Below are 72,089 nucleotides of genomic sequence, written 5' to 3'. Positions count from 1 at the left end.
TGTTCTCAGTGTCTCTGAGAATTGCTCTGATTATCTGTGTGACCTCTTTGCTAAGACTCTCCAGAGAGACGTCCTCAAAACAAACACACATCTTGACATATCTCCCACATTGATCGCAGTGTCTCCAGAAACGGCATTCAAGGAGCCAGGACCTTTTCTCCCTACACTGTCCATTGAGTTGTCCTCAAAACCAATCTACATCCTGCTATATCTCCCACATGGAAAGTGCCAGGAGGGAGAAGTGGGGATTATGTTTAGACTTTCTCGGAACTGCTTCAAATCAACTAGGTATCTTTGTGCTGTAAATCTCCCAACAGCCAAACGCAAAAGCAGCAAACATCTCGCTGTATGTCCCACATCCAAAGTGCCAAGAGAGAGCTTGCTCTCCCTGTCTTTGAGTACTGTTTTCACTGTCCCGGTTACCTCTTTGCTAACATTCTCTTCAGAGCTGCAGTGAAACCAGGAACCACGTGGAGAAAGCACCCACACTGAAAGTGCCTGGAGGGAACATTGGGGCTTCTTCTCAGTGTCTCTGCCATAGGGTTTCACTGTCCCGGGAAAGTCTCTGCTAACACCGTGCAGAGCGCTGTGCCCAATATACAGAAACGTCTTGCGGTATCTCCTACAGGGAAAGTGCCAGGAGGGAATTGCGGAGCTTGTTCTCAGTGTCTCTGAGAATTGCTCTGATTATCTGTGTGACCTCTTTGCTAAGACTCTCCAGAGAGCCGTCCTCAAAACAAACACACATCTTGACATATCTCCCACATTGATCGCAGTGTCTCCAGAAACGGCATTCAAGGAGCCAGGACCTTTTCTCCCTACACTGTCCATTGAGTTGTCCTCAAAACCAATATACATCCTGCTATATCTCCCACATGGAAAGTGCCAGGAGGGAGAAGTGGGGATTATGTTTAGACTTTCTCGGAACTGCTTCAAATCAACTAGATATCTTTGTGCTGTAAATCTCCCAACAGCCAAACGCAAAAGCAGCAAACATCTCGCTGTATGTCCCACATCCAAAGTGCCAAGAGAGAGCTTGCTCTCCCTGTCTTTGAGTACTGTTTTCACTGTCCCGGTTACCTCTTTGCTAACATTCTCTTCAGAGCTGCAGTGAAACCAGGAACCACGTGGAGAAAGCACCCACACTGAAAGTGCCTGGAGGGAACATTGGGGCTTCTTCTCAGTGTCTCTGACATAGGGTTTCACTGTCCCGGGAAAGTCTCTGCTAACACCGTGCAGAGCGCTGTGCCCAATATACAGAAACGTCTTGCGGTATCTCCTACAGGGAAAGTGCCAGGAGGGAATTGCGGAGCTTGTTCTCAGTGTCTCTGAGAATTGCTCTGATTATCTGTGTGACCTCTTTGCTAAGACTCTCCAGAGAGCCGTCCTCAAAACAAACACACATCTTGACATATCTCCCACATTGATCGCAGTGTCTCCAGAAACGGCATTCAAGGAGCCAGGACCTTTTCTCCCTACACTGTCCGTTGAGTTGTCCTCAAAACCAATCTACATCCTGCTATATCTCCCACATGGAAAGTGCCAGGAGGGAGAAGTGGGGATTATGTTTAGACTTTCTCGGAACTGCTTCAAATCAACTAGATATCTTTGTGCTGTAAATCTCCCAACAGCCAAACGCAAAAGCAGCAAACATCTCGCTGTATGTCCCACATCCAAAGTGCCAAGAGAGAGCTTGCTCTCCCTGTCTTTGAGTACTGTTTTCACTGTCCCGGTTACCTCTTTGCTAACATTCTCTTCAGAGCTGCAGTGAAACCAGGAACCACGTGGAGAAAGCACCCACACTGAAAGTGCCTGGAGGGAACATTGGGGCTTCTTCTCAGTGTCTCTGACATAGGGTTTCACTGTCCCGGGAAAGTCTCTGCTAACACCGTGCAGAGCGCTGTGCCCAATATACAGAAACGTCTTGCGGTATCTCCTACAGGGAAAGTGCCAGGAGGGAATTGCGGAGCTTGTTCTCAGTGTCTCTGAGAATTGCTCTGATTATCTGTGTGACCTCTTTGCTAAGACTCTCCAGAGAGCCGTCCTCAAAACAAACACACATCTTGACATATCTCCCACATTGATCGCAGTGTCTCCAGAAACGGCATTCAAGGAGCCAGGACCTTTTCTCCCTACACTGTCCGTTGAGTTGTCCTCAAAACCAATCTACATCCTGCTATATCTCCCACATGGAAAGTGCCAGGAGGGAGAAGTGGGGATTATGTTTAGACTTTCTCGGAACTGCTTCAAATCAACTAGATATCTTTGTGCTGTAAATCTCCCAACAGCCAAACGCAAAAGCAGCAAACATCTCGCTGTATGTCCCACATCCAAAGTGCCAAGAGAGAGCTTGCTCTCCCTGTCTTTGAGTACTGTTTTCACTGTCCCGGTTACCTCTTTGCTAACATTCTCTTCAGAGCTGCAGTGAAACCAGGAACCACGTGGAGAAAGCACCCACACTGAAAGTGCCTGGAGGGAACATTGGGGCTTCTTCTCAGTGTCTCTGACATAGGGTTTCACTGTCCCGGGAAAGTCTCTGCTAACACCGTGCAGAGCGCTGTGCCCAATATACAGAAACGTCTTGCGGTATCTCCTACAGGGAAAGTGCCAGGAGGGAATTGCGGAGCTTGTTCTCAGTGTCTCTGAGAATTGCTCTGATTATCTGTGTGACCTCTTTGCTAAGACTCTCCAGAGAGCCGTCCTCAAAACAAACACACATCTTGACATATCTCCCACATTGATCGCAGTGTCTCCAGAAACGGCATTCAAGGAGCCAGGACCTTTTCTCCCTACACTGTCCGTTGAGTTGTCCTCAAAACCAATATACATCCTGCTATATCTCCCACATGGAAAGTGCCAGGAGGGAGAAGTGGGGATTATGTTTAGACTTTCTCGGAACTGCTTCAAATCAACTAGATATCTTTGTGCTGTAAATCTCCCAACAGCCAAACGCAAAAGCAGCAAACATCTCGCTGTATGTCCCACATCCAAAGTGCCAAGAGAGAGCTTGCTCTCCCTGTCTTTGAGTACTGTTTTCACTGTCCCGGTTACCTCTTTGCTAACATTCTCTTCAGAGCTGCAGTGAAACCAGGAACCACGTGGAGAAAGCACCCACACTGAAAGTGCCTGGAGGGAACATTGGGGCTTCTTCTCAGTGTCTCTGCCATAGGGTTTCACTGTCCCGGGAAAGTCTCTGCTAACACGCTGCAGAGCGCTGTGCCCAATATACAGAAACGTCTTGCGGTATCTCCTACAGGGAAAGTGCCAGGAGGGAATTGCGGAGCTTGTTCTCAGTGTCTCTGAGAATTGCTCTGATTATCTGTGTGACCTCTTTGCTAAGACTCTCCAGAGAGACGTCCTCAAAACAAACACACATCTTGACATATCTCCCACATTGATCGCAGTGTCTCCAGAAACGGCATTCAAGGAGCCAGGACCTTTTCTCCCTACACTGTCCATTGAGTTGTCCTCAAAACCAATATACATCCTGCTATATCTCCCACATGGAAAGTGCCAGGAGGGAGAAGTGGGGATTATGTTTAGACTTTCTCGGAACTGCTTCAAATCAACTAGATATCTTTGTGCTGTAAATCTCCCAACAGCCAAACGCAAAAGCAGCAAACATCTCGCTGTATGTCCCACATCCAAAGTGCCAAGAGAGAGCTTGCTCTCCCTGTCTTTGAGTACTGTTTTCACTGTCCCGGTTACCTCTTTGCTAACATTCTCTTCAGAGCTGCGGTGAAACCAGGAACCACGTGGAGAAAGCAGCCACACTGAAAGTGCCTGGAGGGAACATTGGGGCTTCTTCTCAGTGTCTCTGCCATAGGGTTTCACTGTCCCGGGAAAGTCTCTGCTAACACCGTGCAGAGCGCTGTGCCCAATATACAGAAACGTCTTGCGGTATCTCCTACAGGGAAAGTGCCAGGAGGGAATTGCGGAGCTTGTTCTCAGTGTCTCTGAGAATTGCTCTGATTATCTGTGTGACCTCTTTGCTAAGACTCTCCAGAGAGCCGTCCTCAAAACAAACACACATCTTGACATATCTCCCACATTGATCGCAGTGTCTCCAGAAACGGCATTCAAGGAGCCAGGAGGTTTTCTCCCTACACTGTCCATTGAGTTGTCCTCAAAACCAATATACATCCTGCTATATCTCCCACATGGAAAGTGCCAGGAGGGAGAAGTGGGGATTATGTTTAGACTTTCTCAGAACTGCTTCAAATCAACTAGATATCTTTGTGCTGTAAATCTCCCAACAGCCAAACGCAAAAGCAGCAAACATCTCGCTGTATGTCCCACATCCAAAGTGCCAAGAGAGAGCTTGCTCTCCCTGTCTTTGAGTACTGTTTTCACTGTCCCGGTTACCTCTTTGCTAACATTCTCTTCAGAGCTGTAGTGAAACCAGGAACCACGTGGAGAAAGCACCCACACTGAAAGTGCCTGGAGGGAACATTGGGGCTTCTTCTCAGTGTCTCTGACATAGGGTTTCACTGTCCCGGGAAAGTCTCTGCTAACACCGTGCAGAGCGCTGTGCCCAATATACAGAAACGTCTTGCGGTATCTCCTACAGGGAAAGTGCCAGGAGGGAATTGCGGAGCTTGTTCTCAGTGTCTCTGAGAATTGCTCTGATTATCTGTGTGACCTCTTTGCTAAGACTCTCCAGAGAGCCGTCCTCAAAACAAACACACATCTTGACATATCTCCCACATTGATCGCAGTGTCTCCAGAAACGGCATTCAAGGAGCCAGGACCTTTTCTCCCTACACTGTCCGTTGAGTTGTCCTCAAAACCAATATACATCCTGCTATATCTCCCACATGGAAAGTGCCAGGAGGGAGAAGTGGGGATTATGTTTAGACTTTCTCGGAACTGCTTCAAATCAACTAGATATCTTTGTGCTGTAAATCTCCCAACAGCCAAACGCAAAAGCAGCAAACATCTCGCTGTATGTCCCACATCCAAAGTGCCAAGAGAGAGCTTGCTCTCCCTGTCTTTGAGTACTGTTTTCACTGTCCCGGTTACCTCTTTGCTAACATTCTCTTCAGAGCTGCAGTGAAACCAGGAACCACGTGGAGAAAGCACCCACACTGAAAGTGCCTGGAGGGAACATTGGGGCTTCTTCTCAGTGTCTCTGACATAGGGTTTCACTGTCCCGGGAAAGTCTCTGCTAACACGCTGCAGAGCGCTGTGCCCAATATACAGAAACGTCTTGCGGTATCTCCTACAGGGAAAGTGCCAGGAGGGAATTGCGGAGCTTGTTCTCAGTGTCTCTGAGAATTGCTCTGATTATCTGTGTGACCTCTTTGCTAAGACTCTCCAGAGAGCCGTCCTCAAAACCAACACACATCTTGACATATCTCCCACATTGATCGCAGTGTCTCCAGAAACGGCATTCAAGGAGCCAGGACCTTTTCTCCCTACACTGTCCATTGAGTTGTCCTCAAAACCAATCTACATCCTGCTATATCTCCCACATGGAAAGTGCCAGGAGGGAGAAGTGGGGATTATGTTTAGACTTTCTCGGAACTGCTTCAAATCAACTAGATATCTTTGTGCTGTAAATCTCCCAACAGCCAAACGCAAAAGCAGCAAACATCTCGCTGTATGTCCCACATCCAAAGTGCCAAGAGAGAGCTTGCTCTCCCTGTCTTTGAGTACTGTTTTCACTGTCCCGGTTACCTCTTTGCTAACATTCTCTTCAGAGCTGTAGTGAAACCAGGAACCACGTGGAGAAAGCACCCACACTGAAAGTGCCTGGAGGGAACATTGGGGCTTCTTCTCAGTGTCTCTGACATAGGGTTTCACTGTCCCGGGAAAGTCTCTGCTAACACCGTGCAGAGCGCTGTGCCCAATATACAGAAACGTCTTGCGGTATCTCCTACAGGGAAAGTGCCAGGAGGGAATTGCGGAGCTTGTTCTCAGTGTCTCTGAGAATTGCTCTGATTATCTGTGTGACCTCTTTGCTAAGACTCTCCAGAGAGCCGTCCTCAAAACAAACACACATCTTGACATATCTCCCACATTGATCGCAGTGTCTCCAGAAACGGCATTCAAGGAGCCAGGACCTTTTCTCCCTACACTGTCCGTTGAGTTGTCCTCAAAACCAATATACATCCTGCTATATCTCCCACATGGAAAGTGCCAGGAGGGAGAAGTGGGGATTATGTTTAGACTTTCTCGGAACTGCTTCAAATCAACTAGATATCTTTGTGCTGTAAATCTCCCAACAGCCAAACGCAAAAGCAGCAAACATCTCGCTGTATGTCCCACATCCAAAGTGCCAAGAGAGAGCTTGCTCTCCCTGTCTTTGAGTACTGTTTTCACTGTCCCGGTTACCTCTTTGCTAACATTCTCTTCAGAGCTGCAGTGAAACCAGGAACCACGTGGAGAAAGCACCCACACTGAAAGTGCCTGGAGGGAACATTGGGGCTTCTTCTCAGTGTCTCTGCCATAGGGTTTCACTGTCCCGGGAAAGTCTCTGCTAACACGCTGCAGAGCGCTGTGCCCAATATACAGAAACGTCTTGCGGTATCTCCTACAGGGAAAGTGCCAGGAGGGAATTGCGGAGCTTGTTCTCAGTGTCTCTGAGAATTGCTCTGATTATCTGTGTGACCTCTTTGCTAAGACTCTCCAGAGAGACGTCCTCAAAACAAACACACATCTTGACATATCTCCCACATTGATCGCAGTGTCTCCAGAAACGGCATTCAAGGAGCCAGGACCTTTTCTCCCTACACTGTCCATTGAGTTGTCCTCAAAACCAATCTACATCCTGCTATATCTCCCACATGGAAAGTGCCAGGAGGGAGAAGTGGGGATTATGTTTAGACTTTCTCGGAACTGCTTCAAATCAACTAGATATCTTTGTGCTGTAAATCTCCCAACAGCCAAACGCAAAAGCAGCAAACATCTCGCTGTATGTCCCACATCCAAAGTGCCAAGAGAGAGCTTGCTCTCCCTGTCTTTGAGTACTGTTTTCACTGTCCCGGTTACCTCTTTGCTAACATTCTCTTCAGAGCTGCAGTGAAACCAGGAACCACGTGGAGAAAGCACCCACACTGAAAGTGCCTGGAGGGAACATTGGGGCTTCTTCTCAGTGTCTCTGCCATAGGGTTTCACTGTCCCGGGAAAGTCTCTGCTAACACCGTGCAGAGCGCTGTGCCCAATATACAGAAACGTCTTGCGGTATCTCCTACAGGGAAAGTGCCAGGAGGGAATTGCGGAGCTTGTTCTCAGTGTCTCTGAGAATTGCTCTGATTATCTGTGTGACCTCTTTGCTAAGACTCTCCAGAGAGCCGTCCTCAAAACAAACACACATCTTGACATATCTCCCACATTGATCGCAGTGTCTCCAGAAACGGCATTCAAGGAGCCAGGAGGTTTTCTCCCTACACTGTCCATTGAGTTGTCCTCAAAACCAATATACATCCTGCTATATCTCCCACATGGAAAGTGCCAGGAGGGAGAAGTGGGGATTATGTTTAGACTTTCTCGGAACTGCTTCAAATCAACTAGATATCTTTGTGCTGTAAATCTCCCAACAGCCAAACGCAAAAGCAGCAAACATCTCGCTGTATGTCCCACATCCAAAGTGCCAAGAGAGAGCTTGCTCTCCCTGTCTTTGAGTACTGTTTTCACTGTCCCGGTTACCTCTTTGCTAACATTCTCTTCAGAGCTGTAGTGAAACCAGGAACCACGTGGAGAAAGCACCCACACTGAAAGTGCCTGGAGGGAACATTGGGGCTTCTTCTCAGTGTCTCTGACATAGGGTTTCACTGTGCCGGGAAAGTCTCTGCTAACACGCTGCAGAGCGCTGTGCCCAATATACAGAAACGTCTTGCGGTATCTCCTACAGGGAAAGTGCCAGGAGGGAATTGCGGAGCTTGTTCTCAGTGTCTCTGAGAATTGCTCTGATTATCTGTGTGACCTCTTTGCTAAGACTCTCCAGAGAGCTGTCCTCAAAACAAACACACATCTTGACATATCTCCCACATTGATCGCAGTGTCTCCAGAAACGGCATTCAAGGAGCCAGGACCTTTTCTCCCTACACTGTCCGTTGAGTTGTCCTCAAAACCAATATACATCCTGCTATATCTCCCACATGGAAAGTGCCAGGAGGGAGAAGTGGGGATTATGTTTAGACTTTCTCGGAACTGCTTCAAATCAACTAGATATCTTTGTGCTGTAAATCTCCCAACAGCCAAACGCAAAAGCAGCAAACATCTCGCTGTATGTCCCACATCCAAAGTGCCAAGAGAGAGCTTGCTCTCCCTGTCTTTGAGTACTGTTTTCACTGTCCCGGTTACCTCTTTGCTAACATTCTCTTCAGAGCTGCAGTGAAACCAGGAACCACGTGGAGAAAGCACCCACACTGAAAGTGCCTGGAGGGAACATTGGGGCTTCTTCTCAGTGTCTCTGACATAGGGTTTCACTGTGCCGGGAAAGTCTCTGCTAACACGCTGCAGAGCGCTGTGCCCAATATACAGAAACGTCTTGCGGTATCTCCTACAGGGAAAGTGCCAGGAGGGAATTGCGGAGCTTGTTCTCAGTGTCTCTGAGAATTGCTCTGATTATCTGTGTGACCTCTTTGCTAAGACTCTCCAGAGAGCCGTCCTCAAAACAAACACACATCTTGACATATCTCCCACATTGATCGCAGTGTCTCCAGAAACGGCATTCAAGGAGCCAGGACCTTTTCTCCCTACACTGTCCGTTGAGTTGTCCTCAAAACCAATATACCTCCTGCTATATCTCCCACATGGAAAGTGCCAGGAGGGAGAAGTGGGGATTATGTTTAGACTTTCTCGGAACTGCTTCAAATCAACTAGATATCTTTGTGCTGTAAATCTCCCAACAGCCAAACGCAAAAGCAGCAAACATCTCGCTGTATGTCCCACATCCAAAGTGCCAAGAGAGAGCTTGCTCTCCCTGTCTTTGAGTACTGTTTTCACTGTCCCGGTTACCTCTTTGCTAACATTCTCTTCAGAGCTGCAGTGAAACCAGGAACCACGTGGAGAAAGCACCCACACTGAAAGTGCCTGGAGGGAACATTGGGGCTTCTTCTCAGTGTCTCTGACATAGGGTTTCACTGTCCCGGGAAAGTCTCTGCTAACACGCTGCAGAGCGCTGTGCCCAATATACAGAAACGTCTTGCGGTATCTCCTACAGGGAAAGTGCCAGGAGGGAATTGCGGAGCTTGTTCTCAGTGTCTCTGAGAATTGCTCTGATTATCTGTGTGACCTCTTTGCTAAGACTCTCCAGAGAGCCGTCCTCAAAACAAACACACATCTTGACATATCTCCCACATTGATCGCAGTGTCTCCAGAAACGGCATTCAAGGAGCCAGGACCTTTTCTCCCTACACTGTCCATTGAGTTGTCCTCAAAACCAATATACATCCTGCTATATCTCCCACATGGAAAGTGCCAGGAGGGAGAAGTGGGGATTATGTTTAGACTTTCTCGGAACTGCTTCAAATCAACTAGATATCTTTGTGCTGTAAATCTCCCAACAGCCAAACGCAAAAGCAGCAAACATCTCGCTGTATGTCCCACATCCAAAGTGCCAAGAGAGAGCTTGCTCTCCCTGTCTTTGAGTACTGTTTTCACTGTCCCGGTTACCTCTTTGCTAACATTCTCTTCAGAGCTGCAGTGAAACCAGGAACCACGTGGAGAAAGCACCCACACTGAAAGTGCCTGGAGGGAACATTGGGGCTTCTTCTCAGTGTCTCTGCCATAGGGTTTCACTGTCCCGGGAAAGTCTCTGCTAACACCGTGCAGAGCGCTGTGCCCAATATACAGAAACGTCTTGCGGTATCTCCTACAGGGAAAGTGCCAGGAGGGAATTGCGGAGCTTGTTCTCAGTGTCTCTGAGAATTGCTCTGATTATCTGTGTGACCTCTTTGCTAAGACTCTCCAGAGAGACGTCCTCAAAACAAACACACATCTTGACATATCTCCCACATTGATCGCAGTGTCTCCAGAAACGGCATTCAAGGAGCCAGGACCTTTTCTCCCTACACTGTCCATTGAGTTGTCCTCAAAACCAATCTACATCCTGCTATATCTCCCACATGGAAAGTGCCAGGAGGGAGAAGTGGGGATTATGTTTAGACTTTCTCGGAACTGCTTCAAATCAACTAGGTATCTTTGTGCTGTAAATCTCCCAACAGCCAAACGCAAAAGCAGCAAACATCTCGCTGTATGTCCCACATCCAAAGTGCCAAGAGAGAGCTTGCTCTCCCTGTCTTTGAGTACTGTTTTCACTGTCCCGGTTACCTCTTTGCTAACATTCTCTTCAGAGCTGCAGTGAAACCAGGAACCACGTGGAGAAAGCACCCACACTGAAAGTGCCTGGAGGGAACATTGGGGCTTCTTCTCAGTGTCTCTGCCATAGGGTTTCACTGTCCCGGGAAAGTCTCTGCTAACACCGTGCAGAGCGCTGTGCCCAATATACAGAAACGTCTTGCGGTATCTCCTACAGGGAAAGTGCCAGGAGGGAATTGCGGAGCTTGTTCTCAGTGTCTCTGAGAATTGCTCTGATTATCTGTGTGACCTCTTTGCTAAGACTCTCCAGAGAGCCGTCCTCAAAACAAACACACATCTTGACATATCTCCCACATTGATCGCAGTGTCTCCAGAAACGGCATTCAAGGAGCCAGGAGGTTTTCTCCCTACACTGTCCATTGAGTTGTCCTCAAAACCAATATACATCCTGCTATATCTCCCACATGGAAAGTGCCAGGAGGGAGAAGTGGGGATTATGTTTAGACTTTCTCGGAACTGCTTCAAATCAACTAGATATCTTTGTGCTGTAAATCTCCCAACAGCCAAACACAAAAGCAGCAAACATCTCGCTGTATGTCCCACATCCAAAGTGCCAAGAGAGAGCTTGCTCTCCCTGTCTTTGAGTACTGTTTTCACTGTCCCGGTTACCTCTTTGCTAACATTCTCTTCAGAGCTGTAGTGAAACCAGGAACCACGTGGAGAAAGCACCCACACTGAAAGTGCCTGGAGGGAACATTGGGGCTTCTTCTCAGTGTCTCTGACATAGGGTTTCACTGTCCCGGGAAAGTCTCTGCTAACACCCTGCAGAGCGCTGTGCCCAATATACAGAAACGTCTTGCGGTATCTCCTACAGGGAAAGTGCCAGGAGGGAATTGCGGAGCTTGTTCTCAGTGTCTCTGAGAATTGCTCTGATTATCTGTGTGACCTCTTTGCTAAGACTCTCCAGAGAGCCGTCCTCAAAACAAACACACATCTTGACATATCTCCCACATTGATCGCAGTGTCTCCAGAAACGGCATTCAAGGAGCCAGGACCTTTTCTCCCTACACTGTCCGTTGAGTTGTCCTCAAAACCAATCTACATCCTGCTATATCTCCCACATGGAAAGTGCCAGGAGGGAGAAGTGGGGATTATGTTTAGACTTTCTCGGAACTGCTTCAAATCAACTAGATATCTTTGTGCTGTAAATCTCCCAACAGCCAAACGCAAAAGCAGCAAACATCTCGCTGTATGTCCCACATCCAAAGTGCCAAGAGAGAGCTTGCTCTCCCTGTCTTTGAGTACTGTTTTCACTGTCCCGGTTACCTCTTTGCTAACATTCTCTTCAGAGCTGCAGTGAAACCAGGAACCACGTGGAGAAAGCACCCACACTGAAAGTGCCTGGAGGGAACATTGGGGCTTCTTCTCAGTGTCTCTGCCATAGGGTTTCACTGTCCCGGGAAAGTCTCTGCTAACACCGTGCAGAGCGCTGTGCCCAATATACAGAAACGTCTTGCGGTATCTCCTACAGGGAAAGTGCCAGGAGGGAATTGCGGAGCTTGTTCTCAGTGTCTCTGAGAATTGCTCTGATTATCTGTGTGACCTCTTTGCTAAGACTCTCCAGAGAGCCGTCCTCAAAACAAACACACATCTTGACATATCTCCCACATTGATCGCAGTGTCTCCAGAAACGGCATTCAAGGAGCCAGGACCTTTTCTCCCTACACTGTCCGTTGAGTTGTCCTCAAAACCAATCTACATCCTGCTATATCTCCCACATGGAAAGTGCCAGGAGGGAGAAGTGGGGATTATGTTTAGACTTTCTCGGAACTGCTTCAAATCAACTAGATATCTTTGTGCTGTAAATCTCCCAACAGCCAAACGCAAAAGCAGCAAACATCTCGCTGTATGTCCCACATCCAAAGTGCCAAGAGAGAGCTTGCTCTCCCTGTCTTTGAGTACTGTTTTCACTGTCCCGGTTACCTCTTTGCTAACATTCTCTTCAGAGCTGCAGTGAAACCAGGAACCACGTGGAGAAAGCACCCACACTGAAAGTGCCTGGAGGGAACATTGGGGCTTCTTCTCAGTGTCTCTGACATAGGGTTTCACTGTCCCGGGAAAGTCTCTGCTAACACCCTGCAGAGCGCTGTGCCCAATATACAGAAACGTCTTGCGGTATCTCCTACAGGGAAAGTGCCAGGAGGGAATTGCGGAGCTTGTTCTCAGTGTCTCTGAGAATTGCTCTGATTATCTGTGTGACCTCTTTGCTAAGACTCTCCAGAGAGCCGTCCTCAAAACAAACACACATCTTGACATATCTCCCACATTGATCGCAGTGTCTCCAGAAACGGCATTCAAGGAGCCAGGACCTTTTCTCCCTACACTGTCCATTGAGTTGTCCTCAAAACCAATATACATCCTGCTATATCTCCCACATGGAAAGTGCCAGGAGGGAGAAGTGGGGATTATGTTTAGACTTTCTCGGAACTGCTTCAAATCAACTAGATATCTTTGTGCTGTAAATCTCCCAACAGCCAAACGCAAAAGCAGCAAACATCTCGCTGTATGTCCCACATCCAAAGTGCCAAGAGAGAGCTTGCTCTCCCTGTCTTTGAGTACTGTTTTCACTGTCCCGGTTACCTCTTTGCTAACATTCTCTTCAGAGCTGCAGTGAAACCAGGAACCACGTGGAGAAAGCACCCACACTGAAAGTGCCTGGAGGGAACATTGGGGCTTCTTCTCAGTGTCTCTGACATAGGGTTTCACTGTCCCGGGAAAGTCTCTGCTAACACCGTGCAGAGCGCTGTGCCCAATATACAGAAACGTCTTGCGGTATCTCCTACAGGGAAAGTGCCAGGAGGGAATTGCGGAGCTTGTTCTCAGTGTCTCTGAGAATTGCTCTGATTATCTGTGTGACCTCTTTGCTAAGACTCTCCAGAGAGCCGTCCTCAAAACCAACACACATCTTGACATATCTCCCACATTGATCGCAGTGTCTCCAGAAACGGCATTCAAGGAGCCAGGACCTTTTCTCCCTACACTGTCCATTGAGTTGTCCTCAAAACCAATATACCTCCTGCTATATCTCCCACATGGAAAGTGCCAGGAGGGAGAAGTGGGGATTATGTTTAGACTTTCTCGGAACTGCTTCAAATCAACTAGATATCTTTGTGCTGTAAATCTCCCAACAGCCAAACGCAAAAGCAGCAAACATCTTGCTGTATGTCCCACATCCAAAGTGCCAAGAGAGAGCTTGCTCTCCCTGTCTTTGAGTACTGTTTTCACTGTCCCGGTTACCTCTTTGCTAACATTCTCTTCAGAGCTGTAGTGAAACCAGGAACCACGTGGAGAAAGCACCCACACTGAAAGTGCCTGGAGGGAACACTGGGGCTTCTTCTCAGTGTCTCTGCCATAGGGTTTCACTGTCCCGGGAAAGTCTCTGCTAACACGCTGCAGAGCGCTGTGCCCAATATACAGAAACGTCTTGCGGTATCTCCTACAGGGAAAGTGCCAGGAGGGAATTGCGGAGCTTGTTCTCAGTGTCTCTGAGAATTGCTCTGATTATCTGTGTGACCTCTTTGCTAAGACTCTCCAGAGAGCCGTCCTCAAAACAAACACACATCTTGACATATCTCCCACATTGATCGCAGTGTCTCCAGAAACGGCATTCAAGGAGCCAGGACCTTTTCTCCCTACACTGTCCATTGAGTTGTCCTCAAAACCAATATACATCCTGCTATATCTCCCACATGGAAAGTGCCAGGAGGGAGAAGTGGGGATTATGTTTAGACTTTCTCGGAACTGCTTCAAATCAACTAGATATCTTTGTGCTGTAAATCTCCCAACAGCCAAACGCAAAAGCAGCAAACATCTCGCTGTATGTCCCACATCCAAAGTGCCAAGAGAGAGCTTGCTCTCCCTGTCTTTGAGTACTGTTTTCACTGTCCCGGTTACCTCTTTGCTAACATTCTCTTCAGAGCTGCAGTGAAACCAGGAACCACGTGGAGAAAGCACCCACACTGAAAGTGCCTGGAGGGAACATTGGGGCTTCTTCTCAGTGTCTCTGACATAGGGTTTCACTGTCCCGGGAAAGTCTCTGCTAACACCGTGCAGAGCGCTGTGCCCAATATACAGAAACGTCTTGCGGTATCTCCTACAGGGAAAGTGCCAGGAGGGAATTGCGGAGCTTGTTCTCAGTGTCTCTGAGAATTGCTCTGATTATCTGTGTGACCTCTTTGCTAAGACTCTCCAGAGAGCCGTCCTCAAAACAAACACACATCTTGACATATCTCCCACATTGATCGCAGTGTCTCCAGAAACGGCATTCAAGGAGCCAGGACCTTTTCTCCCTACACTGTCCATTGAGTTGTCCTCAAAACCAATATACCTCCTGCTATATCTCCCACATGGAAAGTGCCAGGAGGGAGAAGTGGGGATTATGTTTAGACTTTCTCGGAACTGCTTCAAATCAACTAGATATCTTTGTGCTGTAAATCTCCCAACAGCCAAACGCAAAAGCAGCAAACATCTCGCTGTATGTCCCACATCCAAAGTGCCAAGAGAGAGCTTGCTCTCCCTGTCTTTGAGTACTGTTTTCACTGTCCCGGTTACCTCTTTGCTAACATTCTCTTCAGAGCTGTAGTGAAACCAGGAACCACGTGGAGAAAGCACCCACACTGAAAGTGCCTGGAGGGAACACTGGGGCTTCTTCTCAGTGTCTCTGCCATAGGGTTTCACTGTCCCGGGAAAGTCTCTGCTAACACGCTGCAGAGCGCTGTGCCCAATATACAGAAACGTCTTGCGGTATCTCCTACAGGGAAAGTGCCAGGAGGGAATTGCGGAGCTTGTTCTCAGTGTCTCTGAGAATTGCTCTGATTATCTGTGTGACCTCTTTGCTAAGACTCTCCAGAGAGCCGTCCTCAAAACAAACACACATCTTGACATATCTCCCACATTGATCGCAGTGTCTCCAGAAACGGCATTCAAGGAGCCAGGACCTTTTCTCCCTACACTGTCCGTTGAGTTGTCCTCAAAACCAATATACATCCTGCTATATCTCCCACATGGAAAGTGCCAGGAGGGAGAAGTGGGGATTATGTTTAGACTTTCTCGGAACTGCTTCAAATCAACTAGATATCTTTGTGCTGTAAATCTCCCAACAGCCAAACGCAAAAGCAGCAAACATCTCGCTGTATGTCCCACATCCAAAGTGCCAAGAGAGAGCTTGCTCTCCCTGTCTTTGAGTACTGTTTTCACTGTCCCGGTTACCTCTTTGCTAACATTCTCTTCAGAGCTGCAGTGAAACCAGGAACCACGTGGAGAAAGCACCCACACTGAAAGTGCCTGGAGGGAACATTGGGGCTTCTTCTCAGTGTCTCTGCCATAGGGTTTCACTGTCCCGGGAAAGTCTCTGCTAACACGCTGCAGAGCGCTGTGCCCAATATACAGAAACGTCTTGCGGTATCTCCTACAGGGAAAGTGCCAGGAGGGAATTGCGGAGCTTGTTCTCAGTGTCTCTGAGAATTGCTCTGATTATCTGTGTGACCTCTTTGCTAAGACTCTCCAGAGAGCCGTCCTCAAAACAAACACACATCTTGACATATCTCCCACATTGATCGCAGTGTCTCCAGAAACGGCATTCAAGGAGCCAGGACCTTTTCTCCCTACACTGTCCGTTGAGTTGTCCTCAAAACCAATATACATCCTGCTATATCTCCCACATGGAAAGTGCCAGGAGGGAGAAGTGGGGATTATGTTTAGACTTTCTCGGAACTGCTTCAAATCAACTAGATATCTTTGTGCTGTAAATCTCCCAACAGCCAAACGCAAAAGCAGCAAACATCTCACTGTATGTCCCACATCCAAAGTGCCAAGAGAGAGCTTGCTCTCCCTGTCTTTGAGTACTGTTTTCACTGTCCCGGTTACCTCTTTGCTAACATTCTCTTCAGAGCTGCAGTGAAACCAGGAACCACGTGGAGAAAGCACCCACACTGAAAGTGCCTGGAGGGAACATTGGGGCTTCTTCTCAGTGTCTCTGCCATAGGGTTTCACTGTCCCGGGAAAGTCTCTGCTAACACGCTGCAGAGCGCTGTGCCCAATATACAGAAACGTCTTGCGGTATCTCCTACAGGGAAAGTGCCAGGAGGGAATTGCGGAGCTTGTTCTCAGTGTCTCTGAGAATTGCTCTGATTATCTGTGTGACCTCTTTGCTAAGACTCTCCAGAGAGACGTCCTCAAAACAAACACACATCTTGACATATCTCCCACATTGATCGCAGTGTCTCCAGAAACGGCATTCAAGGAGCCAGGACCTTTTCTCCCTACACTGTCCATTGAGTTGTCCTCAAAACCAATATACATCCTGCTATATCTCCCACATGGAAAGTGCCAGGAGGGAGAAGTGGGGATTATGTTTAGACTTTCTCGGAACTGCTTCAAATCGACTAGATATCTTTGTGCTGTAAATCTCCCAACAGCCAAACGCAAAAGCAGCAAACATCTCGCTGTATGTCCCACATCCAAAGTGCCAAGAGAGAGCTTGCTCTCCCTGTCTTTGAGTACTGTTTTCACTGTCCCGGTTACCTCTTTGCTAACATTCTCTTCAGAGCTGCGGTGAAACCAGGAACCACGTGGAGAAAGCACCCACACTGAAAGTGCCTGGAGGGAACATTGGGGCTTCTTCTCAGTGTCTCTGCCATAGGGTTTCACTGTCCCGGGAAAGTCTCTGCTAACACCGTGCAGAGCGCTGTGCCCAATATACAGAAACGTCTTTCGGTATCTCCTACAGGGAAAGTGCCAGGAGGGAATTGCGGAGCTTGTTCTCAGTGTCTCTGAGAATTGCTCTGATTATCTGTGTGACCTCTTTGCTAAGACTCTCCAGAGAGCCGTCCTCAAAACAAACACACATCTTGACATATCTCCCACATTGATCGCAGTGTCTCCAGAAACGGCATTCAAGGAGCCAGGAGGTTTTCTCCCTACACTGTCCATTGAGTTGTCCTCAAAACCAATATACATCCTGCTATATCTCCCACATGGAAAGTGCCAGGAGGGAGAAGTGGGGATTATGTTTAGACTTTCTCAGAACTGCTTCAAATCAACTAGATATCTTTGTGCTGTAAATCTCCCAACAGCCAAACGCAAAAGCAGCAAACATCTCGCTGTATGTCCCACATCCAAAGTGCCAAGAGAGAGCTTGCTCTCCCTGTCTTTGAGTACTGTTTTCACTGTCCCGGTTACCTCTTTGCTAACATTCTCTTCAGAGCTGCAGTGAAACCAGGAACCACGTGGAGAAAGCACCCACACTGAAAGTGCCTGGAGGGAACATTGGGGCTTCTTCTCAGTGTCTCTGACATAGGGTTTCACTGTCCCGGGAAAGTCTCTGCTAACACGCTGCAGAGCGCTGTGCCCAATATACAGAAACGTCTTGCGGTATCTCCTACAGGGAAAGTGCCAGGAGGGAATTGCGGAGCTTGTTCTCAGTGTCTCTGAGAATTGCTCTGATTATCTGTGTGACCTCTTTGCTAAGACTCTCCAGAGAGCCGTCCTCAAAACCAACACACATCTTGACATATCTCCCACATTGATCGCAGTGTCTCCAGAAACGGCATTCAAGGAGCCAGGACCTTTTCTCCCTACACTGTCCATTGAGTTGTCCTCAAAACCAATATACCTCCTGCTATATCTCCCACATGGAAAGTGCCAGGAGGGAGAAGTGGGGATTATGTTTAGACTTTCTCGGAACTGCTTCAAATCAACTAGATATCTTTGTGCTGTAAATCTCCCAACAGCCAAACGCAAAAGCAGCAAACATCTCGCTGTATGTCCCACATCCAAAGTGCCAAGAGAGAGCTTGCTCTCCCTGTCTTTGAGTACTGTTTTCACTGTCCCGGTTACCTCTTTGCTAACATTCTCTTCAGAGCTGCAGTGAAACCAGGAACCACGTGGAGAAAGCACCCACACTGAAAGTGCCTGGAGGGAACATTGGGGCTTCTTCTCAGTGTCTCTGCCATAGGGTTTCACTGTCCCGGGAAAGTCTCTGCTAACACCGTGCAGAGCGCTGTGCCCAATATACAGAAACGTCTTGCGGTATCTCCTACAGGGAAAGTGCCAGGAGGGAATTGCGGAGCTTGTTCTCAGTGTCTCTGAGAATTGCTCTGATTATCTGTGTGACCTCTTTGCTAAGACTCTCCAGAGAGCCGTCCTCAAAACAAACACACATCTTGACATATCTCCCACATTGATCGCAGTGTCTCCAGAAACGGCATTCAAGGAGCCAGGAGGTTTTCTCCCTACACTGTCCGTTGAGTTGTCCTCAAAACCAATATACATCCTGCTATATCTCCCACATGGAAAGTGCCAGGAGGGAGAAGTGGGGATTATGTTTAGACTTTCTCGGAACTGCTTCAAATCAACTAGATATCTTTGTGCTGTAAATCTCCCAACAGCCAAACGCAAAAGCAGCAAACATCTCGCTGTATGTCCCACATCCAAAGTGCCAAGAGAGAGCTTGCTCTCCCTGTCTTTGAGTACTGTTTTCACTGTCCCGGTTACCTCTTTGCTAACATTCTCTTCAGAGCTGCAGTGAAACCAGGAACCACGTGGAGAAAGCACCCACACTGAAAGTGCCTGGAGGGAACATTGGGGCTTCTTCTCAGTGTCTCTGCCATAGGGTTTCACTGTCCCGGGAAAGTCTCTGCTAACACCGTGCAGAGCGCTGTGCCCAATATACAGAAACGTCTTGCGGTATCTCCTACAGGGAAAGTGCCAGGAGGGAATTGCGGAGCTTGTTCTCAGTGTCTCTGAGAATTGCTCTGATTATCTGTGTGACCTCTTTGCTAAGACTCTCCAGAGAGCCGTCCTCAAAACCAACACACATCTTGACATATCTCCCACATTGATCGCAGTGTCTCCAGAAACGGCATTCAAGGAGCCAGGACCTTTTCTCCCTACACTGTCCATTGAGTTGTCCTCAAAACCAATATACATCCTGCTATATCTCCCACATGGAAAGTGCCAGGAGGGAGAAGTGGGGATTATGTTTAGACTTTCTCGGAACTGCTTCAAATCAACTAGATATCTTTGTGCTGTAAATCTCCCAACAGCCAAATGCAAAAGCAGCAAACATCTCGCTGTATGTCCCACATCCAAAGTGCCAAGAGAGAGCTTGCTCTCCCTGTCTTTGAGTACTGTTTTCACTGTCCCGGTTACCTCTTTGCTAACATTCTCTTCAGAGCTGCAGTGAAACCAGGAACCACGTGGAGAAGGCACCCACACTGAAAGTGCCTGGAGGGAACATTGGGGCTTCTTCTCAGTGTCTCTGACATAGGGTTTCACTGTCCCGGGAAAGTCTCTGCTAACACCGTGCAGAGCGCTGTGCCCAATATACAGAAACGTCTTGCGGTATCTCCTACAGGGAAAGTGCCAGGAGGGAATTGCGGAGCTTGTTCTCAGTGTCTCTGAGAATTGCTCTGATTATCTGTGTGACCTCTTTGCTAAGACTCTCCAGAGAGCCGTCCTCAAAACCAACACACATCTTGACATATCTCCCACATTGATCGCAGTGTCTCCAGAAACGGCATTCAAGGAGCCAGGACCTTTTCTCCCTACACTGTCCATTGAGTTGTCCTCAAAACCAATATACCTCCTGCTATATCTCCCACATGGAAAGTGCCAGGAGGGAGAAGTGGGGATTATGTTTAGACTTTCTCGGAACTGCTTCAAATCAACTAGATATCTTTGTGCTGTAAATCTCCCAACAGCCAAACGCAAAAGCAGCAAACATCTCGCTGTATGTCCCACATCCAAAGTGCCAAGAGAGAGCTTGCTCTCCCTGTCTTTGAGTACTGTTTTCACTGTCCCGGTTACCTCTTTGCTAACATTCTCTTCAGAGCTGCAGTGAAACCAGGAACCACGTGGAGAAAGCACCCACACTGAAAGTGCCTGGAGGGAACATTGGGGCTTCTTCTCAGTGTCTCTGACATAGGGTTTCACTGTCCCGGGAAAGTCTCTGCTAACACGCTGCAGAGCGCTGTGCCCAATATACAGAAACGTCTTGCGGTATCTCCTACAGGGAAAGTGCCAGGAGGGAATTGCGGAGCTTGTTCTCAGTGTCTCTGAGAATTGCTCTGATTATCTGTGTGACCTCTTTGCTAAGACTCTCCAGAGAGCCGTCCTCAAAACCAACACACATCTTGACATATCTCCCACATTGATCGCAGTGTCTCCAGAAACGGCATTCAAGGAGCCAGGAGGTTTTCTCCCTACACTGTCCATTGAGTTGTCCTCAAAACCAATATACATCCTGCTATATCTCCCACATGGAAAGTGCCAGGAGGGAGAAGTGGGGATTATGTTTAGACTTTCTCGGAACTGCTTCAAATCAACTAGATATCTTTGTGCTGTAAATCTCCCAACAGCCAAACGCAAAAGCAGCAAACATCTCGCTGTATGTCCCACATCCAAAGTGCCAAGAGAGAGCTTGCTCTCCCTGTCTTTGAGTACTGTTTTCACTGTCCCGGTTACCTCTTTGCTAACATTCTCTTCAGAGCTGCAGTGAAACCAGGAACCACGTGGAGAAAGCACCCACACTGAAAGTGCCTGGAGGGAACATTGGGGCTTCTTCTCAGTGTCTCTGCCATAGGGTTTCACTGTCCCGGGAAAGTCTCTGCTAACACCGTGCAGAGCGCTGTGCCCAATATACAGAAACGTCTTGCGGTATCTCCTACAGGGAAAGTGCCAGGAGGGAATTGCGGAGCTTGTTCTCAGTGTCTCTGAGAATTGCTCTGATTATCTGTGTGACCTCTTTGCTAAGACTCTCCAGAGAGCCGTCCTCAAAACCAACACACATCTTGACATATCTCCCACATTGATCGCAGTGTCTCCAGAAACGGCATTCAAGGAGCCAGGAGGTTTTCTCCCTACACTGTCCATTGAGTTGTCCTCAAAACCAATATACATCCTGCTATATCTCCCACATGGAAAGTGCCAGGAGGGAGAAGTGGGGATTATGTTTAGACTTTCTCGGAACTGCTTCAAATCAACTAGATATCTTTGTGCTGTAAATCTCCCAACAGCCAAACGCAAAAGCAGCAAACATCTCGCTGTATGTCCCACATCCAAAGTGCCAAGAGAGAGCTTGCTCTCCCTGTCTTTGAGTACTGTTTTCACTGTCCCGGTTACCTCTTTGCTAACATTCTCTTCAGAGCTGCAGTGAAACCAGGAACCACGTGGAGAAAGCACCCACACTGAAAGTGCCTGGAGGGAACATTGGGGCTTCTTCTCAGTGTCTCTGCCATAGGGTTTCACTGTCCCGGGAAAGTCTCTGCTAACACCGTGCAGAGCGCTGTGCCCAATATACAGAAACGTCTTGCGGTATCTCCTACAGGGAAAGTGCCAGGAGGGAATTGCGGAGCTTGTTCTCAGTGTCTCTGAGAATTGCTCTGATTATCTGTGTGACCTCTTTGCTAAGACTCTCCAGAGAGCCGTCCTCAAAACCAACACACATCTTGACGTATCTCCCACATTGATCGCAGTGTCTCCAGAAACGGCATTCAAGGAGCCAGGACCTTTTCTCCCTACACTGTCCATTGAGTTGTCCTCAAAACCAATATACATCCTGCTATATCTCCCACATGGAAAGTGCCAGGAGGGAGAAGTGGGGATTATGTTTAGACTTTTTCGGAACTGCTTCAAATCAACTAGATATCTTTGTGCTGTAAATCTCCCAACAGCCAAACGCAAAAGCAGCAAACATCTCGCTGTATGTCCCACATCCAAAGTGCCAAGAGAGAGCTTGCTCTCCCTGTCTTTGAGTACTGTTTTCACTGTCCCGGTTACCTCTTTGCTAACATTCTCTTCAGAGCTGCAGTGAAACCAGGAACCACGTGGAGAAGGCACCCACACTGAAAGTGCCTGGAGGGAACATTGGGGCTTCTTCTCAGTGTCTCTGACATAGGGTTTCACTGTCCCGGGAAAGTCTCTGCTAACACCGTGCAGAGCGCTGTGCCCAATATACAGAAACGTCTTGCGGTATCTCCTACAGGGAAAGTGCCAGGAGGGAATTGCGGAGCTTGTTCTCAGTGTCTCTGAGAATTGCTCTGATTATCTGTGTGACCTCTTTGCTAAGACTCTCCAGAGAGCCGTCCTCAAAACAAACACACATCTTGACATATCTCCCACATTGATCGCAGTGTCTCCAGAAACGGCATTCAAGGAGCCAGGACCTTTTCTCCCTACACTGTCCATTGAGTTGTCCTCAAAACCAATATACATCCTGCTATATCTCCCACATGGAAAGTGCCAGGAGGGAGAAGTGGGGATTATGTTTAGACTTTCTCGGAACTGCTTCAAATCAACTAGATATCTTTGTGCTGTAAATCTCCCAACAGCCAAACGCAAAAGCAGCAAACATCTCGCTGTATGTCCCACATCCAAAGTGCCAAGAGAGAGCTTGCTCTCCCTGTCTTTGAGTACTGTTTTCACTGTCCCGGTTACCTCTTTGCTAACATTCTCTTCAGAGCTGCAGTGAAACCAGGAACCACGTGGAGAAAGCACCCACACTGAAAGTGCCTGGAGGGAACATTGGGGCTTCTTCTCAGTGTCTCTGACATAGGGTTTCACTGTCCCGGGAAAGTCTCTGCTAACACCGTGCAGAGCGCTGTGCCCAATATACAGAAACGTCTTGCGGTATCTCCTACAGGGAAAGTGCCAGGAGGGAATTGCGGAGCTTGTTCTCAGTGTCTCTGAGAATTGCTCTGATTATCCGTGTGACCTCTTTGCTAAGACTCTCCAGAGAGCCGTCCTCAAAACAAACACACATCTTGACATATCTCCCACATTGATCGCAGTGTCTCCAGAAACGGCATTCAAGGAGCCAGGACCTTTTCTCCCTACACTGTCCATTGAGTTGTCCTCAAAACCAATATACATCCTGCTATATCTCCCACATGGAAAGTGCCAGGAGGGAGAAGTGGGGATTATGTTTAGACTTTCTCGGAACTGCTTCAAATCAACTAGATATCTTTGTGCTGTAAATCTCCCAACAGCCAAACGCAAAAGCAGCAAACATCTCGCTGTATGTCCCACATCCAAAGTGCCAAGAGAGAGCTTGCTCTCCCTGTCTTTGAGTACTGTTTTCACTGTCCCGGTTACCTCTTTGCTAACATTCTCTTCAGAGCTGCAGTGAAACCAGGAACCACGTGGAGAAGGCACCCACACTGAAAGTGCCTGGAGGGAACATTGGGGCTTCTTCTCAGTGTCTCTGACATAGGGTTTCACTGTGCCGGGAAAGTCTCTGCTAACACCGTGCAGAGCGCTGTGCCCAATATACAGAAACGTCTTGCGGTATCTCCTACAGGGAAAGTGCCAGGAGGGAATTGCGGAGCTTGTTCTCAGTGTCTCTGAGAATTGCTCTGATTATCTGTGTGACCTCTTTGCTAAGACTCTCCAGAGAGCCGTCCTCAAAACCAACACACATCTTGACATATCTCCCACATTGATCGCAGTGTCTCCAGAAACGGCATTCAAGGAGCCAGGACCTTTTCTCCCTACACTGTCCATTGAGTTGTCCTCAAAACCAATATACATCCTGCTATATCTCCCACATGGAAAGTGCCAGGAGGGAGAAGTGGGGATTATGTTTAGACTTTCTCGGAACTGCTTCAAATCAACTAGATATCTTTGTGCTGTAAATCTCCCAACAGCCAAACGCAAAAGCAGCAAACATCTCGCTGTATATCCCACATCCAAAGTGCCAAGAGAGAGCTTGCTCTCCCTGTCTTTGAGTACTGTTTTCACTGTCCCGGTTACCTCTTTGCTAACATTCTCTTCAGAGCTGCAGTGAAACCAGGAACCACGTGGAGAAAGCACCCACACTGAAAGTGCCTGGAGGGAACATTGGGGCTTCTTCTCAGTGTCTCTGACATAGGGTTTCACTGTCCCGGGAAAGTCTCTGCTAACACGCTGCAGAGCGCTGTGCCCAATATACAGAAACGTCTTGCGGTATCTCCTACAGGGAAAGTGCCAGGAGGGAATTGCGGAGCTTGTTCTCAGTGTCTCTGAGAATTGCTCTGATTATCTGTGTGACCTCTTTGCTAAGACTCTCCAGAGAGCCGTCCTCAAAACAAACACACATCTTGACATATCTCCCACATTGATCGCAGTGTCTCCAGAAACGGCATTCAAGGAGCCAGGACCTTTTCTCCCTACACTGTCCATTGAGTTGTCCTCAAAACCAATATACATCCTGCTATATCTCCCACATGGAAAGTGCCAGGAGGGAGAAGTGGGGATTATGTTTAGACTTTCTCGGAACTGCTTCAAATCAACTAGATATCTTTGTGCTGTAAATCTCCCAACAGCCAAACGCAAAAGCAGCAAACATCTCGCTGTATGTCCCACATCCAAAGTGCCAAGAGAGAGCTTGCTCTCCCTGTCTTTGAGTACTGTTTTCACTGTCCCGGTTACCTCTTTGCTAACATTCTCTTCAGAGCTGCAGTGAAACCAGGAACCACGTGGAGAAGGCACCCACACTGAAAGTGCCTGGAGGGAACATTGGGGCTTCTTCTCAGTGTCTCTGACATAGGGTTTCACTGTCCCGGGAAGTCTCTGCTAACACCGTGCAGAGCGCTGTGCCCAATATACAGAAACGTCTTGCGGTATCTCCTACAGGGAAAGTGCCAGGAGGGAATTGCGGAGCTTGTTCTCAGTGTCTCTGAGAATTGCTCTGATTATCTGTGTGACCTCTTTGCTAAGACTCTCCAGAGAGCCGTCCTCAAAACCAACACACATCTTGACATATCTCCCACATTGATCGCAGTGTCTCCAGAAACGGCATTCAAGGAGCCAGGAGGTTTTCTCCCTACACTGTCCATTGAGTTGTCCTCAAAACCAATATACATCCTGCTATATCTCCCACATGGAAAGTGCCAGGAGGGAGAAGTGGGGATTATGTTTAGACTTTCTCGGAACTGCTTCAAATCAACTAGATATCTTTGTGCTGTAAATCTCCCAACAGCCAAACGCAAAAGCAGCAAACATCTCGCTGTATGTCCCACATCCAAAGTGCCAAGAGAGAGCTTGCTCTCCCTGTCTTTGAGTACTGTTTTCACTGTCCCGGTTACCTCTTTGCTAACATTCTCTTCAGAGCTGCAGTGAAACCAGGAACCACGTGGAGAAAGCACCCACACTGAAAGTGCCTGGAGGGAACATTGGGGCTTCTTCTCAGTGTCTCTGACATAGGGTTTCACTGTCCCGGGAAAGTCTCTGCTAACACGCTGCAGAGCGCTGTGCCCAATATACAGAAACGTCTTGCGGTATCTCCTACAGGGAAAGTGCCAGGAGGGAATTGCGGAGCTTGTTCTCAGTGTCTCTGAGAATTGCTCTGATTATCTGTGTGACCTCTTTGCTAAGACTCTCCAGAGAGCCGTCCTCAAAACCAACACACATCTTGACATATCTCCCACATTGATCGCAGTGTCTCCAGAAACGGCATTCAAGGAGCCAGGAGGTTTTCTCCCTACACTGTCCATTGAGTTGTCCTCAAAACCAATATACATCCTGCTATATCTCCCACATGGAAAGTGCCAGGAGGGAGAAGTGGGGATTATGTTTAGACTTTCTCGGAACTGCTTCAAATCAACTAGATATCTTTGTGCTGTAAATCTCCCAACAGCCAAACGCAAAAGCAGCAAACATCTCGCTGTATGTCCCACATCCAAAGTGCCAAGAGAGAGCTTGCTCTCCCTGTCTTTGAGTACTGTTTTCACTGTCCCGGTTACCTCTTTGCTAACATTCTCTTCAGAGCTGCAGTGAAACCAGGAACCACGTGGAGAAAGCACCCACACTGAAAGTGCCTGGAGGGAACATTGGGGCTTCTTCTCAGTGTCTCTGACATAGGGTTTCACTGTCCCGGGAAAGTCTCTGCTAACACCGTGCAGAGCGCTGTGCCCAATATACAGAAACGTCTTGCGGTATCTCCTACAGGGAAAGAGCCAGGAGGGAATTGCGGAGCTTGTTCTCAGTGTCTCTGAGAATTGCTCTGATTATCTGTGTGACCTCTTTGCTAAGACTCTCCAGAGAGCCGTCCTCAAAACAAACACACATCTTGACATATCTCCCACATTGATCGCAGTGTCTCCAGAAACGGCATTCAAGGAGCCAGGACCTTTTCTCCCTACACTGTCCATTGAGTTGTCCTCAAAACCAATATACATCCTGCTATATCTCCCACATGGAAAGTGCCAGGAGGGAGAAGTGGGGATTATGTTTAGACTTTCTCGGAACTGCTTCAAATCAACTAGATATCTTTGTGCTGTAAATCTCCCAACAGCCAAACGCAAAAGCAGCAAACATCTCGCTGTATGTCCCACATCCAAAGTGCCAAGAGAGAGCTTGCTCTCCCTGTCTTTGAGTACTGTTTTCACTGTCCCGGTTACCTCTTTGCTAACATTCTCTTCAGAGCTGCAGTGAAACCAGGAACCACGTGGAGAAAGCACCCACACTGAAAGTGCCTGGAGGGAACATTGGGGCTTCTTCTCAGTGTCTCTGACATAGGGTTTCACTGTCCCGGGAAAGTCTCTGCTAACACCGTGCAGAGCGCTGTGCCCAATATACAGAAACGTCTTGCGGTATCTCCTACAGGGAAAGAGCCAGGAGGGAATTGTGGAGCTTGTTCTCAGTGTCTCTGAGAATTGCTCTGATTATCTGTGTGACCTCTTTGCTAAGACTCTCCAGAGAGCCGTCCTCAAAACAAACACACATCTTGACATATCTCCCACATTGATCGCAGTGTCTCCAGAAACGGCATTCAAGGAGCCAGGACCTTTTCTCCCTACACTGTCCATTGAGTTGTCCTCAAAACCAATATACATCCTGCTATATCTCCCACATGGAAAGTGCCAGGAGGGAGAAGTGGGGATTATGTTTAGACTTTCTCGGAACTGCTTCAAATCAACTAGATATCTTTGTGCTGTAAATCTCCCAACAGCCAAACGCAAAAGCAGCAAACATCTCGCTGTATGTCCCACATCCAAAGTGCCAAGAGAGAGCTTGCTCTCCCTGTCTTTGAGTACTGTTTTCACTGTCCCGGTTACCTCTTTGCTAACATTCTCTTCAGAGCTGCAGTGAAACCAGGAACCACGTGGAGAAGGCACCCACACTGAAAGTGCCTGGAGGGAACATTGGGGCTTCTTCTCAGTGTCTCTGACATAGGGTTTCACTGTCCCGGGAAAGTCTCTGCTAACACCGTGCAGAAGAGCGCTGTGCCCAATATACAGAAACGTCTTGCGGTATCTCCTACAGGGAAAGTGCCAGGAGGGAATTGCGGAGCTTGTTCTCAGTGTCTCTGCGAATTGCTCTGATTATCTGTGTGACCTCTTTGCTAAGACTCTCCAGAGAGCCGTCCTCAAAACCAACACACATCTTGACATATCTCCCACATTGATCGCAGTGTCTCCAGAAACGGCATTCAAGGAGCCAGGACCTTTTCTCCCTACACTGTCCATTGAGTTGTCCTCAAAACCAATATACATCCTGCTATATCTCCCACATGGAAAGTGCCAGGAGGGAGAAGTGGGGATTATGTTTAGACTTTCTCGGAACTGCTTCAAATCAACTAGATATCTTTGTGCTGTAAATCTCCCAACAGCCAAACGCAAAAGCAGCAAACATCTCGCTGTATGTCCCACATCCAAAGTGCCAAGAGAGAGCTTGCTCTCCCTGTCTTTGAGTACTGTTTTCACTGTCCCGGTTACCTCTTTGCTAACATTCTCTTCAGAGCTGCAGTGAAACCAGGAACCACGTGGAGAAAGCACCCACACTGAAAGTGCCTGGAGGGAACATTGGGGCTTCTTCTCAGTGTCTCTGACATAGGGTTTCACTGTCCCGGGAAAGTCTCTGCTAACACCGTGCAGAGCGCTGTGCCCAATATACAGAAACGTCTTGCGGTATCTCCTACAGGGAAAGAGCCAGGAGGGAATTGCGGAGCTTGTTCTCAGTGTCTCTGAGAATTGCTCTGATTATCTGTGTGACCTCTTTGCTAAGACTCTCCAGAGAGCCGTCCTCAAAACAAACACACATCTTGACATATCTCCCACATTGATCGCAGTGTCTCCAGAAACGGCATTCAAGGAGCCAGGACCTTTTCTCCCTACACTGTCCATTGAGTTGTCCTCAAAACCAATATACATCCTGCTATATCTCCCACATGGAAAGTGCCAGGAGGGAGAAGTGGGGATTATGTTTAGACTTTCTCGGAACTGCTTCAAATCAACTAGATATCTTTGTGCTGTAAATCTCCCAACAGCCAAACGCAAAAGCAGCAAACATCTCGCTGTATGTCCCACATCCAAAGTGCCAAGAGAGAGCTTGCTCTCCCTGTCTTTGAGTACTGTTTTCACTGTCCCGGTTACCTCTTTGCTAACATTCTCTTCAGAGCTGCAGTGAAACCAGGAACCACGTGGAGAAAGCACCCACACTGAAAGTGCCTGGAGGGAACATTGGGGCTTCTTCTCAGTGTCTCTGACATAGGGTTTCACTGTCCCGGGAAAGTCTCTGCTAACACCGTGCAGAGCGCTGTGCCCAATATACAGAAACGTCTTGCGGTATCTCCTACAGGGAAAGAGCCAGGAGGGAATTGTGGAGCTTGTTCTCAGTGTCTCTGAGAATTGCTCTGATTATCTGTGTGACCTCTTTGCTAAGACTCTCCAGAGAGCCGTCCTCAAAACAAACACACATCTTGACATATCTCCCACATTGATCGCAGTGTCTCCAGAAACGGCATTCAAGGAGCCAGGACCTTTTCTCCCTACACTGTCCATTGAGTTGTCCTCAAAACCAATATACATCCTGCTATATCTCCCACATGGAAAGTGCCAGGAGGGAGAAGTGGGGATTATGTTTAGACTTTCTCGGAACTGCTTCAAATCAACTAGATATCTTTGTGCTGTAAATCTCCCAACAGCCAAACGCAAAAGCAGCAAACATCTCGCTGTATGTCCCACATCCAAAGTGCCAAGAGAGAGCTTGCTCTCCCTGTCTTTGAGTACTGTTTTCACTGTCCCGGTTACCTCTTTGCTAACATTCTCTTCAGAGCTGCAGTGAAACCAGGAACCACGTGGAGAAGGCACCCACACTGAAAGTGCCTGGAGGGAACATTGGGGCTTCTTCTCAGTGTCTCTGACATAGGGTTTCACTGTCCCGGGAAAGTCTCTGCTAACACCGTGCAGAAGAGCGCTGTGCCCAATATACAGAAACGTCTTGCGGTATCTCCTACAGGGAAAGTGCCAGGAGGGAATTGCGGAGCTTGTTCTCAGTGTCTCTGCGAATTGCTCTGATTATCTGTGTGACCTCTTTGCTAAGACTCTCCAGAGAGCCGTCCTCAAAACCAACACACATCTTGACATATCTCCCACATTGATCGCAGTGTCTCCAGAAACGGCATTCAAGGAGCCAGGACCTTTTCTCCCTACACTGTCCATTGAGTTGTCCTCAAAACCAATATACATCCTGCTATATCTCCCACATGGAAAGTGCCAGGAGGGAGAAGTGGGGATTATGTTTAGACTTTCTCGGAACTGCTTCAAATCAACTAGATATCTTTGTGCTGTAAATCTCCCAACAGCCAAACGCAAAAGCAGCAAACATCTCGCTGTATGTCCCACATCCAAAGTGCCAAGAGAGAGCTTGCTCTCCCTGTCTTTGAGTACTGTTTTCACTGTCCCGGTTACCTCTTTGCTAACATTCTCTTCAGAGCTGCAGTGAAACCAGGAACCACGTGGAGAAAGCAGCCACACTGAAAGTGCCTGGAGGGAACATTGGGGCTTCTTCTCAGTGTCTCTGACATAGGGTTTCACTGTCCCGGGAAAGTCTCTGCTAACACCGTGCAGAGCGCTGTGCCCAATATACAGAAACGTCTTGCGGTATCTCCTACAGGGAAAGAGCCAGGAGGGAATTGCGGAGCTTGTTCTCAGTGTCTCTGAGAATTGCTCTGATTATCTGTGTGACCTCTTTGCTAAGACTCTCCAGAGAGCCGTCCTCAAAACAAACACACATCTTGACATATCTCCCACATTGATCGCAGTGTCTCCAGAAACGGCATTCAAGGAGCCAGGACCTTTTCTCCCTACACTGTCCATTGAGTTGTCCTCAAAACCAATATACATCCTGCTATATCTCCCACATGGAAAGTGCCAGGAGGGAGAAGTGGGGATTATGTTTAGACTTTCTCGGAACTGCTTCAAATCAACTAGATATCTTTGTGCTGTAAATCTCCCAACAGCCAAACGCAAAAGCAGCAAACATCTCGCTGTATGTCCCACATCCAAAGTGCCAAGAGAGAGCTTGCTCTCCCTGTCTTTGAGTACTGTTTTCACTGTCCCGGTTACCTCTTTGCTAACATTCTCTTCAGAGCTGCAGTGAAACCAGGAACCACGTGGAGAAGGCACCCACACTGAAAGTACCTGGAGGGAACATTGGGGCTTCTTCTCAGTGTCTCTGACATAGGGTTTCACTGTCCCGGGAAAGTCTCTGCTAACACCGTGCAGAAGAGCGCTGTGCCCAATATACAGAAACGTCTTGCGGTATCTCCTACAGGGAAAGTGCCAGGAGGGAATTGCGGAGCTTGTTCTCAGTGTCTCTGCGAATTGCTCTGATTATCTGTGTGACCTCTTTGCTAAGACTCTCCAGAGAGCCGTCCTCAAAACCAACACACATCTTGACATATCTCCCACATTGATCGCAGTGTCTCCAGAAACGGCATTCAAGGAGCCAGGACCTTTTCTCCCTACACTGTCCATTGAGTTGTCCTCAAAACCAATATACATCCTGCTATATCTCCCACATGGAAAGTGCCAGGAGGGAGAAGTGGGGATTATGTTTAGACTTTCTCGGAACTGCTTCAAATCAACTAGATATCTTTGTGCTGTAAATCTCCCAACAGCCAAACGCAAAAGCAGCAAACATCTCGCTGTATGTCCCACATCCAAAGTGCCAAGAGAGAGCTTGCTCTCCCTGTCTTTGAGTACTGTTTTCACTGTCCCGGTTACCTCTTTGCTAACATTCTCTTCAGAGCTGCAGTGAAACCAGGAACCACGTGGAGAAAGCACCCACACTGAAAGTGCCTGGAGGGAACATTGGGGCTTCTTCTCAGTGTCTCTGACATAGGGTTTCACTGTCCCGGGAAAGTCTCTGCTAACACCGTGCAGAGCGCTGTGCCCAATATACAGAAACGTCTTGCGGTATCTCCTACAGGGAAAGTGCCAGGAGGGAATTGCGGAGCTTGTTCTCAGTGTCTCTGAGAATTGCTCTGATTATCTGTGTGACCTCTTTGCTAAGACTCTCCAGAGAGCCGTCCTCAAAACCAACACACATCTTGACATATCTCCCACATTGATCGCAGTGTCTCCAGAAACGGCATTCAAGGAGCCAGGAGGTTTTCTCCCTACACTGTCCATTGAGTTGTCCTCAAAACCAATATACATCCTGCTATATCTCCCACATGGAAAGTGCCAGGAGGGAGAAGTGGGGATTATGTTTAGACTTTCTCGGAACTGCTTCAAATCAACTAGATATCTTTGTGCTGTAAATCTCCCAACAGCCAAACGCAAAAGCAGCAAACATCTCGCTGTATGTCCCACATCCAAAGTGCCAAGAGAGAGCTTGCTCTCCCTGTCTTTGAGTACTGTTTTCACTGTCCCGGTTACCTCTTGGCTAACGTTCTCTTCAGAGCCGCAGTGAAACCAGGAACCACGTGGAGAAGGCACCCACACTGAAAGTGCCTGGAGGGAACATTGGGGCTTCTTCTCAGTGTCTCTGACATAGGGTTTCACTGTCCCGGGAAAGTCTCTGCTAACACGCTGCAGAGCGCTGTGCCCAATATACAGAAACGTCTTGCGGTATCTCCTACAGGGAAAGTGCCAGGAGGGAATTGCGGAGCTTGTTCTCAGTGTCTCTGAGAATTGCTCTGATTATCTGTGTGACCTCTTTGCTAAGACTCTCCAGAGAGCCGTCCTCAAAACAAACACACATCTTGACATATCTCCCACATTGATCGCAGTGTCTCCAGAAACGGCATTCAAGGAGCCAGGACCTTTTCTCCCTACACTGTCCATTGAGTTGTCCTCAAAACCAATATACATCCTGCTATATCTCCCACATGGAAAGTGCCAGGAGGGAGAAGTGGGGATTATGTTTAGACTTTCTCGGAACTGCTTCAAATCAACTAGATATCTTTGTGCTGTAAATCTCCCAACAGCCAAACGCAAAAGCAGCAAACATCTCGCTGTATGTCCCACATCCAAAGTGCCAAGAGAGAGCTTGCTCTCCCTGTCTTTGAGTACTGTTTTCACTGTCCCGGTTACCTCTTTGCTAACATTCTCTTCAGAGCTGCAGTGAAACCAGGAACCACGTGGAGAAGGCAGCCACACTGAAAGTGCCTGGAGGGAACATTGGGGCTTCTTCTCAGTGTCTCTGACATAGGGTTTCACTGTGCCGGGAAAGTCTCTGCTAACACCCTGCAGAGCGCTGTGCCCAATATACAGAAACGTCTTGCGGTATCTCCTACAGGGAAAGAGCCAGGAGGGAATTGCGGAGCTTGTTCTCAGTGTCTCTGAGAATTGCTCTGATTATCTGTGTGACCTCTTTGCTAAGACTCTCCAGAGAGCCGTCCTCAAAACAAACACACATCTTGACATATCTCCCACATTGATCGCAGTGTCTCCAGAAACGGCATTCAAGGAGCCAGGACCTTTTCTCCCTACATTGTCCATTGAGTTGTCCTCAAAACCAATATACATCCTGCTATATCTCCCACATGGAAAGTGCCAGGAGGGAGAAGTGGGGATTATGTTTAGACTTTCTCGGAACTGCTTCAAATCAACTAGATATCTTTGTACTGTAAATCTCCCAACAGCCAAACGCAAAAGCAGCAAACATCTCGCTGTATGTCCCACATCCAAAGTGCCAAGAGAGAGCTTGCTCTCCCTGTCTTTGAGTACTGTTTTCACTGTCCCGGTTACCTCTTTGCTAACATTCTCTTCAGAGCTGCAGTGAAACCAGGAACCACGTGGAGAAAGCAGCCACACTGAAAGTGCCTGGAGGGAACATTGGGGCTTCTTCTCAGTGTCTCTGCCATAGGGTTTCACTGTCCCGGGAAAGTCTCTGCTAACACCGTGCAGGGCGCTGTGCCCAATATACAGAAACGTCTTGCGGTATCTCCTACAGGGAAAGTGCCAGGAGGGAATTGCGGAGCTTGTTCTCAGTGTCTCTGAGAATTGCTCTGATTATCTGTGTGACCTCTTTGCTAAGACTCTCCAGAGAGCCGTCCTCAAAACAAACACACATCTTGACATATCTCCCACATTGATCGCAGTGTCTCCAGAAACGGCATTCAAGGAGCCAGGACCTTTTCTCCCTACACTGTCCATTGAGTTGTCCTCAAAACCAATATACATCCTGCTATATCTCCCACATGGAAAGTGCCAGGAGGGAGAAGTGGGGATTATGTTTAGACTTTCTCGGAACTGCTTCAAATCAACTAGATATCTTTGTGCTGTAAATCTCCCAACAGCCAAACGCAAAAGCAGCAAACATCTCGCTGTATGTCCCACATCCAAAGTGCCAAGAGAGAGCTTGCTCTCCCTGTCTTTGAGTACTGTTTTCACTGTCCCGGTTACCTCTTTGCTAACATTCTCTTCAGAGCTGCAGTGAAACCAGGAACCACGTGGAGAAGGCACCCACACTGAAAGTGCCTGGAGGGAACATTGGGGCTTCTTCTCAGTGTCTCTGACATAGGGTTTCACTGTCCCGGGGAAGTATCTGCTAACACCGTGCAGAGCGCTGTGCCCAATATACAGAAACGTCTTGCGGTATCTCCTACAGGGAAAGTGCCAGGAGGGAATTGCGGAGCTTGTTCTCAGTGTCTCTGAGAATTGCTCTGATTATCTGTGTGACCTCTTTGCTAAGACTCTCCAGAGAGCCGTCCTCAAAACCAACACACATCTTGACATATCTCCCACATTGATCGCAGTGTCTCCAGAAACGGCATTCAAGGAGCCAGGACCTTTTCTCCCTACACTGTCCATTGAGTTGTCCTCAAAACCAATATACATCCTGCTATATCTCCCACATGGAAAGTGCCAGGAGGGAGAAGTGGGGATTATGTTTAGACTTTCTCGGAACTGCTTCAAATCAACTAGATATCTTTGTGCTGTAAATCTCCCAACAGCCAAACGCAAAAGCAGCAAACATCTCGCTGTATGTCCCACATCCAAAGTGCCAAGAGAGAGCTTGCTCTCCCTGTCTTTGAGTACTGTTTTCACTGTCCCGGTTACCTCTTTGCTAACATTCTCTTCAGAGCTGCAGTGAAACCAGGAACCACGTGGAGAAGGCACCCACACTGAAAGTGCCTGGAGGGAACATTGGGGCTTCTTCTCAGTGTCTCTGACATAGGGTTTCACTGTGCCGGGAAAGTCTCTGCTAACACCGTGCAGAGCGCTGTGCCCAATATACAGAAACGTCTTGCGGTATCTCCTACAGGGAAAGTGCCAGGAGGGAATTGCGGAGCTTGTTCTCAGTGTCTCTGCGAATTGCTCTGATTATCTGTGTGACCTCTTTGCTAAGACTCTCCAGAGAGCCGTCCTCAAAACAAACACACATCTTGACATATCTCCCACATTGATCGCAGTGTCTCCAGAAACGGCATTCAAGGAGCCAGGACCTTTTCTCCCTACACTGTCCATTGAGTTGTCCTCAAAACCAATATACATCCTGCTATATCTCCCACATGGAAAGTGCCAGGAGGGAGAAGTGGGGATTATGTTTAGACTTTCTCGGAACTGCTTCAAATCAACTAGATATCTTTGTGCTGTAAATCTCCCAACAGCCAAACGCAAAAGCAGCAAACATCTCGCTGTATGTCCCACATCCAAAGTGCCAAGAGAGAGCTTGCTCTCCCTGTCTTTGAGTACTGTTTTCACTGTCCCGGTTACCTCTTTGCTAACATTCTCTTCAGAGCTGCAGTGAAACCAGGAACCACGTGGAGAAGGCACCCACACTGAAAGTGCCTGGAGGGAACATTGGGGCTTCTTCTCAGTGTCTCTGACATAGGGTTTCACTGTGCCGGGAAAGTCTCTGCTAACACCCTGCAGAGCGCTGTGCCCAATATACAGAAACGTCTTGCGGTATCTCCTACAGGGAAAGAGCCAGGAGGGAATTGCGGAGCTTGTTCTCAGTGTCTCTGAGAATTGCTCTGATTATCTGTGTGACCTCTTTGCTAAGACTCTCCAGAGAGCCGTCCTCAAAACAAACACACATCTTGACATATCTCCCACATTGATCGCAGTGTCTCCAGAAACGGCATTCAAGGAGCCAGGACCTTTTCTCCCTACATTGTCCATTGAGTTGTCCTCAAAACCAATATACATCCTGCTATATCTCCCACATGGAAAGTGCCAGGAGGGAGAAGTGGGGATTATGTTTAGACTTTCTCGGAACTGCTTCAAATCAACTAGATATCTTTGTGCTGTAAATCTCCCAACAGCCAAACGCAAAAGCAGCAAACATCTCGCTGTATGTCCCACATCCAAAGTGCCAAGAGAGAGCTTGCTCTCCCTGTCTTTGAGTACTGTTTTCACTGTCCCGGTTACCTCTTTGCTAACATTCTCTTCAGAGCTGCAGTGAAACCAGGAACCACGTGGAGAAGGCACCCACACTGAAAGTGCCTGGAGGGAACATTGGGGCTTCTTCTCAGTGTCTCTGACATAGGGTTTCACTGTGCCGGGAAAGTCTCTGCTAACACCCTGCAGAGCGCTGTGCCCAATATACAGAAACGTCTTGCGGTATCTCCTACAGGGAAAGAGCCAGGAGGGAATTGCGGAGCTTGTTCTCAGTGTCTCTGAGAATTGCTCTGATTATCTGTGTGACCTCTTTGCTAAGACTCTCCAGAGAGCCGTCCTCAAAACAAACACACATCTTGACATATCTCCCACATTGATCGCAGTGTCTCCAGAAACGGCATTCAAGGAGCCAGGACCTTTTCTCCCTACATTGTCCATTGAGTTGTCCTCAAAACCAATATACATCCTGCTATATCTCCCACATGGAAAGTGCCAGGAGGGAGAAGTGGGGATTATGTTTAGACTTTCTCGGAACTGCTTCAAATCAACTAGATATCTTTGTGCTGTAAATCTCCCAACAGCCAAACGCAAAAGCAGCAAACATCTCGCTGTATGTCCCACATCCAAAGTGCCAAGAGAGAGCTTGCTCTCCCTGTCTTTGAGTACTGTTTTCACTGTCCCGGTTACCTCTTTGCTAACATTCTCTTCAGAGCTGCAGTGAAACCAGGAACCACGTGGAGAAGGCACCCACACTGAAAGTGCCTGGAGGGAACATTGGGGCTTCTTCTCAGTGTCTCTGACATAGGGTTTCACTGTCCCGGGAAAGTCTCTGCTAACACCGTGCAGAGCGCTGTGCCCAATATACAGAAACGTCTTGCGGTATCTCCTACAGGGAAAGTGCCAGGAGGGAATTGCGGAGCTTGTTCTCAGTGTCTCTGCGAATTGCTCTGATTATCTGTGTGACCTCTTTGCTAAGACTCTCCAGAGAGCCGTCCTCAAAACAAACACACATCTTGACATATCTCCCACATTGATCGCAGTGTCTCCAGAAACGGCATTCAAGGAGCCAGGACCTTTTCTCCCTACACTGTCCATTGAGTTGTCCTCAAAACCAATATACATCCTGCTATATCTCCCACATGGAAAGTGCCAGGAGGGAGAAGTGGGGATTATGTTTAGACTTTCTCGGAACTGCTTCAAATCAACTAGATATCTTTGTGCTGTAAATCTCCCAACAGCCAAACGCAAAAGCAGCAAACATCTCGCTGTATGTCCCACATCCAAAGTGCCAAGAGAGAGCTTGCTCTCCCTGTCTTTGAGTACTGTTTTCACTGTCCCAGTTACCTCTTTGCTAACATTCTCTTCAGAGCTGCAGTGAAACCAGGAACCACGTGGAGAAGGCACCCACACTGAAAGTGCCTGGAGGGAACATTGGGGCTTCTTCTCAGTGTCTCTGACATAGGGTTTCACTGTCCCGGGAAAGTCTCTGCTAACACGCTGCAGAGCGCTGTGCCCAATATACAGAAACGTCTTGCGGTATCTCCTACAGGGAAAGTGCCAGGAGGGAATTGCGGAGCTTGTTCTCAGTGTCTCTGAGAATTGCTCTGATTATCTGTGTGACCTCTTTGCTAAGACTCTCCAGAGAGCCGTCCTCAAAACCAACACACATCTTGACATATCTCCCACATTGATCGCAGTGTCTCCAGAAACGGCATTCAAGGAGCCAGGACCTTTTCTCCCTACACTGTCCATTGAGTTGTCCTCAAAACCAATATACATCCTGCTATATCTCCCACATGGAAAGTGCCAGGAGGGAGAAGTGGGGATTATGTTTAGACTTTCTCGGAACTGCTTCAAATCAACTAGATATCTTTGTGCTGTAAATCTCCCAACAGCCAAACGCAAAAGCAGCAAACATCTCGCTGTATGTCCCACATCCAAAGTGCCAAGAGAGAGCTTGCTCTCCCTGTCTTTGAGTACTGTTTTCACTGTCCCGGTTACCTCTTTGCTAACATTCTCTTCAGAGCTGCAGTGAAACCAGGAACCACGTGGAGAAGGCACCCACACTGAAAGTGCCTGGAGGGAACATTGGGGCTTCTTCTCAGTGTCTCTGACATAGGGTTTCACTGTGCCGGGAAAGTCTCTGCTAACACCGTGCAGAGCGCTGTGCCCAATATACAGAAACGTCTTGCGGTATCTCCTACAGGGAAAGTGCCAGGAGGGAATTGCGGAGCTTGTTCTCAGTGTCTCTGCGAATTGCTCTGATTATCTGTGTGACCTCTTTGCTAAGACTCTCCAGAGAGCCGTCCTCAAAACAAACACACATCTTGACATATCTCCCACATTGATCGCAGTGTCTCCAGAAACGGCATTCAAGGAGCCAGGACCTTTTCTCCCTACACTGTCCATTGAGTTGTCCTCAAAACCAATATACATCCTGCTATATCTCCCACATGGAAAGTGCCAGGAGGGAGAAGTGGGGATTATGTTTAGACTTTCTCGGAACTGCTTCAAATCAACTAGATATCTTTGTGCTGTAAATCTCCCAACAGCCAAACGCAAAAGCAGCAAACATCTCGCTGTATGTCCCACATCCAAAGTGCCAAGAGAGAGCTTGCTCTCCCTGTCTTTGAGTACTGTTTTCACTGTCCCGGTTACCTCTTTGCTAACATTCTCTTCAGAGCTGCAGTGAAACCAGGAACCACGTGGAGAAGGCACCCACACTGAAAGTGCCTGGAGGGAACATTGGGGCTTCTTCTCAGTGTCTCTGACATAGGGTTTCACTGTGCCGGGAAAGTCTCTGCTAACACCGTGCAGAGCGCTGTGCCCAATATACAGAAACGTCTTGCGGTATCTCCTACAGGGAAAGAGCCAGGAGGGAATTGCGGAGCTTGTTCTCAGTGTCTCTGAGAATTGCTCTGATTATCTGTGTGACCTCTTTGCTAAGACTCTCCAGAGAGCCGTCCTCAAAACAAACACACATCTTGACATATCTCCCACATTGATCGCAGTGTCTCCAGAAACGGCATTCAAGGAGCCAGGACCTTTTCTCCCTACATTGTCCATTGAGTTGTCCTCAAAACCAATATACATCCTGCTATATCTCCCACATGGAAAGTGCCAGGAGGGAGAAGTGGGGATTATGTTTAGACTTTCTCGGAACTGCTTCAAATCAACTAGATATCTTTGTGCTGTAAATCTCCCAACAGCCAAACGCAAAAGCAGCAAACATCTCGCTGTATGTCCCACATCCAAAGTGCCAAGAGAGAGCTTGCTCTCCCTGTCTTTGAGTACTGTTTTCACTGTCCCGGTTACCTCTTTGCTAACATTCTCTTCAGAGCTGCAGTGAAACCAGGAACCACGTGGAGAAGGCACCCACACTGAAAGTGCCTGGAGGGAACACTGGGGCTTCTTCTCAGTGTCTCTGACATAGGGTTTCACTGTCCCGGGAAAGTCTCTGCTAACACCGTGCAGAGCGCTGTGCCCAATATACAGAAACGTCTTGCGGTATCTCCTACAGGGAAAGTGCCAGGAGGGAATTGCGGAGCTTGTTCTCAGTGTCTCTGCGAATTGCTCTGATTATCTGTGTGACCTCTTTGCTAAGACTCTCCAGAGAGCCGTCCTCAAAACAAACACACATCTTGACATATCTCCCACATTGATCGCAGTGTCTCCAGAAACGGCATTCAAGGAGCCAGGACCTTTTCTCCCTACACTGTCCATTGAGTTGTCCTCAAAACCAATATACATCCTGCTATATCTCCCACATGGAAAGTGCCAGGAGGGAGAAGTGGGGATTATGTTTAGACTTTCTCGGAACTGCTTCAAATCAACTAGATATCTTTGTGCTGTAAATCTCCCAACAGCCAAACGCAAAAGCAGCAAACATCTCGCTGTATGTCCCACATCCAAAGTGCCAAGAGAGAGCTTGCTCTCCCTGTCTTTGAGTACTGTTTTCACTGTCCCAGTTACCTCTTTGCTAACATTCTCTTCAGAGCTGCAGTGAAACCAGGAACCACGTGGAGAAGGCACCCACACTGAAAGTGCCTGGAGGGAACATTGGGGCTTCTTCTCAGTGTCTCTGACATAGGGTTTCACTGTCCCGGGAAAGTCTCTGCTAACACGCTGCAGAGCGCTGTGCCCAATATACAGAAACGTCTTGCGGTATCTCCTACAGGGAAAGTGCCAGGAGGGAATTGCGGAGCTTGTTCTCAGTGTCTCTGAGAATTGCTCTGATTATCTGTGTGACCTCTTTGCTAAGACTCTCCAGAGAGCCGTCCTCAAAACCAACACACATCTTGACATATCTCCCACATTGATCGCAGTGTCTCCAGAAACGGCATTCAAGGAGCCAGGACCTTTTCTCCCTACACTGTCCATTGAGTTGTCCTCAAAACCAATATACCTCCTGCTATATCTCCCACATGGAAAGTGCCAGGAGGGAGAAGTGGGGATTATGTTTAGACTTTCTCGGAACTGCTTCAAATCAACTAGATATCTTTGTGCTGTAAATCTCCCAACAGCCAAACGCAAAAGCAGCAAACATCTCGCTGTATGTCCCACATCCAAAGTGCCAAGAGAGAGCTTGCTCTCCCTGTCTTTGAGTACTGTTTTCACTGTCCCGGTTACCTCTTTGCTAACATTCTCTTCAGAGCTGCAGTGAAACCAGGAACCACGTGGAGAAGGCACCCACACTGAAAGTGCCTGGAGGGAACATTGGGGCTTCTTCTCAGTGTCTCTGACATAGGGTTTCACTGTCCCGGGAAAGTCTCTGCTAACACCGTGCAGAGCGCTGTGCCCAATATACAGAAACGTCTTGCGGTATCTCCTACAGGGAAAGAGCCAGGAGGGAATTGCGGAGCTTGTTCTCAGTGTCTCTGAGAATTGCTCTGATTATCTGTGTGACCTCTTTGCTAAGACTCTCCAGAGAGCCGTCCTCAAAACAAACACACATCTTGACATATCTCCCACATTGATCGCAGTGTCTCCAGAAACGGCATTCAAGGAGCCAGGACCTTTTCTCCCTACATTGTCCATTGAGTTGTCCTCAAAACCAATATACATCCTGCTATATCTCCCACATGGAAAGTGCCAGGAGGGAGAAGTGGGGATTATGTTTAGACTTTCTCGGAACTGCTTCAAATCAACTAGATATCTTTGTGCTGTAAATCTCCCAACAGCCAAACGCAAAAGCAGCAAACATCTCGCTGTATGTCCCACATCCAAAGTGCCAAGAGAGAGCTTGCTCTCCCTGTCTTTGAGTACTGTTTTCACTGTCCCGGTTACCTCTTTGCTAACATTCTCTTCAGAGCTGCAGTGAAACCAGGAACCACGTGGAGAAGGCACCCACACTGAAAGTGCCTGGAGGGAACATTGGGGCTTCTTCTCAGTGTCTCTGACATAGGGTTTCACTGTCCCGGGAAAGTCTCTGCTAACACCGTGCAGAGCGCTGTGCCCAATATACAGAAACGTCTTGCGGTATCTCCTACAGGGAAAGTGCCAGGAGGGAATTGCGGAGCTTGTTCTCAGTGTCTCTGCGAATTGCTCTGATTATCTGTGTGACCTCTTTGCTAAGACTCTCCAGAGAGCCGTCCTCAAAACAAACACACATCTTGACATATCTCCCACATTGATCGCAGTGTCTCCAGAAACGGCATTCAAGGAGCCAGGACCTTTTCTCCCTACACTGTCCATTGAGTTGTCCTCAAAACCAATATACATCCTGCTATATCTCCCACATGGAAAGTGCCAGGAGGGAGAAGTGGGGATTATGTTTAGACTTTCTCGGAACTGCTTCAAATCAACTAGATATCTTTGTGCTGTAAATCTCCCAACAGCCAAACGCAAAAGCAGCAAACATCTCGCTGTATGTCCCACATCCAAAGTGCCAAGAGAGAGCTTGCTCTCCCTGTCTTTGAGTACTGTTTTCACTGTCCCAGTTACCTCTTTGCTAACATTCTCTTCAGAGCTGCAGTGAAACCAGGAACCACGTGGAGAAGGCACCCACACTGAAAGTGCCTGGAGGGAACATTGGGGCTTCTTCTCAGTGTCTCTGACATAGGGTTTCACTGTCCCGGGAAAGTCTCTGCTAACACGCTGCAGAGCGCTGTGCCCAATATACAGAAACGTCTTGCGGTATCTCCTACAGGGAAAGTGCCAGGAGGGAATTGCGGAGCTTGTTCTCAGTGTCTCTGAGAATTGCTCTGATTATCTGTGTGACCTCTTTGCTAAGACTCTCCAGAGAGCCGTCCTCAAAACCAACACACATCTTGACATATCTCCCACATTGATCGCAGTGTCTCCAGAAACGGCATTCAAGGAGCCAGGACCTTTTCTCCCTACACTGTCCATTGAGTTGTCCTCAAAACCAATATACCTCCTGCTATATCTCCCACATGGAAAGTGCCAGGAGGGAGAAGTGGGGATTATGTTTAGACTTTCTCGGAACTGCTTCAAATCAACTAGATATCTTTGTGCTGTAAATCTCCCAACAGCCAAACGCAAAAGCAGCAAACATCTCGCTGTATGTCCCACATCCAAAGTGCCAAGAGAGAGCTTGCTCTCCCTGTCTTTGAGTACTGTTTTCACTGTCCCGGTTACCTCTTTGCTAACATTCTCTTCAGAGCTGCAGTGAAACCAGGAACCACGTGGAGAAGGCACCCACACTGAAAGTGCCTGGAGGGAACATTGGGGCTTCTTCTCAGTGTCTCTGACATAGGGTTTCACTGTCCCGGGAAAGTCTCTGCTAACACCGTGCAGAGCGCTGTGCCCAATATACAGAAACGTCTTGCGGTATCTCCTACAGGGAAAGAGCCAGGAGGGAATTGCGGAGCTTGTTCTCAGTGTCTCTGAGAATTGCTCTGATTATCTGTGTGACCTCTTTGCTAAGACTCTCCAGAGAGCCGTCCTCAAAACAAACACACATCTTGACATATCTCCCACATTGATCGCAGTGTCTCCAGAAACGGCATTCAAGGAGCCAGGACCTTTTCTCCCTACATTGTCCATTGAGTTGTCCTCAAAACCAATATACATCCTGCTATATCTCCCACATGGAAAGTGCCAGGAGGGAGAAGTGGGGATTATGTTTAGACTTTCTCGGAACTGCTTCAAATCAACTAGATATCTTTGTGCTGTAAATCTCCCAACAGCCAAACGCAAAAGCAGCAAACATCTCGCTGTATGTCCCACATCCAAAGTGCCAAGAGAGAGCTTGCTCTCCCTGTCTTTGAGTACTGTTTTCACTGTCCCGGTTACCTCTTTGCTAACATTCTCTTCAGAGCTGCAGTGAAACCAGGAACCACGTGGAGAAGGCACCCACACTGAAAGTGCCTGGAGGGAACATTGGGGCTTCTTCTCAGTGTCTCTGACATAGGGTTTCACTGTCCCGGGAAAGTCTCTGCTAACACGCTGCAGAGCGCTGTGCCCAATATACAGAAACGTCTTGCGGTATCTCCTACAGGGAAAGTGCCAGGAGGGAATTGCGGAGCTTGTTCTCAGTGTCTCTGAGAATTGCTCTGATTATCTGTGTGACCTCTTTGCTAAGACTCTCCAGAGAGCCGTCCTCAAAACCAACACACATCTTGACATATCTCCCACATTGATCGCAGTGTCTCCAGAAACGGCATTCAAGGAGCCAGGACCTTTTCTCCCTACACTGTCCATTGAGTTGTCCTCAAAACCAATATACATCCTGCTATATCTCCCACATGGAAAGTGCCAGGAGGGAGAAGTGGGGATTATGTTTAGACTTTCTCGGAACTGCTTCAAATCAACTAGATATCTTTGTGCTGTAAATCTCCCAACAGCCAAACGCAAAAGCAGCAAACATCTCGCTGTATGTCCCACATCCAAAGTGCCAAGAGAGAGCTTGCTCTCCCTGTCTTTGAGTACTGTTTTCACTGTCCCGGTTACCTCTTTGCTAACATTCTCTTCAGAGCTGCAGTGAAACCAGGAACCACGTGGAGAAAGCACCCACACTGAAAGTGCCTGGAGGGAACATTGGGGCTTCTTCTCAGTGTCTCTGACATAGGGTTTCACTGTCCCGGGAAAGTCTCTGCTAACACGCTGCAGAGCGCTGTGCCCAATATACAGAAACGTCTTGCGGTATCTCCTACAGGGAAAGTGCCAGGAGGGAATTGCGGAGCTTGTTCTCAGTGTCTCTGAGAATTGCTCTGATTATCTGTGTGACCTCTTTGCTAAGACTCTCCAGAGAGCCGTCCTCAAAACCAACACACATCTTGACATATCTCCCACATTGATCGCAGTGTCTCCAGAAACGGCATTCAAGGAGCCAGGACCTTTTCTCCCTACACTGTCCATTGAGTTGTCCTCAAAACCAATATACCTCCTGCTATATCTCCCACATGGAAAGTGCCAGGAGGGAGAAGTGGGGATTATGTTTAGACTTTCTCGGAACTGCTTCAAATCAACTAGATATCTTTGTGCTGTAAATCTCCCAACAGCCAAACGCAAAAGCAGCAAACATCTCGCTGTATGTCCCACATCCAAAGTGCCAAGAGAGAGCTTGCTCTCCCTGTCTTTGAGTACTGTTTTCACTGTCCCGGTTACCTCTTTGCTAACATTCTCTTCAGAGCTGCAGTGAAACCAGGAACCACGTGGAGAAGGCACCCACACTGAAAGTGCCTGGAGGGAACATTGGGGCTTCTTCTCAGTGTCTCTGACATAGGGTTTCACTGTCCCGGGAAAGTCTCTGCTAACACCCTGCAGAGCGCTGTGCCCAATATACAGAAACGTCTTGCGGTATCTCCTACAGGGAAAGTGCCAGGAGGGAATTGCGGAGCTTGTTCTCAGTGTCTCTGAGAATTGCTCTGATTATCTGTGTGACCTCTTTGCTAAGACTCTCCAGAGAGCCGTCCTCAAAACAAACACACATCTTGACATATCTCCCACATTGATCGCAGTGTCTCCAGAAACGGCATTCAAGGAGCCAGGACCTTTTCTCCCTACACTGTCCATTGAGTTGTCCTCAAAACCAATATACATCCTGCTATATCTCCCACATGGAAAGTGCCAGGAGGGAGAAGTGGGGATTATGTTTAGACTTTCTCGGAACTGCTTCAAATCAACTAGATACCTTTGTGCTGTAAATCTCCCAACAGCCAAACGCAAAAGCAGCAAACATCTCGCTGTATGTCCCACATCCAAAGTGCCAAGAGAGAGCTTGCTCTCCCTGTCTTTGAGTACTGTTTTCACTGTCCCGGTTACCTCTTTGCTAACATTCTCTTCAGAGCTGCAGTGAAACCAGGAACCACGTGGAGAAGGCACCCACACTGAAAGTGCCTGGAGGGAACATTGGGGCTTCTTCTCAGTGTCTCTGACATAGGGTTTCACTGTCCCGGGAAAGTCTCTGCTAACACCGTGCAGAGCGCTGTGCCCAATATACAGAAACGTCTTGCGGTATCTCCTACAGGGAAAGTGCCAGGAGGGAATTGCGGAGCTTGTTCTCAGTGTCTCTGCGAATTGCTCTGATTATCTGTGTGACCTCTTTGCTAAGACTCTCCAGAGAGCCGTCCTCAAAACAAACACACATCTTGACATATCTCCCACATTGATCGCAGTGTCTCCAGAAACGGCATTCAAGGAGCCAGGACCTTTTCTCCCTACACTGTCCATTGAGTTGTCCTCAAAACCAATATACATCCTGCTATATCTCCCACATGGAAAGTGCCAGGAGGGAGAAGTGGGGATTATGTTTAGACTTTCTCGGAACTGCTTCAAATCAACTAGATATCTTTGTGCTGTAAATCTCCCAACAGCCAAACGCAAAAGCAGCAAACATCTCGCTGTATGTCCCACATCCAAAGTGCCAAGAGAGAGCTTGCTCTCCCTGTCTTTGAGTACTGTTTTCACTGTCCCAGTTACCTCTTTGCTAACATTCTCTTCAGAGCTGCAGTGAAACCAGGAACCACGTGGAGAAAGCACCCACACTGAAAGTGCCTGGAGGGAACATTGGGGCTTCTTCTCAGTGTCTCTGACATAGGGTTTCACTGTCCCGGGAAAGTCTCTGCTAACACGCTGCAGAGCGCTGTGCCCAATATACAGAAACGTCTTGCGGTATCTCCTACAGGGAAAGTGCCAGGAGGGAATTGCGGAGCTTGTTCTCAGTGTCTCTGAGAATTGCTCTGATTATCTGTGTGACCTCTTTGCTAAGACTCTCCAGAGAGCCGTCCTCAAAACCAACACACATCTTGACATATCTCCCACATTGATCGCAGTGTCTCCAGAAACGGCATTCAAGGAGCCAGGACCTTTTCTCCCTACACTGTCCATTGAGTTGTCCTCAAAACCAATATACATCCTGCTATATCTCCCACATGGAAAGTGCCAGGAGGGAGAAGTGGGAATTATGTTTAGACTTTCTCGGAACTGCTTCAAATCAACTAGATATCTTTGTGCTGTAAATCTCCCAACAGCCAAACGCAAAAGCAGCAAACATCTCGCTGTATGTCCCACATCCAAAGTGCCAAGAGAGAGCTTGCTCTCCCTGTCTTTGAGTACTGTTTTCACTGTCCCGGTTACCTCTTTGCTAACATTCTCTTCAGAGCTGCAGTGAAACCAGGAACCACGTGGAGAAGGCACCCACACTGAAAGTGCCTGGAGGGAACATTGGGGCTTCTTCTCAGTGTCTCTGACATAGGGTTTCACTGTCCCGGGAAAGTCTCTGCTAACACGCTGCAGAGCGCTGTGCCCAATATACAGAAACGTCTTGCGGTATCTCCTACAGGGAAAGTGCCAGGAGGGAATTGCGGAGCTTGTTCTCAGTGTCTCTGAGAATTGCTCTGATTATCTGTGTGACCTCTTTGCTAAGACTCTCCAGAGAGCCGTCCTCAAAACAAACACACATCTTGACATATCTCCCACATTGATCGCAGTGTCTCCAGAAACGGCATTCAAGGAGCCAGGACCTTTTCTCCCTACACTGTCCATTGAGTTGTCCTCAAAACCAATATACATCCTGCTATATCTCCCACATGGAAAGTGCCAGGAGGGAGAAGTGGGGATTATGTTTAGACTTTCTCGGAACTGCTTCAAATCAACTAGATATCTTTGTGCTGTAAATCTCCCAACAGCCAAACGCAAAAGCAGCAAACATCTCGCTGTATGTCCCACATCCAAAGTGCCAAGAGAGAGCTTGCTCTCCCTGTCTTTGAGTACTGTTTTCACTGTCCCGGTTACCTCTTTGCTAACATTCTCTTCAGAGCTGCAGTGAAACCAGGAACCACGTGGAGAAGGCACCCACACTGAAAGTGCCTGGAGGGAACATTGGGGCTTCTTCTCAGTGTCTCTGACATAGGGTTTCACTGTGCCGGGAAAGTCTCTGCTAACACCGTGCAGAGCGCTGTGCCCAATATACAGAAACGTCTTGCGGTATCTCCTACAGGGAAAGAGCCAGGAGGGAATTGCGGAGCTTGTTCTCAGTGTCTCTGAGAATTGCTCTGATTATCTGTGTGACCTCTTTGCTAAGACTCTCCAGAGAGCCGTCCTCAAAACAAACACACATCTTGACATATCTCCCACATTGATCGCAGTGTCTCCAGAAACGGCATTCAAGGAGCCAGGACCTTTTCTCCCTACATTGTCCATTGAGTTGTCCTCAAAACCAATATACATCCTGCTATATCTCCCACATGGAAAGTGCCAGGAGGGAGAAGTGGGGATTATGTTTAGACTTTCTCGGAACTGCTTCAAATCAACTAGATATCTTTGTGCTGTAAATCTCCCAACAGCCAAACGCAAAAGCAGCAAACATCTCGCTGTATGTCCCACATCCAAAGTGCCAAGAGAGAGCTTGCTCTCCCTGTCTTTGAGTACTGTTTTCACTGTCCCGGTTACCTCTTTGCTAACATTCTCTTCAGAGCTGCAGTGAAACCAGGAACCACGTGGAGAAGGCAGCCACACTGAAAGTGCCTGGAGGGAACATTGGGGCTTCTTCTCAGTGTCTCTGACATAGGGTTTCACTGTCCCGGGAAAGTCTCTGCTAACACCCTGCAGAGCGCTGTGCCCAATATACAGAAACGTCTTGCGGTATCTCCTACAGGGAAAGTGCCAGGAGGGAATTGCGGAGCTTGTTCTCAGTGTCTCTGAGAATTGCTCTGATTATCTGTGTGACCTCTTTGCTAAGACTCTCCAGAGAGCCGTCCTCAAAACAAACACACATCTTGACATATCTCCCACATTGATCGCAGTGTCTCCAGAAACGGCATTCAAGGAGCCAGGACCTTTTCTCCCTACACTGTCCATTGAGTTGTCCTCAAAACCAATATACATCCTGCTATATCTCCCACATGGAAAGTGCCAGGAGGGAGAAGTGGGGATTATGTTTAGACTTTCTCGGAACTGCTTCAAATCAACTAGATATCTTTGTGCTGTAAATCTCCCAACAGCCAAACGCAAAAGCAGCAAACATCTCGCTGTATGTCCCACATCCAAAGTGCCAAGAGAGAGCTTGCTCTCCCTGTCTTTGAGTACTGTTTTCACTGTCCCGGTTACCTCTTTGCTAACATTCTCTTCAGAGCTGCAGTGAAACCAGGAACCACGTGGAGAAGGCACCCACACTGAAAGTGCCTGGAGGGAACATTGGGGCTTCTTCTCAGTGTCTCTGACATAGGGTTTCACTGTGCCGGGAAAGTCTCTGCTAACACCGTGCAGAGCGCTGTGCCCAATATACAGAAACGTCTTGCGGTATCTCCTACAGGGAAAGTGCCAGGAGGGAATTGCGGAGCTTGTTCTCAGTGTCTCTGAGAATTGCTCTGATTATCTGTGTGACCTCTTTGCTAAGACTCTCCAGAGAGCCGTCCTCAAAACCAACACACATCTTGACATATCTCCCACTTTGATCGCAGTGTCTCCAGAAACGGCATTCAAGGAGCCAGGACCTTTTCTCCCTACACTGTCCATTGAGTTGTCCTCAAAACCAATATACATCCTGCTATATCTCCCACATGGAAAGTGCCAGGAGGGAGAAGTGGGGATTATGTTTAGACTTTCTCGGAACTGCTTCAAATCAACTAGATATCTTTGTGCTGTAAATCTCCCAACAGCCAAACGCAAAAGCAGCAAACATCTCGCTGTATGTCCCACATCCAAAGTGCCAAGAGAGAGCTTGCTCTCCCTGTCTTTGAGTACTGTTTTCACTGTCCCGGTTACCTCTTTGCTAACATTCTCTTCAGAGCTGCAGTGAAACCAGGAACCACGTGGAGAAGGCACCCACACTGAAAGTGCCTGGAGGGAACATTGGGGCTTCTTCTCAGTGTCTCTGACATAGGGTTTCACTGTCCCGGGAAAGTCTCTGCTAACACCGTGCAGAGCGCTGTGCCCAATATACAGAAACGTCTTGCGGTATCTCCTACAGGGAAAGTGCCAGGAGGGAATTGCGGAGCTTGTTCTCAGTGTCTCTGCGAATTGCTCTGATTATCTGTGTGACCTCTTTGCTAAGACTCTCCAGAGAGCCGTCCTCAAAACAAACACACATCTTGACATATCTCCCACATTGATCGCAGTGTCTCCAGAAACGGCATTCAAGGAGCCAGGACCTTTTCTCCCTACACTGTCCATTGAGTTGTCCTCAAAACCAATATACCTCCTGCTATATCTCCCACATGGAAAGTGCCAGGAGGGAGAAGTGGGGATTATGTTTAGACTTTCTCGGAACTGCTTCAAATCAACTAGATATCTTTGTGCTGTAAATCTCCCAACAGCCAAACGCAAAAGCAGCAAACATCTCGCTGTATGTCCCACATCCAAAGTGCCAAGAGAGAGCTTGCTCTCCCTGTCTTTGAGTACTGTTTTCACTGTCCCGGTTACCTCTTTGCTAACATTCTCTTCAGAGCTGCAGTGAAACCAGGAACCACGTGGAGAAGGCACCCACACTGAAAGTGCCTGGAGGGAACATTGGGGCTTCTTCTCAGTGTCTCTGACATAGGGTTTCACTGTCCCGGGAAAGTCTCTGCTAACACCCTGCAGAGCGCTGTGCCCAATATACAGAAACGTCTTGCGGTATCTCCTACAGGGAAAGTGCCAGGAGGGAATTGCGGAGCTTGTTCTCAGTGTCTCTGAGAATTGCTCTGATTATCTGTGTGACCTCTTTGCTAAGACTCTCCAGAGAGCCGTCCTCAAAACCAACACACATCTTGACATATCTCCCACATTGATCGCAGTGTCTCCAGAAACGGCATTCAAGGAGCCAGGACCTTTTCTCCCTACACTGTCCATTGAGTTGTCCTCAAAACCAATATACATCCTGCTATATCTCCCACATGGAAAGTGCCAGGAGGGAGAAGTGGGGATTATGTTTAGACTTTCTCGGAACTGCTTCAAATCAACTAGATATCTTTGTGCTGTAAATCTCCCAACAGCCAAACGCAAAAGCAGCAAACATCTCGCTGTATGTCCCACATCCAAAGTGCCAAGAGAGAGCTTGCTCTCCCTGTCTTTGAGTACTGTTTTCACTGTCCCGGTTACCTCTTTGCTAACATTCTCTTCAGAGCTGCAGTGAAACCAGGAACCACGTGGAGAAAGCACCCACACTGAAAGTGCCTGGAGGGAACATTGGGGCTTCTTCTCAGTGTCTCTGACATAGGGTTTCACTGTCCCGGGAAAGTCTCTGCTAACACGCTGCAGAGCGCTGTGCCCAATATACAGAAACGTCTTGCGGTATCTCCTACAGGGAAAGTGCCAGGAGGGAATTGCGGAGCTTGTTCTCAGTGTCTCTGAGAATTGCTCTGATTATCTGTGTGACCTCTTTGCTAAGACTCTCCAGAGAGCCGTCCTCAAAACCAACACACATCTTGACATATCTCCCACATTGATCGCAGTGTCTCCAGAAACGGCATTCAAGGAGCCAGGACCTTTTCTCCCTACACTGTCCATTGAGTTGTCCTCAAAACCAATATACCTCCTGCTATATCTCCCACATGGAAAGTGCCAGGAGGGAGAAGTGGGGATTATGTTTAGACTTTCTCGGAACTGCTTCAAATCAACTAGATATCTTTGTGCTGTAAATCTCCCAACAGCCAAACGCAAAAGCAGCAAACATCTCGCTGTATGTCCCACATCCAAAGTGCCAAGAGAGAGCTTGCTCTCCCTGTCTTTGAGTACTGTTTTCACTGTCCCGGTTACCTCTTTGCTAACATTCTCTTCAGAGCTGCAGTGAAACCAGGAACCACGTGGAGAAGGCACCCACACTGAAAGTGCCTGGAGGGAACATTGGGGCTTCTTCTCAGTGTCTCTGACATAGGGTTTCACTGTCCCGGGAAAGTCTCTGCTAACACCCTGCAGAGCGCTGTGCCCAATATACAGAAACGTCTTGCGGTATCTCCTACAGGGAAAGTGCCAGGAGGGAATTGCGGAGCTTGTTCTCAGTGTCTCTGAGAATTGCTCTGATTATCTGTGTGACCTCTTTGCTAAGACTCTCCAGAGAGCCGTCCTCAAAACAAACACACATCTTGACATATCTCCCACATTGATCGCAGTGTCTCCAGAAACGGCATTCAAGGAGCCAGGACCTTTTCTCCCTACACTGTCCATTGAGTTGTCCTCAAAACCAATATACATCCTGCTATATCTCCCACATGGAAAGTGCCAGGAGGGAGAAGTGGGGATTATGTTTAGACTTTCTCGGAACTGCTTCAAATCAACTAGATACCTTTGTGCTGTAAATCTCCCAACAGCCAAACGCAAAAGCAGCAAACATCTCGCTGTATGTCCCACATCCAAAGTGCCAAGAGAGAGCTTGCTCTCCCTGTCTTTGAGTACTGTTTTCACTGTCCCGGTTACCTCTTTGCTAACATTCTCTTCAGAGCTGCAGTGAAACCAGGAACCACGTGGAGAAGGCACCCACACTGAAAGTGCCTGGAGGGAACATTGGGGCTTCTTCTCAGTGTCTCTGACATAGGGTTTCACTGTCCCGGGAAAGTCTCTGCTAACACCGTGCAGAGCGCTGTGCCCAATATACAGAAACGTCTTGCGGTATCTCCTACAGGGAAAGTGCCAGGAGGGAATTGCGGAGCTTGTTCTCAGTGTCTCTGCGAATTGCTCTGATTATCTGTGTGACCTCTTTGCTAAGACTCTCCAGAGAGCCGTCCTCAAAACAAACACACATCTTGACATATCTCCCACATTGATCGCAGTGTCTCCAGAAACGGCATTCAAGGAGCCAGGACCTTTTCTCCCTACACTGTCCATTGAGTTGTCCTCAAAACCAATATACATCCTGCTATATCTCCCACATGGAAAGTGCCAGGAGGGAGAAGTGGGGATTATGTTTAGACTTTCTCGGAACTGCTTCAAATCAACTAGATATCTTTGTGCTGTAAATCTCCCAACAGCCAAACGCAAAAGCAGCAAACATCTCGCTGTATGTCCCACATCCAAAGTGCCAAGAGAGAGCTTGCTCTCCCTGTCTTTGAGTACTGTTTTCACTGTCCCAGTTACCTCTTTGCTAACATTCTCTTCAGAGCTGCAGTGAAACCAGGAACCACGTGGAGAAAGCACCCACACTGAAAGTGCCTGGAGGGAACATTGGGGCTTCTTCTCAGTGTCTCTGACATAGGGTTTCACTGTCCCGGGAAAGTCTCTGCTAACACGCTGCAGAGCGCTGTGCCCAATATACAGAAACGTCTTGCGGTATCTCCTACAGGGAAAGTGCCAGGAGGGAATTGCGGAGCTTGTTCTCAGTGTCTCTGAGAATTGCTCTGATTATCTGTGTGACCTCTTTGCTAAGACTCTCCAGAGAGCCGTCCTCAAAACCAACACACATCTTGACATATCTCCCACATTGATCGCAGTGTCTCCAGAAACGGCATTCAAGGAGCCAGGACCTTTTCTCCCTACACTGTCCATTGAGTTGTCCTCAAAACCAATATACATCCTGCTATATCTCCCACATGGAAAGTGCCAGGAGGGAGAAGTGGGAATTATGTTTAGACTTTCTCGGAACTGCTTCAAATCAACTAGATATCTTTGTGCTGTAAATCTCCCAACAGCCAAACGCAAAAGCAGCAAACATCTCGCTGTATGTCCCACATCCAAAGTGCCAAGAGAGAGCTTGCTCTCCCTGTCTTTGAGTACTGTTTTCACTGTCCCGGTTACCTCTTTGCTAACATTCTCTTCAGAGCTGCAGTGAAACCAGGAACCACGTGGAGAAGGCACCCACACTGAAAGTGCCTGGAGGGAACATTGGGGCTTCTTCTCAGTGTCTCTGACATAGGGTTTCACTGTCCCGGGAAAGTCTCTGCTAACACCGTGCAGAGCGCTGTGCCCAATATACAGAAACGTCTTGCGGTATCTCCTACAGGGAAAGTGCCAGGAGGGAATTGCGGAGCTTGTTCTCAGTGTCTCTGCGAATTGCTCTGATTATCTGTGTGACCTCTTTGCTAAGACTCTCCAGAGAGCCGTCCTCAAAACAAACACACATCTTGACATATCTCCCACATTGATCGCAGTGTCTCCAGAAACGGCATTCAAGGAGCCAGGACCTTTTCTCCCTACACTGTCCATTGAGTTGTCCTCAAAACCAATATACATCCTGCTATATCTCCCACATGGAAAGTGCCAGGAGGGAGAAGTGGGGATTATGTTTAGACTTTCTCGGAACTGCTTCAAATCAACTAGATATCTTTGTGCTGTAAATCTCCCAACAGCCAAACGCAAAAGCAGCAAACATCTCGCTGTATGTCCCACATCCAAAGTGCCAAGAGAGAGCTTGCTCTCCCTGTCTTTGAGTACTGTTTTCACTGTCCCAGTTACCTCTTTGCTAACATTCTCTTCAGAGCTGCAGTGAAACCAGGAACCACGTGGAGAAAGCACCCACACTGAAAGTGCCTGGAGGGAACATTGGGGCTTCTTCTCAGTGTCTCTGACATAGGGTTTCACTGTCCCGGGAAAGTCTCTGCTAACACGCTGCAGAGCGCTGTGCCCAATATACAGAAACGTCTTGCGGTATCTCCTACAGGGAAAGTGCCAGGAGGGAATTGCGGAGCTTGTTCTCAGTGTCTCTGAGAATTGCTCTGATTATCTGTGTGACCTCTTTGCTAAGACTCTCCAGAGAGCCGTCCTCAAAACAAACACACATCTTGACATATCTCCCACATTGATCGCAGTGTCTCCAGAAACGGCATTCAAGGAGCCAGGACCTTTTCTCCCTACACTGTCCATTGAGTTGTCCTCAAAACCAATATACATCCTGCTATATCTCCCACATGGAAAGTGCCAGGAGGGAGAAGTGGGGATTATGTTTAGACTTTCTCGGAACTGCTTCAAATCAACTAGATATCTTTGTGCTGTAAATCTCCCAACAGCCAAACGCAAAAGCAGCAAACATCTCGCTGTATGTCCCACATCCAAAGTGCCAAGAGAGAGCTTGCTCTCCCTGTCTTTGAGTACTGTTTTCACTGTCCCGGTTACCTCTTTGCTAACATTCTCTTCAGAGCTGCAGTGAAACCAGGAACCACGTGGAGAAGGCACCCACACTGAAAGTGCCTGGAGGGAACATTGGGGCTTCTTCTCAGTGTCTCTGACATAGGGTTTCACTGTGCCGGGAAAGTCTCTGCTAACACCGTGCAGAGCGCTGTGCCCAATATACAGAAACGTCTTGCGGTATCTCCTACAGGGAAAGTGCCAGGAGGGAATTGCGGAGCTTGTTCTCAGTGTCTCTGAGAATTGCTCTGATTATCTGTGTGACCTCTTTGCTAAGACTCTCCAGAGAGCCGTCCTCAAAACCAACACACATCTTGACATATCTCCCACTTTGATCGCAGTGTCTCCAGAAACGGCATTCAAGGAGCCAGGACCTTTTCTCCCTACACTGTCCATTGAGTTGTCCTCAAAACCAATATACATCCTGCTATATCTCCCACATGGAAAGTGCCAGGAGGGAGAAGTGGGGATTATGTTTAGACTTTCTCGGAACTGCTTCAAATCAACTAGATATCTTTGTGCTGTAAATCTCCCAACAGCCAAACGCAAAAGCAGCAAACATCTCGCTGTATGTCCCACATCCAAAGTGCCAAGAGAGAGCTTGCTCTCCCTGTCTTTGAGTACTGTTTTCACTGTCCCGGTTACCTCTTTGCTAACATTCTCTTCAGAGCTGCAGTGAAACCAGGAACCACGTGGAGAAGGCACCCACACTGAAAGTGCCTGGAGGGAACATTGGGGCTTCTTCTCAGTGTCTCTGACATAGGGTTTCACTGTCCCGGGAAAGTCTCTGCTAACACCGTGCAGAGCGCTGTGCCCAATATACAGAAACGTCTTGCGGTATCTCCTACAGGGAAAGTGCCAGGAGGGAATTGCGGAGCTTGTTCTCAGTGTCTCTGCGAATTGCTCTGATTATCTGTGTGACCTCTTTGCTAAGACTCTCCAGAGAGCCGTCCTCAAAACAAACACACATCTTGACATATCTCCCACATTGATCGCAGTGTCTCCAGAAACGGCATTCAAGGAGCCAGGACCTTTTCTCCCTACACTGTCCATTGAGTTGTCCTCAAAACCAATATACATCCTGCTATATCTCCCACATGGAAAGTGCCAGGAGGGAGAAGTGGGGATTATGTTTAGACTTTCTCGGAACTGCTTCAAATCAACTAGATATCTTTGTGCTGTAAATCTCCCAACAGCCAAACGCAAAAGCAGCAAACATCTCGCTGTATGTCCCACATCCAAAGTGCCAAGAGAGAGCTTGCTCTCCCTGTCTTTGAGTACTGTTTTCACTGTCCCGGTTACCTCTTTGCTAACATTCTCTTCAGAGCTGCAGTGAAACCAGGAACCACGTGGAGAAGGCACCCACACTGAAAGTGCCTGGAGGGAACATTGGGGCTTCTTCTCAGTGTCTCTGACATAGGGTTTCACTGTCCCGGGGAAGTATCTGCTAACACCGTGCAGAGCGCTGTGCCCAATATACAGAAACATCTTGCGGTATCTCCTACAGGGAAAGTGCCAGGAGGGAATTGCGGAGCTTGTTCTCAGTGTCTCTGAGAATTGCTCTGATTATCTGTGTGACCTCTTTGCTAAGACTCTCCAGAGAGCCGTCCTCAAAACAAACACACATCTTGACATATCTCCCACATTGATCGCAGTGTCTCCAGAAACGGCATTCAAGGAGCCAGGACCTTTTCTCCCTACACTGTCCGTTGAGTTGTCCTCAAAACCAGTATACATCCTGCTATATCTCCCACATGGAAAGTGCCAGGAGGGAGAAGTGGGGATTATGTTTAGACTTTCTCGGAACTGCTTCAAATCAACTAGATACCTTTGTGCTGTAAATCTCCCAACAGCCAAACGCAAAAGCAGCAAACATCTCGCTGTATGTCCCACATCCAAAGTGCCAAGAGAGAGCTTGCTCTCCCTGTCTTTGAGTACTGTTTTCACTGTCCCGGTTACCTCTTTGCTAACATTCTCTTCAGAGCTGCAGTGAAACCAGGAACCACGTGGAGAAAGCACCCACACTGAAAGTGCCTGGAGGGAACATTGGGGCTTCTTCTCAGTGTCTCTGCCATAGGGTTTCACTGTCCCGGGAAAGTCTCTGCTAACACCCTGCAGAGCGCTGTGCCCAATATACAGAAACCTCTTGCGGTATCTCCTACAGGGAAAGTGCCAGGAGGGAATTGCGGAGCTTGTTCTCAGTGTCTCTGAGAATTGCTCTGATTATCTGTGTGACCTCTTTGCTAAGACTCTCCAGAGAGCCGTCCTCAAAACAAACACACATCTTGACATATCTCCCACATTGATCGCAGTGTCTCCAGAAACGGCATTCAAGGAGCCAGGACCTTTTCTCCCTACACTGTCCATTGAGTTGTCCTCAAAACCAATATACATCCTGCTATATCTCCCACATGGAAAGTGCCAGGAGGGAGAAGTGGGGATTATGTTTAGACTTTCTCGGAACTGCTTCAAATCAACTAGATATCTTTGTGCTGTAAATCTCCCAACAGCCAAACGCAAAAGCAGCAAACATCTCGCTGTATGTCCCACATCCAAAGTGCCAAGAGAGAGCTTGCTCTCCCTGTCTTTGAGTGCTGTTTTCACTGTCCCGGTTACCTCTTTGCTAACATTCTCTTCAGAGCTGCAGTGAAACCAGGAACCACTTGGAGAAGGCACCCACACTGAAAGTGCCTGGAGGGAACATTGGGGCTTCTTCTCAGTGTCTCTGACATAGGGTTTCACTGTCCCGGGAAAGTCTCTGCTAACACCGTGCAGAGCGCTGTGCCCAATATACAGAAACGTCTTGCGGTATCTCCTACAGGGAAAGAGCCAGGAGGGAATTGCGGAGCTTGTTCTCAGTGTCTCTGAGAATTGCTCTGATTATCTGTGTGACCTCTTTGCTAAGACTCTCCAGAGAGCCGTCCTCAAAACCAACACACATCTTGACATATCTCCCACATTGATCGCAGTGTCTCCAGAAACGGCATTCAAGGAGCCAGGACCTTTTCTCCCTACACTGTCCATTGAGTTGTCCTCAAAACCAATATACATCCTGCTATATCTCCCACATGGAAAGTGCCAGGAGGGAGAAGTGGGGATTATGTTTAGACTTTCTCGGAACTGCTTCAAATCAACTAGATATCTTTGTGCTGTAAATCTCCCAACAGCCAAACGCAAAAGCAGCAAACATCTCGCTGTATGTCCCACATCCAAAGTGCCAAGAGAGAGCTTGCTCTCCCTGTCTTTGAGTACTGTTTTCACTGTCCCGGTTACCTCTTTGCTAACATTCTCTTCAGAGCTGCAGTGAAACCAGGAACCACGTGGAGAAGGCACCCACACTGAAAGTGCCTGGAGGGAACATTGGGGCTTCTTCTCAGTGTCTCTGACATAGGGTTTCACTGTGCCGGGAAAGTCTCTGCTAACACCGTGCAGAGCGCTGTGCCCAATATACAGAAACGTCTTGCGGTATCTCCTACAGGGAAAGTGCCAGCAGGGAATTGCGGAGCTTGTTCTCAGTGTCTCTGAGAATTGCTCTGATTATCTGTGTGACCTCTTTGCTAAGACTCTCCAGAGAGCCGTCCTCAAAACAAACACACATCTTGACATATCTCCCACATTGATCGCAGTGTCTCCAGAAACGGCATTCAAGGAGCCAGGACCTTTTCTCCCTACACTGTCCATTGAGTTGTCCTCAAAACCAATATACATCCTGCTATATCTCCCACATGGAAAGTGCCAGGAGGGAGAAGTGGGGATTATGTTTAGACTTTCTCGGAACTGCTTCAAATCAACTAGATATCTTTGTGCTGTAAATCTCCCAACAGCCAAACGCAAAAGCAGCAAACATCTCGCTGTATGTCCCACATCCAAAGTGCCAAGAGAGAGCTTGCTCTCCCTGTCTTTGAGTACTGTTTTCACTGTCCCGGTTACCTCTTTGCTAACATTCTCTTCAGAGCTGCAGTGAAACCAGGAACCACGTGGAGAAGGCACCCACACTGAAAGTGCCTGGAGGGAACATTGGGGCTTCTTCTCAGTGTCTCTGCCATAGGGTTTCACTGTCCCGGGAAAGTCTCTGCTAACACCGTGCAGAGCGCTGTGCCCAATATACAGAAACGTCTTGCGGTATCTCCTACAGGGAAAGTGCCAGGAGGGAATTGCGGAGCTTGTTCTCAGTGTCTCTGAGAATTGCTCTGATTATCTGTGTGACCTCTTTGCTAAGACTCTCCAGAGAGCCGTCCTCAAAACCAACACACATCTTGACATATCTCCCACATTGATCGCAGTGTCTCCAGAAACGGCATTCAAGGAGCCAGGACCTTTTCTCCCTACACTGTCCATTGAGTTGTCCTCAAAACCAATATACATCCTGCTATATCTCCCACATGGAAAGTGCCAGGAGGGAGAAGTGGGGATTATGTTTAGACTTTCTCGGAACTGCTTCAAATCAACTAGATATCTTTGTGCTGTAAATCTCCCAACAGCCAAACGCAAAAGCAGCAAACATCTCGCTGTATGTCCCACATCCAAAGTGCCAAGAGAGAGCTTGCTCTCCCTGTCTTTGAGTACTGTTTTCACTGTCCCGGTTACCTCTTTGCTAACATTCTCTTCAGAGCTGCAGTGAAACCAGGAACCACGTGGAGAAGGCAGCCACACTGAAAGTGCCTGGAGGGAACATTGGGGCTTCTTCTCAGTGTCTCTGCCATAGGGTTTCACTGTCCCGGGAAAGTCTCTGCTAACACGCTGCAGAGCGCTGTGCCCAATATACAGAAACGTCTTGCGGTATCTCCTACAGGGAAAGTGCCAGGAGGGAATTGCGGAGCTTGTTCTCAGTGTCTCTGAGAATTGCTCTGATTATCTGTGTGACCTCTTTGCTAAGACTCTCCAGAGAGCCGTCCTCAAAACCAACACACATCTTGACATATCTCCCACATTGATCGCAGTGTCTCCAGAAACGGCATTCAAGGAGCCAGGACCTTTTCTCCCTACACTGTCCATTGAGTTGTCCTCAAAACCAATATACATCCTGCTATATCTCCCACATGGAAAGTGCCAGGAGGGAGAAGTGGGGATTATGTTTAGACTTTCTCGGAACTGCTTCAAATCAACTAGATATCTTTGTGCTGTAAATCTCCCAACAGCCAAACGCAAAAGCAGCAAACATCTCGCTGTATGTCCCACATCCAAAGTGCCAAGAGAGAGCTTGCTCTCCCTGTCTTTGAGTACTGTTTTCACTGTCCCGGTTACCTCTTTGCTAACATTCTCTTCAGAGCTGCAGTGAAACCAGGAACCACGTGGAGAAGGCACCCACACTGAAAGTGCCTGGAGGGAACATTGGGGCTTCTTCTCAGTGTCTCTGCCATAGGGTTTCACTGTGCCGGGAAAGTCTCTGCTAACACGCTGCAGAGCGCTGTGCCCAATGTACAGAAACGTCTTGCGGTATCTCCTACAGGGAAAGTGCCAGGAGGGAATTGCGGAGCTTGTTCTCAGTGTCTCTGAGAATTGCTCTGATTATCTGTGTGACCTCTTTGCTAAGACTCTCCAGAGAGCCGTCCTCAAAACCAACACACATCTTGACATATCTCCCACATTGATCGCAGTGTCTCCAGAAACGGCATTCAAGGAGCCAGGACCTTTTCTCCCTACACTGTCCATTGAGTTGTCCTCAAAACCAATATACATCCTGCTATATCTCCCACATGGAAAGTGCCAGGAGGGAGAAGTGGGAATTATGTTTAGACTTTCTCGGAACTGCTTCAAATCAACTAGATATCTTTGTGCTGTAAATCTCCCAACAGCCAAACGCAAAAGCAGCAAACATCTCGCTGTATGTCCCACATCCAAAGTGCCAAGAGAGAGCTTGCTCTCCCTGTCTTTGAGTACTGTTTTCACTGTCCCGGTTACCTCTTTGCTAACATTCTCTTCAGAGCTGCAGTGAAACCAGGAACCACGTGGAGAAGGCACCCACACTGAAAGTGCCTGGAGGGAACATTGGGGCTTCTTCTCAGTGTCTCTGCCATAGGGTTTCACTGTCCCGGGAAAGTCTCTGCTAACACCGTGCAGAGCGCTGTGCCCAATATACAGAAACGTCTTGCGGTATCTCCTACAGGGAAAGTGCCAGGAGGGAATTGCGGAGCTTGTTCTCAGTGTCTCTGAGAATTGCTCTGATTATCTGTGTGACCTCTTTGCTAAGACTCTCCAGAGAGCCGTCCTCAAAACCAACACACATCTTGACATATCTCCCACATTGATCGCAGTGTCTCCAGAAACGGCATTCAAGGAGCCAGGACCTTTTCTCCCTACACTGTCCATTGAGTTGTCCTCAAAACCAATATACATCCTGCTATATCTCCCACATGGAAAGTGCCAGGAGGGAGAAGTGGGGATTATGTTTAGACTTTCTCGGAACTGCTTCAAATCAACTAGATATCTTTGTGCTGTAAATCTCCCAACAGCCAAACGCAAAAGCAGCAAACATCTCGCTGTATGTCCCACATCCAAAGTGCCAAGAGAGAGCTTGCTCTCCCTGTCTTTGAGTACTGTTTTCACTGTCCCGGTTACCTCTTTGCTAACATTCTCTTCAGAGCTGCAGTGAAACCAGGAACCACGTGGAGAAGGCACCCACACTGAAAGTGCCTGGAGGGAACATTGGGGCTTCTTCTCAGTGTCTCTGACATAGGGTTTCACTGTCCCGGGAAAGTCTCTGCTAACACGCTGCAGAGCGCTGTGCCCAATATACAGAAACGTCTTGCGGTATCTCCTACAGGGAAAGTGCCAGCAGGGAATTGCGGAGCTTGTTCTCAGTGTCTCTGAGAATTGCTCTGATTATCTGTGTGACCTCTTTGCTAAGACTCTCCAGAGAGCCGTCCTCAAAACCAACACACATCTTGACATATCTCCCACATTGATCGCAGTGTCTCCAGAAACGGCATTCAAGGAGCCAGGACCTTTTCTCCCTACACTGTCCATTGAGTTGTCCTCAAAACCAATATACATCCTGCTATATCTCCCACATGGAAAGTGCCAGGAGGGAGAAGTGGGAATTATGTTTAGACTTTCTCGGAACTGCTTCAAATCAACTAGATATCTTTGTGCTGTAAATCTCCCAACAGCCAAACGCAAAAGCAGCAAACATCTCGCTGTATGTCCCACATCCAAAGTGACAAGAGAGAGCTTGCTCTCCCTGTCTTTGAGTACTGTTTTCACTGTCCCGGTTACCTCTTTGCTAACATTCTCTTCAGAGCTGCAGTGAAACCAGGAACCACGTGGAGAAGGCAGCCACACTGAAAGTGCCTGGAGGGAACATTGGGGCTTCTTCTCAGTGTCTCTGCCATAGGGTTTCACTGTCCCGGGAAAGTCTCTGCTAACACCGTGCAGAGCGCTGTGCCCAATATACAGAAACGTCTTGCGGTATCTCCTACAGGGAAAGTGCCAGGAGGGAATTGCGGAGCTTGTTCTCAGTGTCTCTGAGAATTGCTCTGATTATCTGTGTGACCTCTTTGCTAAGACTCTCCAGAGAGCCGTCCTCAAAACCAACACACATCTTGACATATCTCCCACATTGATCGCAGTGTCTCCAGAAACGGCATTCAAGGAGCCAGGACCTTTTCTCCCTACACTGTCCATTGAGTTGTCCTCAAAACCAATATACATCCTGCTATATCTCCCACATGGAAAGTGCCAGGAGGGAGAAGTGGGGATTATGTTTAGACTTTCTCGGAACTGCTTCAAATCAACTAGATATCTTTGTGCTGTAAATCTCCCAACAGCCAAACGCAAAAGCAGCAAACATCTCGCTGTATGTCCCACATCCAAAGTGCCAAGAGAGAGCTTGCTCTCCCTGTCTTTGAGTACTGTTTTCACTGTCCCGGTTACCTCTTTGCTAACATTCTCTTCAGAGCTGCAGTGAAACCAGGAACCACGTGGAGAAGGCACCCACACTGAAAGTGCCTGGAGGGAACATTGGGGCTTCTTCTCAGTGTCTCTGCCATAGGGTTTCACTGTCCCGGGAAAGTCTCTGCTAACACGCTGCAGAGCGCTGTGCCCAATATACAGAAACGTCTTGCGGTATCTCCTACAGGGAAAGTGCCAGGAGGGAATTGCGGAGCTTGTTCTCAGTGTCTCTGAGAATTGCTCTGATTATCTGTGTGACCTCTTTGCTAAGACTCTCCAGAGAGCCGTCCTCAAAACCAACACACATCTTGACATATCTCCCACATTGATCGCAGTGTCTCCAGAAACGGCATTCAAGGAGCCAGGACCTTTTCTCCCTACACTGTCCATTGAGTTGTCCTCAAAACCAATATACATCCTGCTATATCTCCCACATGGAAAGTGCCAGGAGGGAGAAGTGGGGATTATGTTTAGACTTTCTCGGAACTGCTTCAAATCAACTAGATATCTTTGTGCTGTAAATCTCCCAACAGCCAAACGCAAAAGCAGCAAACATCTCGCTGTATGTCCCACATCCAAAGTGCCAAGAGAGAGCTTGCTCTCCCTGTCTTTGAGTACTGTTTTCACTGTCCCGGTTACCTCTTTGCTAACATTCTCTTCAGAGCTGCAGTGAAACCAGGAACCACGTGGAGAAGGCAGCCACACTGAAAGTGCCTGGAGGGAACATTGGGGCTTCTTCTCAGTGTCTCTGCCATAGGGTTTCACTGTCCCGGGAAAGTCTCTGCTAACACGCTGCAGAGCGCTGTGCCCAATATACAGAAACGTCTTGCGGTATCTCCTACAGGGAAAGTGCCAGGAGGGAATTGCGGAGCTTGTTCTCAGTGTCTCTGAGAATTGCTCTGATTATCTGTGTGACCTCTTTGCTAAGACTCTCCAGAGAGCCGTCCTCAAAACCAACACACATCTTGACATATCTCCCACATTGATCGCAGTGTCTCCAGAAACGGCATTCAAGGAGCCAGGACCTTTTCTCCCTACACTGTCCATTGAGTTGTCCTCAAAACCAATATACATCCTGCTATATCTCCCACATGGAAAGTGCCAGGAGGGAGAAGTGGGGATTATGTTTAGACTTTCTCGGAACTGCTTCAAATCAACTAGATATCTTTGTGCTGTAAATCTCCCAACAGCCAAACGCAAAAGCAGCAAACATCTCGCTGTATGTCCCACATCCAAAGTGCCAAGAGAGAGCTTGCTCTCCCTGTCTTTGAGTACTGTTTTCACTGTCCCGGTTACCTCTTTGCTAACATTCTCTTCAGAGCTGCAGTGAAACCAGGAACCACGTGGAGAAGGCACCCACACTGAAAGTGCCTGGAGGGAACATTGGGGCTTCTTCTCAGTGTCTCTGCCATAGGGTTTCACTGTCCCGGGAAAGTCTCTGCTAACACGCTGCAGAGCGCTGTGCCCAATATACAGAAACGTCTTGCGGTATCTCCTACAGGGAAAGTGCCAGGAGGGAATTGCGGAGCTTGTTCTCAGTGTCTCTGAGAATTGCTCTGATTATCTGTGTGACCTCTTTGCTAAGACTCTCCAGAGAGCCGTCCTCAAAACCAACACACATCTTGACATATCTCCCACATTGATCGCAGTGTCTCCAGAAACGGCATTCAAGGAGCCAGGACCTTTTCTCCCTACACTGTCCATTGAGTTGTCCTCAAAACCAATATACATCCTGCTATATCTCCCACATGGAAAGTGCCAGGAGGGAGAAGTGGGGATTATGTTTAGACTTTCTCGGAACTGCTTCAAATCAACTAGATATCTTTGTGCTGTAAATCTCCCAACAGCCAAACGCAAAAGCAGCAAACATCTCGCTGTATGTCCCACATCCAAAGTGCCAAGAGAGAGCTTGCTCTCCCTGTCTTTGAGTACTGTTTTCACTGTCCCGGTTACCTCTTTGCTAACATTCTCTTCAGAGCTGCAGTGAAACCAGGAACCACGTGGAGAAGGCACCCACACTGAAAGTGCCTGGAGGGAACATTGGGGCTTCTTCTCAGTGTCTCTGCCATAGGGTTTCACTGTCCCGGGAAAGTCTCTGCTAACACCGTGCAGAGCGCTGTGCCCAATATACAGAAACGTCTTGCGGTATCTCCTACAGGGAAAGTGCCAGGAGGGAATTGCGGAGCTTGTTCTCAGTGTCTCTGAGAATTGCTCTGATTATCTGTGTGACCTCTTTGCTAAGACTCTCCAGAGAGCCGTCCTCAAAACCAACACACATCTTGACATATCTCCCACATTGATCGCAGTGTCTCCAGAAACGGCATTCAAGGAGCCAGGACCTTTTCTCCCTACACTGTCCATTGAGTTGTCCTCAAAACCAATATACATCCTGCTATATCTCCCACATGGAAAGTGCCAGGAGGGAGAAGTGGGGATTATGTTTAGACTTTCTCGGAACTGCTTCAAATCAACTAGATATCTTTGTGCTGTAAATCTCCCAACAGCCAAACGCAAAAGCAGCAAACATCTCGCTGTATGTCCCACATCCAAAGTGCCAAGAGAGAGCTTGCTCTCCCTGTCTTTGAGTACTGTTTTCACTGTCCCGGTTACCTCTTTGCTAACATTCTCTTCAGAGCTGCAGTGAAACCAGGAACCACGTGGAGAAGGCACCCACACTGAAAGTGCCTGGAGGGAACATTGGGGCTTCTTCTCAGTGTCTCTGCCATAGGGTTTCACTGTCCCGGGAAAGTCTCTGCTAACACCGTGCAGAGCGCTGTGCCCAATATACAGAAACGTCTTGCGGTATCTCCTACAGGGAAAGTGCCAGGAGGGAATTGCGGAGCTTGTTCTCAGTGTCTCTGAGAATTGCTCTGATTATCTGTGTGACCTCTTTGCTAAGACTCTCCAGAGAGCCGTCCTCAAAACCAACACACATCTTGACATATCTCCCACATTGATCGCAGTGTCTCCAGAAACGGCATTCAAGGAGCCAGGACCTTTTCTCCCTACACTGTCCATTGAGTTGTCCTCAAAACCAATATACATCCTGCTATATCTCCCACATGGAAAGTGCCAGGAGGGAGAAGTGGGGATTATGTTTAGACTTTCTCGGAACTGCTTCAAATCAACTAGATATCTTTGTGCTGTAAATCTCCCAACAGCCAAACGCAAAAGCAGCAAACATCTCGCTGTATGTCCCACATCCAAAGTGCCAAGAGAGAGCTTGCTCTCCCTGTCTTTGAGTACTGTTTTCACTGTCCCGGTTACCTCTTTGCTAACATTCTCTTCAGAGCTGCAGTGAAACCAGGAACCACGTGGAGAAGGCACCCACACTGAAAGTGCCTGGAGGGAACATTGGGGCTTCTTCTCAGTGTCTCTGCCATAGGGTTTCACTGTCCCGGGAAAGTCTCTGCTAACACGCTGCAGAGCGCTGTGCCCAATGTACAGAAACGTCTTGCGGTATCTCCTACAGGGAAAGTGCCAGGAGGGAATTGCGGAGCTTGTTCTCAGTGTCTCTGAGAATTGCTCTGATTATCTGTGTGACCTCTTTGCTAAGACTCTCCAGAGAGCCGTCCTCAAAACCAACACACATCTTGACATATCTCCCACATTGATCGCAGTGTCTCCAGAAACGGCATTCAAGGAGCCAGGACCTTTTCTCCCTACACTGTCCATTGAGTTGTCCTCAAAACCAATATACATCCTGCTATATCTCCCACATGGAAAGTGCCAGGAGGGAGAAGTGGGGATTATGTTTAGACTTTCTCGGAACTGCTTCAAATCAACTAGATATCTTTGTGCTGTAAATCTCCCAACAGCCAAACGCAAAAGCAGCAAACATCTCGCTGTATGTCCCACATCCAAAGTGACAAGAGAGAGCTTGCTCTCCCTGTCTTTGAGTACTGTTTTCACTGTCCCGGTTACCTCTTTGCTAACATTCTCTTCAGAGCTGCAGTGAAACCAGGAACCACGTGGAGAAGGCACCCACACTGAAAGTGCCTGGAGGGAACATTGGGGCTTCTTCTCAGTGTCTCTGCCATAGGGTTTCACTGTCCCGGGAAAGTCTCTGCTAACACCGTGCAGAGCGCTGTGCCCAATATACAGAAACGTCTTGCGGTATCTCCTACAGGGAAAGTGCCAGGAGGGAATTGCGGAGCTTGTTCTCAGTGTCTCTGAGAATTGCTCTGATTATCTGTGTGACCTCTTTGCTAAGACTCTCCAGAGAGCCGTCCTCAAAACCAACACACATCTTGACATATCTCCCACATTGATCGCAGTGTCTCCAGAAACGGCATTCAAGGAGCCAGGACCTTTTCTCCCTACACTGTCCATTGAGTTGTCCTCAAAACCAATATACATCCTGCTATATCTCCCACATGGAAAGTGCCAGGAGGGAGAAGTGGGGATTATGTTTAGACTTTCTCGGAACTGCTTCAAATCAACTAGATATCTTTGTGCTGTAAATCTCCCAACAGCCAAACGCAAAAGCAGCAAACATCTCGCTGTATGTCCCACATCCAAAGTGCCAAGAGAGAGCTTGCTCTCCCTGTCTTTGAGTACTGTTTTCACTGTCCCGGTTACCTCTTTGCTAACATTCTCTTCAGAGCTGCAGTGAAACCAGGAACCACGTGGAGAAGGCACCCACACTGAAAGTGCCTGGAGGGAACATTGGGGCTTCTTCTCAGTGTCTCTGACATAGGGTTTCACTGTCCCGGGAAAGTCTCTGCTAACACGCTGCAGAGCGCTGTGCCCAATATACAGAAACGTCTTGCGGTATCTCCTACAGGGAAAGTGCCAGCAGGGAATTGCGGAGCTTGTTCTCAGTGTCTCTGAGAATTGCTCTGATTATCTGTGTGACCTCTTTGCTAAGACTCTCCAGAGAGCCGTCCTCAAAACCAACACACATCTTGACATATCTCCCACATTGATCGCAGTGTCTCCAGAAACGGCATTCAAGGAGCCAGGACCTTTTCTCCCTACACTGTCCATTGAGTTGTCCTCAAAACCAATATACATCCTGCTATATCTCCCACATGGAAAGTGCCAGGAGGGAGAAGTGGGAATTATGTTTAGACTTTCTCGGAACTGCTTCAAATCAACTAGATATCTTTGTGCTGTAAATCTCCCAACAGCCAAACGCAAAAGCAGCAAACATCTCGCTGTATGTCCCACATCCAAAGTGCCAAGAGAGAGCTTGCTCTCCCTGTCTTTGAGTACTGTTTTCACTGTCCCGGTTACCTCTTTGCTAACATTCTCTTCAGAGCTGCAGTGAAACCAGGAACCACGTGGAGAAGGCAGCCACACTGAAAGTGCCTGGAGGGAACATTGGGGCTTCTTCTCAGTGTCTCTGACATAGGGTTTCACTGTCCCGGGAAAGTCTCTGCTAACACCGTGCAGAGCGCTGTGCCCAATATACAGAAACGTCTTGCGGTATCTCCTACAGGGAAAGTGCCAGGAGGGAATTGCGGAGCTTGTTCTCAGTGTCTCTGAGAATTGCTCTGATTATCTGTGTGACCTCTTTGCTAAGACTCTCCAGAGAGCCGTCCTCAAAACCAACACACATCTTGACATATCTCCCACATTGATCGCAGTGTCTCCAGAAACGGCATTCAAGGAGCCAGGACCTTTTCTCCCTACACTGTCCATTGAGTTGTCCTCAAAACCAATATACATCCTGCTATATCTCCCACATGGAAAGTGCCAGGAGGGAGAAGTGGGGATTATGTTTAGACTTTCTCGGAACTGCTTCAAATCAACTAGATATCTTTGTGCTGTAAATCTCCCAACAGCCAAACGCAAAAGCAGCAAACATCTCGCTGTATGTCCCACATCCAAAGTGCCAAGAGAGAGCTTGCTCTCCCTGTCTTTGAGTACTGTTTTCACTGTCCCGGTTACCTCTTTGCTAACATTCTCTTCAGAGCTGCAGTGAAACCAGGAACCACGTGGAGAAGGCAGCCACACTGGAAGTGCCTGGAGGGAACATTGGGGCTTCTTCTCAGTGTCTCTGCCATAGGGTTTCACTGTCCCGGGAAAGTCTCTGCTAACACCGTGCAGAGCGCTGTGCCCAATATACAGAAACGTCTTGCGGTATCTCCTACAGGGAAAGTGCCAGGAGGGAATTGCGGAGCTTGTTCTCAGTGTCTCTGAGAATTGCTCTGATTATCTGTGTGACCTCTTTGCTAAGACTCTCCAGAGAGCCGTCCTCAAAACCAACACACATCTTGACATATCTCCCACATTGATCGCAGTGTCTCCAGAAACGGCATTCAAGGAGCCAGGACCTTTTCTCCCTACACTGTCCATTGAGTTGTCCTCAAAACCAATATACATCCTGCTATATCTCCCACATGGAAAGTGCCAGGAGGGAGAAGTGGGGATTATGTTTAGACTTTCTCGGAACTGCTTCAAATCAACTAGATATCTTTGTGCTGTAAATCTCCCAACAGCCAAACGCAAAAGCAGCAAACATCTCGCTGTATGTCCCACATCCAAAGTGCCAAGAGAGAGCTTGCTCTCCCTGTCTTTGAGTACTGTTTTCACTGTCCCGGTTACCTCTTTGCTAACATTCTCTTCAGAGCTGCAGTGAAACCAGGAACCACGTGGAGAAGGCACCCACACTGAAAGTGCCTGGAGGGAACATTGGGGCTTCTTCTCAGTGTCTCTGCCATAGGGTTTCACTGTCCCGGGAAAGTCTCTGCTAACACGCTGCAGAGCGCTGTGCCCAATATACAGAAACGTCTTGCGGTATCTCCTACAGGGAAAGTGCCAGGAGGGAATTGCGGAGCTTGTTCTCAGTGTCTCTGAGAATTGCTCTGATTATCTGTGTGACCTCTTTGCTAAGACTCTCCAGAGAGCCGTCCTCAAAACCAACACACATCTTGACATATCTCCCACATTGATCGCAGTGTCTCCAGAAACGGCATTCAAGGAGCCAGGACCTTTTCTCCCTACACTGTCCATTGAGTTGTCCTCAAAACCAATATACATCCTGCTATATCTCCCACATGGAAAGTGCCAGGAGGGAGAAGTGGGGATTATGTTTAGACTTTCTCGGAACTGCTTCAAATCAACTAGATATCTTTGTGCTGTAAATCTCCCAACAGCCAAACGCAAAAGCAGCAAACATCTCGCTGTATGTCCCACATCCAAAGTGCCAAGAGAGAGCTTGCTCTCCCTGTCTTTGAGTACTGTTTTCACTGTCCCGGTTACCTCTTTGCTAACATTCTCTTCAGAGCTGCAGTGAAACCAGGAACCACGTGGAGAAGGCAGCCACACTGAAAGTGCCTGGAGGGAACATTGGGGCTTCTTCTCAGTGTCTCTGCCATAGGGTTTCACTGTCCCGGGAAAGTCTCTGCTAACACGCTGCAGAGCGCTGTGCCCAATATACAGAAACGTCTTGCGGTATCTCCTACAGGGAAAGTGCCAGGAGGGAATTGCGGAGCTTGTTCTCAGTGTCTCTGAGAATTGCTCTGATTATCTGTGTGACCTCTTTGCTAAGACTCTCCAGAGAGCCGTCCTCAAAACCAACACACATCTTGACATATCTCCCACATTGATCGCAGTGTCTCCAGAAACGGCATTCAAGGAGCCAGGACCTTTTCTCCCTACACTGTCCATTGAGTTGTCCTCAAAACCAATATACATCCTGCTATATCTCCCACATGGAAAGTGCCAGGAGGGAGAAGTGGGGATTATGTTTAGACTTTCTCGGAACTGCTTCAAATCAACTAGATATCTTTGTGCTGTAAATCTCCCAACAGCCAAACGCAAAAGCAGCAAACATCTCGCTGTATGTCCCACATCCAAAGTGCCAAGAGAGAGCTTGCTCTCCCTGTCTTTGAGTACTGTTTTCACTGTCCCGGTTACCTCTTTGCTAACATTCTCTTCAGAGCTGCAGTGAAACCAGGAACCACGTGGAGAAGGCACCCACACTGAAAGTGCCTGGAGGGAACATTGGGGCTTCTTCTCAGTGTCTCTGCCATAGGGTTTCACTGTCCCGGGAAAGTCTCTGCTAACACGCTGCAGAGCGCTGTGCCCAATGTACAGAAACGTCTTGCGGTATCTCCTACAGGGAAAGTGCCAGGAGGGAATTGCGGAGCTTGTTCTCAGTGTCTCTGAGAATTGCTCTGATTATCTGTGTGACCTCTTTGCTAAGACTCTCCAGAGAGCCGTCCTCAAAACCAACACACATCTTGACATATCTCCCACATTGATCGCAGTGTCTCCAGAAACGGCATTCAAGGAGCCAGGACCTTTTCTCCCTACACTGTCCATTGAGTTGTCCTCAAAACCAATATACATCCTGCTATATCTCCCACATGGAAAGTGCCAGGAGGGAGAAGTGGGGATTATGTTTAGACTTTCTCGGAACTGCTTCAAATCAACTAGATATCTTTGTGCTGTAAATCTCCCAACAGCCAAACGCAAAAGCAGCAAACATCTCGCTGTATGTCCCACATCCAAAGTGCCAAGAGAGAGCTTGCTCTCCCTGTCTTTGAGTACTGTTTTCACTGTCCCGGTTACCTCTTTGCTAACATTCTCTTCAGAGCTGCAGTGAAACCAGGAACCACGTGGAGAAGGCACCCACACTGAAAGTGCCTGGAGGGAACATTGGGGCTTCTTCTCAGTGTCTCTGCCATAGGGTTTCACTGTCCCGGGAAAGTCTCTGCTAACACCGTGCAGAGCGCTGTGCCCAATATACAGAAACGTCTTGCGGTATCTCCTACAGGGAAAGTGCCAGGAGGGAATTGCGGAGCTTGTTCTCAGTGTCTCTGAGAATTGCTCTGATTATCTGTGTGACCTCTTTGCTAAGACTCTCCAGAGAGCCGTCCTCAAAACCAACACACATCTTGACATATCTCCCACATTGATCGCAGTGTCTCCAGAAACGGCATTCAAGGAGCCAGGACCTTTTCTCCCTACACTGTCCATTGAGTTGTCCTCAAAACCAATATACATCCTGCTATATCTCCCACATGGAAAGTGCCAGGAGGGAGAAGTGGGGATTATGTTTAGACTTTCTCGGAACTGCTTCAAATCAACTAGATATCTTTGTGCTGTAAATCTCCCAACAGCCAAACGCAAAAGCAGCAAACATCTCGCTGTATGTCCCACATCCAAAGTGCCAAGAGAGAGCTTGCTCTCCCTGTCTTTGAGTACTGTTTTCACTGTCCCGGTTACCTCTTTGCTAACATTCTCTTCAGAGCTGCAGTGAAACCAGGAACCACGTGGAGAAGGCACCCACACTGAAAGTGCCTGGAGGGAACATTGGGGCTTCTTCTCAGTGTCTCTGCCATAGGGTTTCACTGTCCCGGGAAAGTCTCTGCTAACACCGTGCAGAGCGCTGTGCCCAATATACAGAAACGTCTTGCGGTATCTCCTACAGGGAAAGTGCCAGGAGGGAATTGCGGAGCTTGTTCTCAGTGTCTCTGAGAATTGCTCTGATTATCTGTGTGACCTCTTTGCTAAGACTCTCCAGAGAGCCGTCCTCAAAACCAACACACATCTTGACATATCTCCCACATTGATCGCAGTGTCTCCAGAAACGGCATTCAAGGAGCCAGGACCTTTTCTCCCTACACTGTCCATTGAGTTGTCCTCAAAACCAATATACATCCTGCTATATCTCCCACATGGAAAGTGCCAGGAGGGAGAAGTGGGGATTATGTTTAGACTTTCTCGGAACTGCTTCAAATCAACTAGATATCTTTGTGCTGTAAATCTCCCAACAGCCAAACGCAAAAGCAGCAAACATCTCGCTGTATGTCCCACATCCAAAGTGCCAAGAGAGAGCTTGCTCTCCCTGTCTTTGAGTACTGTTTTCACTGTCCCGGTTACCTCTTTGCTAACATTCTCTTCAGAGCTGCAGTGAAACCAGGAACC

The sequence above is a fragment of the Larus michahellis genome, unplaced genomic scaffold (genome assembly GCF_964199755.1).
Source record: "Larus michahellis unplaced genomic scaffold, bLarMic1.1 SCAFFOLD_101, whole genome shotgun sequence".
Lineage (NCBI taxonomy): Eukaryota > Metazoa > Chordata > Aves > Charadriiformes > Laridae > Larus > Larus michahellis.
The sequence above is the reverse complement of the archived record's forward strand: the minus strand, read 5'-3'. Positions refer to the sequence as shown.